Source organism: Ursus maritimus, unplaced genomic scaffold, assembly GCF_017311325.1.
Source record: "Ursus maritimus isolate PB19 unplaced genomic scaffold, ASM1731132v1 scaffold_9, whole genome shotgun sequence".
Classification (NCBI taxonomy): domain Eukaryota; kingdom Metazoa; phylum Chordata; class Mammalia; order Carnivora; family Ursidae; genus Ursus; species Ursus maritimus.
Window position 1 is genome coordinate 17,641,409 of NW_024427107.1, and position 72,089 is coordinate 17,713,497.

Genomic DNA, 72,089 nt, shown 5'->3' on the forward strand with positions numbered 1-72,089 from the left:
CTTACTTCCATATCCAACAGACAGCCACATCCTGTTGTATTTGCCTCCTAAATCTTTCCCACACCCACACACTTTTCAGCCCCCAGTGTGACTACTCTTTTTCTATCATCTTCCACTTTTTTTTTTTAAAGATTTTATTTATTTATTTGACAGAGATAGAGACAGCCAGTGAGAGAGGGAACACAAGCAGGGGGAGTGGGAGAGGAAGAAGCAGGCTCATAGCGGAGGAGCCTGATGTGGGGCTCGATCCCATAACGCTGGGATCACGCCCTGAGCCAAAGGCAGATGCTTAACCGCTGTGCCACCCAGGCGCCCCCCACTTTTTTTTTTTTTTTTTAAGGTTTTGTTTTTAGGGAATCTCGACATCCAGCTTGCGGCCCAAACCTACAAGCCTAAGTTCAAGAGTTGCACGTTCCACCCACTGAGCCAGCCAGGCGCCCTTACCATTTTCAGCTTATGTTTGGCCACAACAATAGCTATTTTTCCTTAATCTGCTCAAGGCTTTCCAGTCCATTTCCCTATTACAGGCAGAGTGGTCTTAAAAAACAAACCAAAAATCCCCCATATTTGTGACATTCCTAAAACTCCCTCATGACGTCTCATAATCCTAGAATAAAATCCAAAATTCTTAGTGTTGACCCAATATGACATGGCCCGTTTACCTCTTAGACTTCACCTTGTGTGACAGTCCCAATCCTTCCCTGTACTGCAACAATAATTTGACTCATTTTCTTGATCAAACTAACCTCTTCGCCATGTCAGGACCTTCGTATTCTGTCTGGAATGTTCTGCCCCTCATTTTTTAGATGACTAATTTTTACTCATCTTTCAAACTTCTGATCAAACATCACTTCATCTCCAAAAAGTCTTTTTAAGCCCACCAAACTAGGTTGGATCCTGCTTTATACACTCTTCTGTCACCTTGCAGGGAAAATAACTGGAATCAGTAATGTGCCAGCTTTTGATAATATCCAGAATAGAATTTTTTTCGGTGCAATAACTCATTAGTTTGATTTTACCTCTCCCATTCAGACAGTAATTACAATTCTCTGTGCCTATGCAGAGCTTTTTTCTTTTCTTTTCTTTTCTTTTCTTTTCTTTTCTTTTTTAAGATTTATTTATTTGAGAGAGACCATGATGGGGAGGGGCAGAGAGAGTCTTAAGCAGACTCCATGCTGAATGCCAGAGCCCAACACAGGGCTTGATTCCACAATCCTGAGGTCACAACCTGAGCCAAAACCAGGGGTTGGACGCTTAACCGACTGTGCCACCCAGGCGCCTTGTGCCTTATTATTTTCATACTTCTTTTATTTCCATATTTTCCACTAGTCCTTAAAATAGCCTGTGAAGTATCTAGGATAGAAATGTTAACTCCATTTTACCTACAAAGAAACTATGACTGTGAAGATGATGTAACTTAAGTTGGTCATTCTGAGTAACTGTCTTTCGTGTCTGCTCTGGTAGTCTCTCTACTGCACTGTTTTGTCACATGAATACCATAAACATGTACCTAAAAGAATTATTGAGGGACAAAGTGTGGTAATGGTTTGGCTTCATATAATTTTTCAGTGAGTGCTTGATTATATTTGTCAACATTAGTAAAAAAATGTGTGTGTTTCTTTAACATTGTAGCTTGAAATTCAGAATCATCCTTTTTTTGAATCACTCAGCTGGACTGATCTTGTGCAAAAGAGGATTCCACCCCCATTTAATCCTAATGTGGTAAGTATATATCCAAATCTCATTTTCTAAAATAGTGAAGTGTAGAACTGTAGCTCATCATAATTTTAGCAGGAGATCTCAGAAATCTAATGTGAATGAAATTGAATCAGTACCAATATTTGAAAAATACGTCTCTTGGGGTTGTCTAGGACACTGATAACTTCAAGATGACCAGTAAAATTATAGTTCTATTACATTGGTTAAAGTATCTCTTAACATAGTAATTATGAAGTGTTTCTTTGAAGCATGTATAAGAAAGGGATGAGCTTATTAGATTAAAAAAAGATGCAAATTAAAGTAGCTGAGGTGTCTCATGCCTATAAATCAACAAACATTTTAAGTAACATTAATGCACATTTTTTTCTAGATTGATACAAAACCAGGCACAGGCAAACATTATTAATGGTAATGTAAATTGTTAGATACCTTTTTGGAAAATAAAATGTTCATGTTAGCTTGACTTGTTAAACCAACTAATGGAAACATTTTACCTAAAGATTTTTCTTTTTAAAGAGGAAAGCTTCATTGAAGAACTGTTTACAGTATTAGCAATGCTGAAAATTTGGGGAAATAAATACAGAACAATAGGGACATTTTTAATAATTATCAGTAGGCCAATAATGATGTAACTAACTATTGATAGCTTTATCTATAGGCATATACTTTTATGGATTATAATATGTAATTTATTCCTCGTGCTACCAAGTTACTACTATTACTGTCCTTCTTATCATACATGTTTTATAAATGAAGAAATGGAAAGTCAGAGATGCCACATTGCTGGATTAAAAAGTTGCAGAGCAAGGATTCAAGTCTGTGCCTCATTTCAAAATAACTGTTCTGTCTATGCTTTCTTATGCTCGATTGCCTTTTCTTATTAAGTGAATGGTAATAATAATAAATGTAAAAATGAGCAGGCACTTAGAAGATCCTTACAATGTTAAATAAAAACATGACAATCCTTGTACTATCAAATAAAAAATGTGGCAATTTTTGTGACGTATTATAATAGCAGTAAAAATAACATATAAAGCATAAAAGAGAATATAATATAAACCAAGATTGATTTGGGGTTGTGGGATCATAGGTGAATTTTTTTTTCTTTTATTTAAAGTGTTTTGGTGTTGTGGAATTCATGACATACTTTTTTAGTAAATTAGTGCAGAATAAGGAAATCACTTCAGGAAAGTATTATCTAGTCTACTCATTTTGTTAAAGGTTTGTTTCAGTGCATAGCTTATGACTAGTAATATTTAATAGGTGTGACATTGTACACCTATTAACATAACAATATTTGTAGATTGCCTTATTTTATATAGCTTATCCAGAAGTGACTCCATTAAGGACAATTTCTGTCCCCAATTTCTAGAGTTTGCAGTAAGAATCTAGGACCTTTAAGAATTATTTTATTTTTCTTTTTATATTGAAAGTCTTACTGAACTAAGTTATCCTCAAACAAATATGTCATCAGGCACATTAAAGAGTTAGGTACTCCTACGCAGTACTGGAAATGGAAATAAGGTTGACTTCAGAGTCAGTACCTCCATTGGATCTCCGCTTTTTTTTGACTAATTAATTAAATTTTTTAAAGCAAGATCCACAATCGAGAAGCCACAGAAGACATTGGTAAATTTGGACACATTAAATTTAGAAATGTCTACGTAGTAAGAAAGAAGGAAAAAACACTGCAAATAACAAACTGGGGAAGATTTCTTTAACACATAAAGCATTCTTACAAGTCAGTGAGAAAAAAGACCAATAACCAGTAAAAACATAAACAAAAGGCACAAAATATGCAGTTACAGAAAAATAAATACAGATGGCTTTTAAATATATGAAAAGGTGTCCAAACTCACTGACAAACTGTAACAGGTTACCATTTTCCACTTAACAGATTAACAAAGATCAGAAAGTTAGAGTATGATAACGTAAATGTTCTCATACTCTGTTCTCAGTATTTGCATCCTTTTTATTTAGCCCTGACAGCAATTCTATGAAATAGTACTGCTATTTTCCATATAATACAGATGAGTTAACTTAGGCGCAGAAAGGTTAAATAACAGAGCCCTCCCTCATTCTTAACGTAAGCAATATAGTATTATCCCTGTCAGTACTAGCACAAGCCATAAGGGCATTCATAAAATATCTACAAAGTTAAGAAAAAGAACATTTGCCATCATTTACTGAGCACCTTCTACATGTCAGGTCCTGGGAATTTTATGTATTAACACATCAGATCCTCACAACAACCTTAATAGGTAGGTGGTAGTATTCTTACTTTCAGAAGTGGAAACAAACAGAGATAGGGTAGTTTATATAAAAAATTAGAGCTAGCAAATTTCATAGCCAGAATTCAAACCTTAGTCTTATTCCAGAGCTCATCCTTCTGGGGTTACATGTAAGAATTTGACGTTTTTTAGATGTACATAAATACAACTTGTAGCATTTTTCTTCCTCTCTGGAAGAATTTCTCATATTGAGGGATCTAGCATTCTGGGTTTCTCTTGTCTGTGCCCTGCTGTTTGTAGACCTACCAGGCTAGCTGTATCCTTGACCTAGAATATCTGCCCTGGATCTTTGTCTCTTCACCTCGGTTGCACTCAGGGACCTAGACATGCTAAGGATCCCTCCGCCTTAGAGCAGAGATAACCTAGAGACTCAGGGATGAGTTCTAGGAGTGAGTCACCTGAATTTGTCTCTCAGTTTTTATCTGCAAATACATGGGGAGGGGAGAGTCCGTTAGCTTGTGTCAGATTTGTAAAGGAAGATGAAGAACCCCTGCCATCGAGCAGCTGCCCCGCTTTACTTCCCAGCTTCCCAGCTTCTTTAGGCTTCTACAGCCGCGGTGTCCCAGCCAAATGCTTAATGGCCTCTGTAGCACGGTTTTATTTACAGCCCCTTCATTCTCTCATCAAAAGGCTTCACCTACCCAGAGTACAGAAACTGGATGGGCAAGCATTTTATGGAAGCTCAAGTGAAAAGTGCCATCCTGAAAACCTACCTGGACTCCTCTTCTAAACTTAGGCGTGGTGCTGGGTAGAGAGAAAGGGGGTCAGTCGTAAGGCCTGAGGTTCAAATTAACATAACTCTGTTATGCCAGCCTTCCTCACCCTTGTCTCCCCCCACTTCCAACAAGAACTTTGCTAGAAGGACAGATAACCTCACCTAAAGAGTGAACTCTGGAAAGGAAATGCAGAAATTGTTTCAAAGAAATGGTAAAGTTGGAAGACATCTAAACTTGCCAGGAATAAATATATAAATTCATGAAGCGGTTTTAATGAAAGACTAAATTAGGTGAAAAACAAGCTAAGGTGAATAATAATGTACTTTTGATGTTTTAGGCAGGACCAGATGATATCAGGAACTTTGATGCCGCATTTACAGAAGAAACAGTTCCATATTCTGTGTGCGTGTCTTCTGACTATTCTATAGTGAACGCCAGTGTACTGGAGGCAGATGATGCGTTCGTTGGTTTCTCTTACGCACCTCCGTCAGAAGATTTATTTTTGTGAACAGTTTGCCATCCAGAAACCCATTGAGCAAAATATAAGCCTACAGATGAGACTGAAACTCCTTTTTGTGTGAATATATTCAAATATGTTTAACTAGTGCCTCATTTTTACATGTAATGTTAAAAACTATGAAAAATGTATTTTCTGCTGTATGCAAGAAAATAGGGCATTTCAAAGAGCTAAGTTTTGAATTAAAATTTGTATTATTGTTTATTAAGCTTATTTTTAAACAAATTTTAAAAGCTATTGTTCTCAGCATTAACCTATTTTTAAAGAAAACTTTTTGCTAATGACTGTTTATCCCCACTGAGTTTACACTAACATCTACCCAAGACAGACTATTTTTCGACAGCCTATTTCAGTTCGGTTAACATACATAATGCCTTTGTAACTCTCTACTTTGACCTTTGTTCTCAGATCAGAACTATGCAATTGGTATGTGGTTGTTTAAGAAGAAACCACATCTTTCCATGATAAGTCATTGTTTGACATAATCAGTTCTTGGTAGGATTAAAATGTAAAAGCATAGTAAACACATGGGCTGTGAGTTAACACTTTGAATAAGTGTTCATTCCGCAGATCAAATTAAGAAATAACAAAAGGATATCCATTGCTTTTGAAATACCAGTTCAAATTTGTGAATTATTTTTTCTCTGGAAGAAAAGTAAAGGCTTAGCAACTAAGTTAGAAAGTTTAAAATATTCCCAAAGATCTGAAGGGTAATAAAATACTACTGGATTTTTTTTAGGTGGTGCCAAAAATGAATGTCTCTGTGTCATGTATTTATATTACAAATACATTCTATTTATGTTCTTTCTGGTCTTTATGTTGTTAAGTAGGCCTAAATCTCAGTATTTGCTTTTGCAGGCAGCTGTTCAAGACTGTCTTTCTAACTGGTTAATGAGTGAAAAATATTGAGCCTTCTAGAGTTTTTACCTAATTGGGAATTAAAAAAATAGAATAGCAAATTCTTGGTCAGTATAAATATATATTTCACTACAATGTAGCAAAACTTAAAAATAATCCAGGCAGATGCAATGTCAGTATCTTTTTTGTCTTAGAAAAAGTACAGGAAACTGACCTTAAAATCATACTAAAAACAAACTAACTGCGTACTTGTCATTATAAAAGAGAATACAGAAAAACTAAAAAAGAATGCTTATCTTGGAATTCTGCTTCTTAGAGTAGAGATTTTTCAAGTCATGTAGGAAACATTGTGAAAGTTTAGGGACCAAGTTTATATGTTCCAGGAACAAGCATTCTTTCCATGTATTTTCTCTTGAGAAAGAAATCACAAAAGCATTTCACACCAATACCCTTTGGCTTAAAAATGTTCAGCAAAATGTGGGGAGGGGAGTGTGCTTTTGTTAGATTAATAATATTTGCATCCAATACACTGAATCTTCCTTTAGAGGTAAGACTTTAATAGCAACACTGTAAATATTTGGTTTATTTGGCACTACTGTAAGTTCTGCTTTTACACAAAGTTCTTTGCTTATTATAAAGCAAGATAAAAACTGTAGCTTCCTGTATGATTTTTTTTTTACTCAGCCACTCCTTAATTAAACTGCCAAAAATTGAAGTGCAATATTGTTTATTTTTGAGAACAAATTTAAAATATTATGCTGATGTTTATTGGATCATAAGAAATACAAATCTTACAGTAAAATAAAACTAGCAAAAAGAATAATGAGCATCTAATTCCTGTCATTATTTTAAATTAAATTGGTGATGGTTTATAAAAGTCATTACAAAAGGGAATTATTTTATATGTGAGGGGTAAAAGTATAAAACTTTACCTGTTTGGACACACATAAAAATTAGATTATCTAGGGGCGCCTGGGTGGCTCAGTCGTTAAACGTCTGCCTTCGGCTCAGGGCGTGATCCCAGAGTCCTGGGATCGAGCCCCGCATTGGGCTCCCTGCTCTGTTGGGAGCCTGCTTCTTCTCCCACTCCCCCTGCTTGTGTTCCCTCTCTCGCTGGCTGTCTCTCTCTCTGTCAAATAAATAAATAAATAAATAAATAAATAAAATCTTTTTAAAAAATTAGATTATCTAGATTATCATACGCTGACATATTTAACATTCAGGGAATAAATGTCTTCCAAGTTTCAAGTTTTATTTTTTCTCTCATAGCATGCTAAGTCTTAGAAAAAAAATGTGTGCCCTTTGAGTAGTTGAACCATTTCATGGCTATTGCCAAAATAAATTCAAAGGTCTAATTGAAGAATCCCTAACATTCTTCATGTTATCCATACCTCTTATTTTATTGCATATGGTACAGTGAAGAGGTTCCCAGCCATTGTTACATCATAGTACACACTGAAATTGACAAGTTTTTGGCACACCTGGGGAGAGGTGCTAGATGATGTAGAGACTGGAAATGGGTTCTCTGTTCAAAATCTTTATATGCCAAAATAATTTTTGAACTTAAGATATTTACAGAGAGAGCCAACAAACAGTGTTTGGATATAATTTTAGCAAAGGTGAACATTTAAAGGGTGGTTTAAATATTTGAAATATTTATTACTGTAAAATTTGATCACTAGAAAAACACCATTACCAGTGTCTTTTAGCATACCTGTAACTAGTAATTATCCACAGGCATAATATTACAAAACTTTACATAGATGTTTTATGAGTCATTCTTTTGTACATCATACACTGTATGAAAAGTGGGAGTGAGTATTATAGGAAAATTTTTGTTGATATTAGAATGACGTTTTCAATAAAGCATATTGAAATTCATAACTTAATTCCTCGGTTATGTAGTTTGAAAGTTAGGTCAAAGTGGGATTTTCTGACACTTGCCTTTAGGGTCCGTTTTTACTTTCGTTGATTTTTACAGGTTATTCCATATCCCAAGGTGACTGTTCTTTTATTATAAAACCCTAAAAGTAGATAGACGAGTTTCAGATGGCTTGAGTACCTTGAAATAATATGCCAAGTTTTGCGTATAAATGAAATCTACTTGGGACAAGGAGTGCTACATGGCTTTTTTCAGATGGCCAAAAGGATTCACTGCTGTAAAAATATTGGGTTTCCGCTCTGCCATTTTAGTTCTTCTTTACTCACCTACTATTAAGAGAAATTGCTCTCTAACTTCCCTGAAAGCATTCCAATTGGGACTTTTTACATCTTTAGCATTTTTGGTGTCTTACCAATATTGCATAATCATTCATTTGTAATCCTTTAAACACATTCCTTAATAGTTAAAAAGACCCCTATGCAAAAATATTTCTTATTTTATTATTCCCTTACATTATGCCCATTTTTACAGAGGTAATTAAGTTAGCAAGAAGTATAGGTGTTTTAAAGTGTATCTTTTTAATAATTTACCCAAAGTCAAGATAGTAGAGAATAATTTAAAGCAGTATTACACAGAAAAAGCCTACAGAGAAGTGTAAGAGTGATATTTATAGCAGTGAAGTAGCCAACCAAAGGATTCTACAAACAAAAAGTTATTTTTACATGTTGTGCTGAAAATGAACACCGTATGGATCTTAATAACGTAAAACAAAAAAAATCACATCACTCTCCATAACCCTTCTTACTGGAAGAACCAGACATGTTTGGTGATTTTACAAATCTTGTGTTCAAATGTGAGCTGGAAGTTTTTACTGAAAGTTCTCTTCTGCAGGACTATATCTCATAGATTTATCCTTTTCCTTCTAACATATTTTCAGTATTTCATGTTATTAAGGAGCAGAGATTCACACTTCAATTTTAGTTGAGTTTCTGTGGGAAAGTCTAGAATGAGTTATCAATATTTAAGTGTTTTTATGTTTTATTAGTTAACTCATGAAATCCAGAAGGCTTATATGCAATAAAACAGACTTACCAAAGAATCTAATTTGATCTCAGTATATTGGACTTTTTCAGTTCTTTCCAGATAGTAGTTAATACAGCCTTGCTTTGTTGAATTTTTCTCTTGTGCCTCAATAATAGTAACAATAATACAGAAATTATAGCCTACTCTGTTAATGATGCATTGATGTTGAACATTAACACTTACTTTAGAAAGATAACCCTAGCTATATGCCTCAATTAGATATCAAAAGCATAGCTTTGGGGGCATCTGGGTGGCTCAGTTGTTTAAATGTCTGACTTGATTTCAGCTCAGGTTGTGATCTCAGGGTTGTGGGATCAAACCCACTTCAGGCTCTGTACTCAGCAGGGAGTCTGCTTGAGATTCTCTACCTCTCCCTCTGCCCCTCCACCCACTTGCGGGCTCTCTCTAATAAAAAAAAAAAAAAGCTTTGTATTTGTCAGAATTCATATGACTTTAACACTTATGAGCGGTGCATTTTGCTCTATATAAATTATACCTCAGTGAAAAATATTGAAAGACAAAGCTATATATAACAAAAAATGAATTTTAGATAATCCATAATACTACCATCTTGAAGTATTTGAGCCATTTTACCACATTACATATGAAAGAATTCAGGAGTTTGCAGCCAAAGAAAAACTGAAGGTGAAGAGGTGCAAATAGCCCAACCTGAGCCATGCACAAGAATGCATGACAGGGACTTCCATTTTCCTGTGTGGCCTCTAAGGAGCTTAGAAGTTGCCAAGTAAAAAGCTGAACACTGAATCATCAAACACACTTCTTGGATACAGAAGAAAAGGGAGGACACGGGGCAAATTGCTACCCCCAACATTGGAGAGGCAGGTGAATATAAAGTTGCAACTTACTGGAGCGGAGACTCAACCACTGCAGGAGTCAATACAGGAGTTGGAAAACCTGAACTACATTAACAAATTGCCAGAGGCTAAGTGGAGACAATTAGGATTTAAAAAGTCCAGGGGGAGCCAGGCATAGGGGTCAACACAATTTTGTGAAATTGACCTCCCAGAGCTCAAGCAGAGTACTTAAAAATAAAATATTCTTATTTAAATAAATTAAAAATTAAATTAAATTAAAATTAAAATAAATTTAAATAAATTAATTTGTTAAATTAATTAAAATAAAATATTATTTATATATGTGTATATATATATATACACATACATACATATACAAAGAACTCTTAAAAGTCAACAATAAGTTAGTGGGTTAAGCAGCTGACTTTTGATTTCAGCTCAGATCATGATCTCAGGGTCCTGGGATCCAGCCCAGTGTGGGGCTCCATGCTCAGCAGGGAGTCTGCTTGAGGATTCTTTCTCTCTCTCCCTCTGCCCCTCCCCCCTCTTGCATGCTCTCTCTCTTGCTCTCAAATAAATATATTTTTTTAAAAATGGGCCAACAGCCTTAACATACGTCTGACCAAAGAAGATATACAGATGACAAGCATATGAAAAGATGCTCCACATCATATGTCATCAGGGAAATGCAAATTAAAACAATAATGAGATACCACTACACACCCATTACAATGGCCCAACAAATGTACCACTTTAGTGAGGGATGTTGACAATGGAAAAGGCCATGCGTGGGTGGAGGCAAGGGGTACAATTCTCCTTGCCTTCTTTTTTTTTAAGATTTTATTTATTTGAGAGAGAGAGCAAGCAGGGGAGGGGAAGAGGTGGAGGGAGGTGGAGAGAGAATCTCAAGCAGACTCAGTGCTGAGCACAGAGCCTGATGTGGGGCTCGATCCCAGGAGCCTGAGATCATGACCTGAGCTGAAACCAAGAGTCAGACGCTCAACCAACTGAGCCACCCAGGCATGCCCCCCCTTTTATAAAAAATATTTTGTTTTTAAGTAATCTCTACACCCAACATGGGGCTTGAACCCACAACCCCGAGATCAAGAGTTGCCTGTTCCAACCACTGAATCAGCCAGGCGTCCCTAGGAACTCTCTTTTACTTCTGCTCAATTTTGTTGTGAATCTAAAACTGCTCTAAAACTTTTTAAATCTTAGGGGGAAAAATTGTGACAGAAAGCCCTGTGTAGTTGTTGAAAGACAAAAAAAATGGGAGAAGTAATGAGAATGGAAGGGAAAGGGATTTTGATTTGGGTAAAACCGTCCAGTCTACATCACCATCTCTGAGTTAAAAAGTTACGATGACCCATCAGTTAAAAATTATTCATTTTTATAAATCTGCCTAACAAAATTCCATGTGAATATACCTAAAAATAAATGTTGCTTTTTCCTTAATGTACCAGTTTTACACATTGGATATCTACTTAAAATTTTCAATCTATCAGGAAGTTTTTAATTCTCAACCTACCACTGAAAATTTATTTATGATGTTCAGTGATATTCTATAATAATACAGTATTTACAGCAATGTAGCAATAAGAAGCAATGAAATTTTTACTCTAGATATCACTATCATTTTCAGAGAGTTTGCAATGTGCAGTAATGCACTGAATACTTAAGGTTTTAAATCCCATTCTTTTATCTAATATAAATATGTGTGTACGTGGGTTTGTTTTTTTTCTTTTTTTTTTCTTTTTTCTTTCTTTCTTTCTTTCTTTCTTTCTTTCTTTCTTTCTTTCTTTTCTTTTTTTTTTTTTTTTGTTAGAGAAGGAATGGGGTAGTAGGTGGAGGCGCAGAAGGAGAGAGAGAATCTTAAGCAGGCTCCATGCCCAGCACAGAGCCTGAAGCGGGCTCAATCTCACAATCCTGAGATCATGACCTTCGGCCAAAATCAAGAGTCAGATGCTTAACCGACTGAGCCACGCAGGGACCTCTTCTTATGTCTAACATATTTTAAAGACTGTATTAAATACATAAAAACCTATTAGGTTTTACTGGACTTGATTGATACAAAACTCCATTTTTACTTTGTCATAGAAATGAATTGTTATGGTTAACTGGTTAATCAAGACTTTAAAATATATGAGTACCGTTTTGTGAATTGATTCTACTTTATATTTATTTATTTATTTATTTATTTATTTATTTATTTGCAAGAGAGAGCACGTGCAAGCACAAGCAGGAGGGGCAGAGGGAGAGAGAATCTCAAGCAGACTCCATGCTGAGCACAAAGCCGGACATGGAGCTCCATCTCATGACCCTGAGATCATGACCTGAGCCAAAACTGAGTCAGACACTTAACCAACTGTGCTACCCAGATGCCCCAACTGATTCTACTTTAAAATATAAGGCCCATCACCAGACCATAGCCTAGTTCTTCCCATCTAAAATAGTATTCACAACCACAGAAATGTTGTACAAGACAGTTTTAACATCCTTTGCTGTTACAAGTTGATTTCTACTCCAGCAAAGCATTTTCATCACCTCATCACTAACAAAGATTATATTCCCCAAGAGAAACAAACTCTGAGGTGTTTTGTCACCTTAGTAAATGTTAAAAAGAATGGTTTCAATTACTTTTCCATGGAAAGTGGTCTAACCCTACATCCCCTGGGTCCTCCCCAAACCATGCAATACGGTAGGACTGATAACTATACCAACTAATAATAAGGGGGGAGGAGTCAGCACAAATTTTGAATTTGATTTTCTGGTAACAGTTTTATTGAGATTTAACTCAAATACCATACAATTTATCCATTTAAAGTGTACAATTGGGCGCCTGGGTGGCTCAGTCAGTTAAGTATCTGACTCTTGATTTCAGGTTAGGTTGAGATCTCAGGGTTGTGAGATCGAGTCCCGCATCAGGCTCTGTGCTGGGCATGGAGCCTGCTTAAGATTCTCTCTCTGCCCCTTCCCCCTTCCCTTCTTCTCTAAAAACAAACAAACAAACAAACAAACAAATAAATAAATAAAGTGTCCAATTCACTTTTATTCAGAGTTGTGCAACTATCACCACAATCTATTTGAGAACATTTTCATTACCTCAAAAAGAAATCTTACATGGACGGATAAGCAAAATGAGATATCCACACATACAACGGAAGATTATTTAGTCTTGAAAAGAAAGGAAATTCTGGCATGCTACAACAGGGATGAACCTTGAAGACATTTTGCTAAGTGAAATAAGCCAGTCAAAAGTAAGTATTGTATGATTCCACTTACATGAGGTTCCTAGCATAGTTAAGTTCATGGAGACAGAAAGTGGAATGGTGGTTGTCGGGTCTGATAGAAGGGCGCAGGGATGGGGGTAAGGGGAGTTATTGTTTAATGGGTACAGAGTTTCATTTTATTTTATGTTGTGTATATTTTACTACAACTAAAAAAAGAAAAAGAAAGAAAGAAAGAAACCCTATACCCATTACCAGTCATTCTCCATTTCCCCTCAAGTCTAAGCAACTACTAATCTACCTTCTTTCTGTACAGATTTTCCTATTCTAGGCATTTCCTATAAATGGAATCATACAGTATTTGGCCTTTTATGTCTGGCTTCTTTCACTCTGTATAGTGTTTTCAAGGCTCATCCATGTGGAAGCATGTATTAGTACACCATTCCTTTTTAAGGCCAACTAACATTCCATTGTAGGGACATACCACATTGTATTTTTCCATTTATCAGCTGTTTCCACTTTTTGGCTATGAATATTCGTGTATACGTTTTCGTGTGAACGTATGTTTTAAATCCTTTCATTATCTATGTATATTAGCTAATGTGTGGCATGGACTTGTTGGATCATATAGTATAACTCCACCTCTGAGGTAGTTCCAGATTGTTTTCCAAATTGATTACACCATTTTTCATTCCCAGCAGGAGAGTTTTCAGTAAATTAAAAACCAAAACAAAAAAACCAAACCAAAACAAAAAAAACCATGGGCACCCTTGGCCTGTGAAAACAACAAAAAGCAACGGTTTGTATCTGTCTTTCTCCCTCAACTTTGCCTTACGGGGGTGCAACAGTGTTTTAATTAAAGAGGGTGGAGGAAGGGTCTGGGTCCCCACCCTGATGAGAGGTGGGGGCTGGGTCCCGGCAGCCCCCGCGCCACCAACGTCCGCGAGGTGCGCGCAGGCGTCCTAGGGTCTCGCTGGGTGTTCGTCTCAAGGGAGCGTTCGCCTGGCGGGGCTCGGTGGGTGAAGATTGAGTGTTATGCGCTATTGGGTCGGCGCTCCTGGTAGCAGAGGCTGCGGATGCGGTGGGAGAAGTCCTGGATCCCAGGGTGTGAGGTCAGATTCGCTTTTATCCGCTTCGTTTGTGAGGTGTTTTTTGCTGACGCGACAGGGCGGGGAGACGCGACTCACGCCTGTCACAAGTGACCAACACTTGAGTTCTTTAGAGTACGGGAACACTTGTAGAATTTTATCCCCGTTCTCTTATTTAATGCTTTTCCACAGGCTTCCATGTCGTTTCTCCACTTTCCCCTTTCAGAAGTGAATCTACTCCCAAGACCTCTGCTTTACACAGGGACGCTGGAGCTTCATCTCCTGCCTTTTTTTTTTTAAGCTGCTGGACTCCAGGCGGTGATTTACGTGGCCCTAGTGCTTATGCATATCTGGGTGTCCTCCCAAGAGCCTGTCAGGGTTATGGTAATTCAAATGAACTTTGCACTATTTTCCTTCTCTTCTCCGGGGTTCCATATTTCCATTAGAGCAGCATCATCCACCCGCACCCATCCTGAAAACACTCACAGGCTGGCTACCATGTCCAGCATGAAATCTCTCAAAGTCTAGAATCCATCTCCTCTACTTCATTTCATTCCTAATGCCCTGGATTGGGCCATACATCTTTTAGGACTATTTCAGTAGCTAGAAACTGATTATTAACTTTTTCCCTATCCAACCCATCATTCACACTGGCAACAGGCATTGAATACCAACATAAAAATCTGACCATATTCTTCCCTGTTAAAAACTTTGATGGCTTCTCTTTGCCTATATAATCGTCATGGACTTCAAACACTTTAATAATCTGATTAGGACTCACCCAACCATTTCATTACCAACAGCCACACTTCATTCAGCCCCGGAAACCTTACGCTCAAATGAAGCACAGATGTAATGTCCCGAACACAACATACACTTTAAGATCATTGTACCTAAGACCACTGAGAAACTCTGAACTTTCCCCCCTGTATAATAGCAAAAAGGACAGTCTCAATTATTTTTATTTGGAAAGTAGCTGAAATGCTGAGTAGTAAGGACATGGATTCAATAGTATAGGTCTGAAAATGGGGGTAACAAGGGGTTACCCTTATCTTTGGAAAAATCCCCCTGTCTTTACATCTCCTCCAATTATTGAATCTTTATCAAATACCACCTTTGAACCAGAATTCATTGCTTTTTCTCAATGACCCATTGTATTAAGTCAAAATGTCCTAAAACAATAGAAAATATTATGACCCCAACACAAGGATGAAGTCATTTGGTGAACTATTTAATATATCTTGTTCCTTTTGTGTGCCTTAGTACATTAATAAATAGCAAGTAAATTTTACATTTTTTTACGTATCTCTTATCCCTCACTGTATTCTTTGTGAACAGTAGTATTTTACTCATCTTTGTTTCCCCAGTGTCTAGGACAGTCTGGTATCCAATAAGTAGTAAATGCCCAATAAATATTTGATAATGAATGTGATGGTCATTATTTCTGACTTCTCTAAATTGGCAACTCCTTGAAGAAAGGATCTAATCTTAATCATTTTATCCCTAACACCTAATACAATTATTGGTATATATTGTTTCCAATTACTGTTTGCTGTCTTTAAATGAATTTTACATAATCCATTCTCATTACCAAGGGTTAATGTTTCATGTTGGTCACTAAGAGAAGATTTAAAGCCAAAAGAGGCCTTATCATCTAATACAACTCCTTCATTTTCTACAGATGAAGATCCTGAACCAAGAGAGGTCAGGTGATTGCCCCATAGCAACTAGGAAATGCTGGGTCTAGAACTAAGTTCTCGGATTTTTTAGGTTAACTACACTTTACTTAGATTTTTTGAAACAACTTTTACCACTTCCATTTTTTTAAACAACCCCTGCAGGGGGACCTCATCATCTAATATTTATTTCAACAAACATTTTTTGGGAACACTTACTCTGTCATAAACAGTTGAGGGTCCTGTTCCTAAATTTGCAGTCTTGTGGAAAATCTGATGACCTACTGTTGATAAAAAATGTTATTTGGCAAAAAACACAAAGTTTTGTTTCCTTTTGGGTAGGAATTTTTTTAAGTTGGAGATTTTACCTCATTTCGTTTCATTCTCAATTTTAAGTTGAACAGTTTGTAAGGTTTTATGAGAGACCGTGAAGTGTAAATTCTAATTTATTTTATTTCTAGGTATTCTCATCTTTTCTGTGCATTTCACCAACTGTAGTCTTTACCAATAACTGTGGTTTAATCAGTTAGTAATAGAGAAGAATCATCAACTAGGAGAAAATGTCAAATCTAAAAATGAAAGAGGCAGCCCTTATCTATCTTGACAGAAGTGGAGGCCTCCAAAAGTTTATAGATGATTGCAAGTACTACAATGGTATGTTCAGCAAAGGTGACTTTATATTTTAGAAACTTTACAATAAATTCCTACATGTAACTATCCTCATTTTTATATTTGTGTATTTTTACAGATTCAAAACAAAGTTATGCTGTCTATCGATTCAATATTTTAATAAATCCCTCTGATATTGTTGAATTGGATGCTGAACTTGGAAATCACATTTTACATGAGCCTTTAAAAGCTGCTCAAGTTTTTCAATCAGTAAGTTAAAGAAAGAAATAATTTTATGCCATGTGGAATTTTTGGTAACTTTGTTTGTTTGAAATCACAGGTCTGTTTTACTGCTGTTAAGACTCTGTCATTAATTGGACAATTACAGACTGAAACTCAAGTAAGTTTTAGTTAAATTTAACAAAGAAAACTAAGGTGAAAAACTTTGAAGATTACTTGTAAATAAATATTTTTATATTCATATTTTTGTTGATTAAAAAAGATACAATGTTACATTTTTTTCAGTTTGATAGAATACCTTAAATACATATCTTTACTTCCTGTGTTATCACTTATAACATTGAACATTTTTATAATAAGACATTCCAAACCAACCCCAAAATAAAGAGAATAATACAGTGAACCTCCATATGTCTATCATTCAGATTTAATAGTTTACAATATTTGCCATACCTGCATGATCCATTTTTTACCAAAATATTTTAAGGCAAATCCCAGACATTCTAATATCACCGCTACATCCTTTAGTATCAACCTCTAAAAGTTATGGATATTTCTCTTATATAACCACAATGCCATTATGACCCATTACAAAATAACAATTTTTGGTATCATCTAATATCCAGTCCATTTTTAAATGTACCCATTTAGGCTCTCAAGAGTGTCTCACAATTGATTTGTCCAAATCAGGATCAAGACAAGGTCTATACATTATAATTGGTTATTGTATCTCATTAAACCTCTTTTATTCTAGAGCAATTTCCTTCCTCTTGCTTTTTATACCACTGAGTTTTCGAAGAAACTAGTTAATTGTCCTGTACGACGTTTCATAATCTAGATTTGTCTGATTATGTTCTTATGGTATTTAACTTATTCTTCCATACCCCATATTTCTGGGAAATAGAAATTGGCTCTAAAAACTTACTTAAATTCAGATTCAACTCATTTTGACAAGAATACTTCATACTTATTGTCATGTATTTCATATTGCACTACATTAGGAGAAATACACAGTTTTCCACTTTAGTGATGCCACATTGATCAGTGGGTTCGGGTAATGTCAGTCTGATCTCTTCAATATACACTCTCCATCAACTTTCAACTAATAGTTTTTGCAGCCACTGATGACCATTACCTAGAATCCATTATTTCATTAGAAGTTGTAAAATTGTGATTTTTCTAATTTCAGCAACCTTTCTGAATTTATTAGCTGAAATTATTCTATAACAGAAATTTTCTGTCATCAACTATTTGGTTACCCTGAAATACAATTTGTACCTGAAAGGCAGAATAAATGGTGGGTTTTTTCCATTCATTAATTTTCAGAGAATAATGAGTTGAAATCTAGGAGCCTCCAATGATGACCAATAATTTTTATGGTTTTGTTTTTCCTTTTTTTTTTTTTATTATGAGGAACTCATGAATTTAAAAACATATCCGATATATTTCAATGAATCTGTCATTCTTTTTGATGTATATTGTTGTACCTTTTGTCCATTGGGAGTCCCTTAAAGTTTGTGTTTATGTCCTTTTGACACATCCCATGTTTTAGTTTTTTGTAGCTCCCTTGGTTTCTGGCACAAAGAGGTAGACAAAGTCCATCTGGTATATTTTTTGCCCCACACCTGCCGTCAGCCATTTCCCTTAAGCAGCCTTGTTTCCTTTTGGTGAGAAATTATACTTAAGAGATCACAATCTGGGCACTGGAAGGGTTCATTGCTATTGGATTCTCATTGTTTTGTAAGTCTTTTCAGTGGATATAGCCAGGAAATTGTGGTTTTAAGGAAAAATTACGAGTTCATAACAATATTTTCAATTAAAATGTGAGATTTAAGGGTTTGCATCTTTAATTTTATATTTAAATCTTTTTTCTTATGCTTAAATTTTGACTCCTGATAACACTAACAAATTATTTACTTGATTTACTCCACAAATACACTTAGTATAGTGTAATGCAAGTCCCATTGGATCTACAATTTTTATTAATACTATTTTTACATTCTTATTAGATTAATATAGTGCTGAAGTTAACACATTTGCCTCCTCTGCGAAGTTATAGTCTTGATCTTTGTGAGTTTCCCCTTGATTATGCATCTCAAAGATTTTATATGATGCAAGGAATTGTGATTGCAATGACAACTGTAACCAAGTATACACAAGGCGCAAGATTTCTTTGTTCAGATGAAGCATGCCCTCTTTCAAAAGGTAGATATAAAAATGTAAAATCAAAACATCAAGCAATTTATTGTTTAATCCTAAATCGTGTTTACCATTAGTTGTGAAACATTCATAGAGTAGAAAGAATGGAATAAAACTTGGTGTTTCATGTTTACAAGTTTACTTTGCATAATCCTGAGGTGCATTCTTTTCTTTCCTTTCTCTCTCCCACAATGTAACAAGTGCTCTTGGATTGCTGAAGTATTTGTTCTCATACATTGTTTCATGACTGTTCATGCTGTTTCCTCTCCCTGTAATGTACTCTCTCAAACCTTTAGCTTAACTTCAGTACAGTCCTTCTCAGGACATCTTTTCCATTCATCCCTGCTTCTCATTGGGTTGGATGTCATTCCTCTCTTCTCTGTGAACACTCTAAATGAATACCACATATTGAAATTCTCTGTTTCTTATTGCTGCCTTTTGAAACTGTGTTTAAGTATCCATATCACCAGTGCCTTAGCATAGTGCCTGGCAAGAAATAGCCATGCAATAAATGTTAATTGAACTGCTCTGAAACCACGTGCAAAACTGAATTAATTATACTTTGAACTAGAATAATTTTAAAGGATTGAAAATGGATAGCTAAATCCAAAAACAAATTTAGCTTGCTGTTTTTCTTTCAGGATTTCAGTATATAAGAGTGCATGTGCCTGGTGCTACAGAATCTGCAACAGTAAGAAATGACTTTTTGTGTGATCTGTGTTCATCTTCACTTCAAGAAGACAGAAAATTTAGAGTACTTGGTGGTAAAAATGCATTTATATTTTGGAATTACAAATTTTAAAATACTATTTGATATCTTAATGTGGAAATTAAATTGAACGTATTTTCAAATAACTAATTCATTTTTGCTATTTGCCTTAAGATAAACAGATCGTTGAAATAATCACAGCAAAGGCATTTCATGCTTTTCAAGGATATTCTAACAACCAGCCATTTAGGTTTCAATCTCTTACAATTTTTCTAAGAGGTAAGTAAGTTTTGTGTGAACTTAAAGCAAATAACTGTAAAAAATATGTAATTGACTTGTTTATAGCTATGTATTATAAATGGTACTTCTGTAATTTAAGAATCATAGGTCTTGTTTTGAGTGTTTTCAAGAGTCATATTTAGCTAATGTATCAGTTATTCATTGAGTCACACATTATTCACTTAAAAAGATATTAGCACCTGCTATGTCCCAAGCACTGTGGTGAGTTTCAGGGACACAGTTTTTTATGGTAATGATCTCCCATCATTTTAGGTTGTGTCTTATGTAAACATTGGGGTTAGTTAATTTATTTTTTAAAGATTTATTTATTTATTTGAGAGAGAGAGTTTGCGAGCAGGGGCAGAGGGGAAGCTGACTCCCCACTGAGCGAGGAGACTGATATGGAGCTCAGTCTCCCTGACCAGGAGGTCATGACCTGAGTGGAAACCAGGAGTCAGCCACCTAACCGACTGAACCATTAGGGCACCCCTGGGGTTATTTTATAATGTAAACTTCATGAAGGTAAGGACTTGGTTTTTTTACTGCACATAGTAAAACCTCAATAAATATTTGTTTAAAAAATGAATGAGGTGTGACATACGATTAACTGTTGAGAACTGCATGAGTAAAGACCTGGGAGTACACAGAGTCTTCCACAGAGAAAATCATTATCGGTATTAATCACCCAGGGAAGGGTGAGTCTTCATTGAAAAGCCAGAACTGTAAAAATGAGGGTGGGGCTCAGCCTCTTTTCTTGGGCTGAAATTGGAGGATTTAAACTGTTTGGAAAGAGAGAACTTGGATGTCAACCATGTAGAGGAAACTCAAGAGTTAAGGAAGTAGAAATTTAAACAAGAACTGTTTCCACCATGGCCTGACAAGGATGAGGCAGGCATGTAAGCACAGATGATAATAGGTCATTTTTATATAGCAGTTACTGTGTGCCAGGCACTCTTACATATATTAACTCATTTAGTCGCAACCCCATCAGTTTAGTTCTATTGTTATCTCAGTTTTACAGTTTGGAAACTGAGGCACAGAGAAATAACTTGTCCAAAGTCACATAGCCAGTATGTGGCACAGCCATGATTCAAATTCAGGCCGTCCAGCCTCAGAGACTTAATTCTATTATATACTACATATCATACAATATAGAAATATAAGTGGCTATCCAACTTATAGTTTGGTAGAAAACCCTTTCTTCAAATAAACTCGTACATAGAACCTAAATGAATTTTTAAAGATTAAATTAATAAAAAAACAGGCCTTTTGGGATTGACATTAGAAGAGATAACCAGGCTTCCCTGCCTCCTTACCTTTTTCTTGACCTTTCCTTGACCTCAAGATACATACATCTACCAAACTCTATGGTTCCATGGAACAGTTGAAAAACTATTTGCTTTTATTTTACCCTCATAATTCATTTTGTATCCTTCAGTTAGTTGTTTTTTGTTGTTATTGTTTGTTTGATTGATTGGTTGGTTTGTAGTTTTTTATTTTCTCAATTCTCAAGCCTGATTCTTCCCTTCCAGTCTACAGGGTACACCAATATGCTCTGTGGAGCCAAAAAAAATAAAAATAAAAATAAAAAAATAATAAATAAAATTAAAATTAAAAAAAAAAAGGAGGGACACCTGGGTGGCTCAGCCGGTTAAGTATCTGCCTTCGGCTGAGGTCATGATCCCAGGGTCTGGGATGGAGTTCTGCATCGGACTCCTTGCTCAGTGAGGAGCCTGCTTCTCCCTCTGTCTGTCGCTCTCCCTGCTTTTGCATGCTCTCTCTCTGACAAAGAAATAAATAAAATCTTAAAAAAAAAAAAAGGGAGAGAAGTAAGAGCGAGAGAGAAGAAAAAAATGATGGAGAAGATCACATTTTGATCTTCTTCATGGGGAGATGCTAATCCTGTTCCTCCTTTTAAGCCTTTCTTTCATAGCTTTATAACCAACCAACTTCTGTGTAATGAAGGATCAAGATTTTTAGTGTATGTTTTTAAAATAAATTTTGAGGGATGCCTGGGTGGCTTAGTTGGTTAGGCATCTGACTCTTGATTTCAGCTCAGGTCTTGATCTTGGGGTCATGGGCTCAAGACCCGCATTGGGCTCCATCCTAGGCATGGAGTCTACTTAAAACAATCAATTAACCAGTTTTGAATTTGTGCAAAAGCTTTGCCCAATCTGTAGATGTGAGAAGGGAAACCCAGTATAGTGCAAGAAGGTAGACTTTGGAGATAGCCAGATCTAGATGTGAATTTCAGTTCTGCTATGTACTGTTTAGTCTCGTACAATTTACTTAACCTCTCAGTTTCTTCATGTACAAAGCAGGAATAACAATATTGAACAGTTTTCAGTTAGATGATATATGTAAAAATACCTTGCCTATATTGTAGGTAGTGAATAATATCATTTAAAATTATTTTCTTCTCAAATTATTATTTATAAGGTCATTTTTATTAACATTTTTTATCATTTAATGCAAAGATGTTTCACCTTAAATAGAATGATCCTGTTTTTCCTTTAATTGTATTAGAGGAGACTGTCTTGTTGCTGTGTCTCGTGCTTCTTGAAATTAATTTATCGTTGCCTATAAATATAAGAATTTATCAGAAATAAAATTGCCTCAATTTACATTATTGGTGTTACTCTATGTAGGTATTATACTAAACAAAAGTAAATGCTTTGCAGCTAACTCAACTACTAAATTGTTACTAGTTCTAATCTTTGAACTATAGGATCATGTACAAGTTTCATTTAGTGAATACGTATTTTCTTTTGTGTTAATTCATCTTAGATGAATCAGTGAGTAAAATGAATATAGGAAATGAGTATAAAATTATTGGAATTCCAACCTGTGTAAAAACTTCACAAACTGCCGTCTGTATAGAGGCAAACAGTATCATTTCTTGCAATCCAAAAGGTAAGGCAATTGTTAGTATTGTATATTAACAATATTTAAATTGAAGTCCATGTTTTCAGGAAATAAGTATTTGCTCAGGTAATAAGTATTGTTGGGCACTCTTCTAAGCACTAGGTATATAGTTACAGTCAGGACAATCAAGGTTCCTACTTTTAAATTATATGGTAGTCAGTGAACCTGTAAACTAATCAACAAGACAATTTCAGATAATAAATGCTATGAAAGAAATAAAATGTGGTAATGTAGAACCTTGCCCACAGGAAGGACTTCTATTTTGCCTAAACTTTATCTTGATTTTTTCATAATTAGCAATGAGAAAATTGTGTCCAGATGCCAAAAGTTAGAGATTCATCAAAAGGTTTTTCTACCCAACCTTTTGTTTTCTAACTAAAGCAATGTTAAGTAGCTTGTGGTCTGAGAAAAAGAACCCAATACAATAGCTTCCTTTCCCTCATCCGAGTTCTGAACCAATCAAGAAATGACAAAAGAGAAAGGCAGATGGGGGCCAAAATATACCTTTGTTACTGGTAATTTCCTTTATCAACTCAAACATAAATAAGCATTAAGTAAAAGTAGAGAGCAGACCTACTCTTAACTTGGCACACAAATAATTAAAGTTGGAAGGATTAGTAAAATCTTGAATAGAGTTAGATTTTTTTTGGAATCACTAGATAACCATCTGCAATAATAGAGGCCCAAGCTGAATTTAAATGCAAGTAGATTTTAGATACCTCTGCTTGTCTTGAAGTGAAAAGCTTCTTAAAATAATAGATATTTTAATGATATTTTAAATATTTTTTGCTGTGAAGTGTTTCCAGATTTATTGATTTGGTAGCAGGACATGACTTATATGTAGGTGAAAAAGTGTGCTTTCTCATGCTTCTCCCTTGGTCCATGGGCATGGATGAATAGAAGAAATCATTGCTCTATGATGGCAGCCCAAGAGAAAGGAGAAAGAGACTGGGTTATGCATGCAGAGCTATTCCTCCCAATGATCAGTTGGATTAAATCACTCATTTCTTTGAGGAGCTGAATAGAGTGAGGGAGTGGAGAAGATCTAGAGTGTTACGGTATAGTACAATACAGTGCTTTCAAAGTAGTAGAGAGTAAATCTTCCCTTTACCAGCATCATTCAAATATTTCCCATTCTGCTGTTTAGCCCTCACTAAAGGTCGTATTATTTTAAACATAGAAATATAGAAGCAAACACTGCAATACAGGAGTTCCCTGATCTGGCTTTTTTCATATAGGTCTTAAAAGGAAGAGAATGAGGGATTTGCTTGCCCCCCACAGCCAGTCTATGTGGACACATGGGGTAACTGCTTCCTTTTATTATATTCCCTGGGATAAAATTGAGAGACCAGAGTGACCTCTAATCATAATTCAAGATAATACAATATCATATCATATCATATCATATAAATAGTTTAATATTATAAGAATTTGAATATGGCATTACTAGAAGAACTACAGTTTGATAATATTTTAGATAAATGGAATTAGAGATCTATAATGTAATTTTCTTGTTTTAAAACCCTTTTTAATATATGTGTTAATATTTACTTTCAGTTCCCTCAGGAATTAGCGACAATTTCAGATATCTTCTCTCTTTGACTTCCAGCTCATGCTGGAAATTTACAGCAATCCTTGCCAATATCTTTGCATCACAAATTGTTCCTCCTGGGACTTACAATTTGCTCAAGCTCTGTTTGCTGATGAGTCTAGTACAGACAAGTGACCGTAACAAGGAACTGAAAGATTGCCTGGATATTTTAATTATAACAAGTGATACTCTGCTTGTAGACAGGTAAAATATGTGATATGAATGTTTTCAAATTATAAATTGGTCACAGATTTGCATAAATCCTTTCCATAAACATTATTACAAGAAAAATATTTAGAATTAATCTGGGTAGTATAAATATTTAAATAAACTTTTATTAATGAAGTTCAAAACTTTGAAAACAGGAATTGATAAATTGGATATTTGCTTTCAATATTTTGAGAATCTAACCACTCAAAATTTCAACCAATTTCCCTACTCAGACCTTTACAAATATATGCATCCTTCACAGGCATCCTTTTCCCTTGTTCCCTAGTTCAGTACTCTGCTTTTGTACTTTGCTTTCATTATAAAATAATCTTCCCCCCAAGAGCCAACAAGCCATTGTCTTATTTTTCTCCAAGATTCCGTTCAAATAATACTGATGCACTGTATCCAAATAAGTTTGTGAAAAGTGCCAAAATTACTGTTTTGGGGCTGTCACCCTAACTTTGGAATAAGCTTCTACTCAGCATTTTGGGGCTCCCCACTAGCAAGTACCATTTTTAAAATTACTTAAATGTTCAAAAGCTAGGGATAAACTTCTTATATTAATACCTTGGATGCATATGTAAAGCAAAAACAAATTTATAGAGTGAATTTAAAATTTTAAAAATGCAAATTTAACTTAATTGGACAGACGATGTTTTGCTAAAATTAAATTAAAATTAAATTGCAATGTAAATGTGGTACTAACTGCTGCAGATTGCACCAATTTAATATTCCACTGGTGAGCATGGGAGTATTTGTTTCCTCACAGCCTTACCAACACTGGGTATTATCAGACTTTTAAATTTAGCCATCTGATGGGTGGAAAATGGTTTTATTTTAATTTGCATTTCTTTAATTAGAAGTAAGTTTTAGCATCATTTAGAGTTTGTTAAACACTTTTATTATTTTTCTATGAACCTTCTTGACTATTGTCCACTTTTCTATTAAGTTGTTTATTTCCAAATGTTTTGTGGTATCTCTTGTAAATTAAGGCCTTTGTCTCTTTTCCTGTTTGTCATTAAACTCTGGCTTTTCCTGTGGTGTTTGGAGTGGTATGAGAGATTTGGGAGGATTGTTTTGTTAGTTAAAATTTATATATAGTGAAATAATCAGATCTTAAGTATATACTGCAATAAGTTTTGACAAGTGCATACATTGTGATAGCCACCACCACAATAAGATATAGAACATTTCCATCACCTCAGAAAGTTCCTTCACTTAGTTCCTATCTCCATAGGTGATTTCCGTCCCTGCAGGTTAATTTTCCTGTTCTTGAACTTCATAAAAATAGAATCATACAATGCATATAATTTTGGGCCTAGTCTTTTTTACCCTACGTGTTTTGGAGATTGACCCAGTTGTGTATGTCAGTAGTTCATTATTTTTATTGATGAGCAATATTCCATTATATGAATGTACCAAAATTTGTTTATCCGTTCTCCTAGTGATGGACATTGGGTTTTGCATGTTTTGACTATTATAAATGAAGCTGCTGTAAACAGTCCTATACAGGTCTTTTTGTGGACTTGTGTTTTCATTATCTTGGATAAATACCTAGGAGTAGAATTGCTATGTCATTAGGTAGATATATATTTAACTTTATAAGAAACTGCCAAACACTTTGCAAGAGTGGTTATACCCTTTTACAGTCCTACCAACAGCATAAGATTCCAATTGTTTCTATCATCACCAACATCTAATGTTGTCAGTCTTTCTCAGTTTAGCCGTTCTGGTGCACGTGAAATGGTATCACATTATGGTTGTAATTTGCATTTCCCTGATGACTACTGATCTGAGCTCTTTTATATGTGTTTATTGGCTGCTCATATATCTTCTTTTATGAAGTGTCAGTTCAAGTTCTTTGCCCACTTTTAAGAGGGGTTGTTCTAGATATATGTCGTTTCTCACATATATGTACCATGAAATTTTTCTTTCAGTCTAAGGCTAGTACTTTTTTTCTTAAAAATGTCTTTGATCAGCAGACTTTTTTGTTTTGATGAAATTAAATTTATTGCTTTTTTTTTTTTTAAGTTTTGTATTTTCTCCGTTCTGTTTAAGAAATCTTTGCCTACAGTAAGGTCATAAGATATTCTTTTATATTTTCTCCTAGAAGCATTATAGTTCTAGCTTTTATATTAGGTCTGTTATCCATCATAAGTTAATTTTTGTATATGGTGTGAGGTAGGAGTCAAGGTTAATGTTTTTTCATATGCATTTATAGTTTTTCCTTGCCATTTGTTGAAAAGACTTTCCTTTCCTCATTGAATTATTTTGACACCATTGTTGAAAATCAGTTGAACTGGGTATAAACTAGGTATAAAATTGAAGTGGGCATAAATCTGTTTGAACTCTTTTCTATTATTTTGACCTATTTGTCCATAATTATGTAATACCATACATTTTTTTTTAAAGATTTTATTTATTTATTCAACAGAGATAGAGACAGCCAGCGAGAGAGGGAACACAAGCAGGGGGAGTGGGAGAGGAAGAAGCAGGCTCATAGCAGAGGAGCCTGATGTGGGGCTCGATCCCATAACGCCAGGATCACGCCCTGAGCCGAAGGCAGACGCTTAACTGCTGTGCCACCCAGGCGCCCCATACATTTTTTATTATTGTAACTCTATGTTAAGTTTTGAATCAAGTGGTGCAACTTTATTCTTTTTCAAGATTTCAGTATTTTAGGTCCTTTGCATTTTCTTATGAAGTTTAGAATCCTGCATTTTCTTATAAAGTCTAGAATCCATATGTTAATACCAGTCTCTCACCCCCCTCCCAGAAAAGGCCATTAAAGATTTTTCTTGGAACTGCATTTAAATTATAAATCAATTTTAGGGAGAATTTATATCTTAACAATATTGAGTCTTTTGATCCATTAATATGGTGTTTATCTCCATTTATTTAAATCTTCCTTAATTTCTCTCAGCAATATTTTGTAAGGGTCATGCATATGTTTTGCTAGAGTGATTTCTAAGTATTTGAAAATATTGACATTATTAAAAATGATGTTTTATTAATTTTATTTTTCAAATGTTAGCTGTGAATATATAGAAATATAATTGATTTTTGTATTTTGACCTTACATTATGTGACCTTGTATCACTATTTTTTTTCAGATTTTATTTATTTATTTGACAGAGAGAGCACAAGCAGGGGGAGTGACAGAGGGAGAGGGAGAAGCAGGTTCCCAGCTGAACAGGGAGCCCTATGTGGGGCTCAATCCCAGGACCCCGGGATCATGACCTGAGCCAAAGGCAGATGCTTAAGTGACTGAGCCACCCAAGCGCCCCCTTGTATCACTATTTTTAAAAATTTCTCATTGGATTCCAGTGTGTAGACAGACAAGTGTAGGCCCATTGTTCTATATAACTAGGTTCTTGGCCTTCCTGCATATTAGAATTACCTGGGAGAATTTTTTTTTTTCTTTTTTAAGTAGGCTCCATGCCTGGAGCCCATCACGGGGCTTGAACCCATGACCCTGAGATCAAGACCCGAGCCAAGATCAAGAGTCGGATGCTTAACCAACTGAGTCACCCAGGCGCCCCACTTGGGAGAGTTTAAAAAAAAAAATTTATGACTTTGTCTTTCTCTACTTGAGCATAATCTCCTCCAGTCCCGTCCATGTTGCTGCAAATGTTGTATAATCGTTCTTTCTGATGGCTGAGAAGATCGGTAGGAGAAGGAAGGGAAGAATGAAGGGGGGGTAAACAGAAGGGGGAATGAACCTTGAGAGACTGTGGACTCTGGGAAACAAACTGAGGGCTTCAGAGGGGAGGGGGGTGGGGGATTGGGATAGGCCGGTGATGGGTATTAAGGAGGGCACATATTGCATGGTGCACTGGGTGTTATATGCAAATAATGAATCATGGAACATTGCATCAAAAACTGGGGATGTACTGTATGGTGACTAATATAACAAAATAAAAACTATTTAAAAAAAATATTTATGACTTTGGCTCACCCCTAGAATGGTTTGGGGTGGGGCTTGACATTGGAATTTTGAAAATCTCCCTAGGTGATTTTAATGTGAGGTAGGGTTGAAAACCACTGCTTTATAGGCTTGCAAAAGTTTCTTTCTATTTTATATATCTTCAAACTAACATCCAAATTCCTTGGAGTGACATATACACTAGAAATTTTATAACATCTACCTATCCATATTTAAAGAATACTGCTTCATCCTTTTTTACACTGCATGTCTATGTCAGCTCATCATAGTTGATTGCACCCTCAAGCTATGATTTCTGTGGGAAGGTTTTGAAAGCTAAGACAATCATAATCCTTTCTTAGAATTTAAATTTGAAAAATGAAGAGGCTGAGGTAATTGGCAAAGAGATCAGAAAACAGAAAGATGTATCAAGAGTTACCATGATACATAGGCAACAGGGATTGTCATTATGGGCTACTGGCAAGCCTAAATGTGGAAATTCTGAATAAACAAAAGAAAGCAATCCATAAAGAGGAAGGCCCAGTTCAAATGTCATCTCTCTGTAGCTTTCTCTGACTTCCTTCCAGGAAGAAATAATACTCTGCTGTGGATGTTCTCATGAAAACACATTGTGTTTAATTTTTTGTTTATGTCTCTCTTTCTAGGCTCTGAGCTTTCCAAGTTAAGGACCATGTCTCATGTTTTTATCCCTAGAAAAGGTGCTCATTAGGGGTACCTGGCTGGCTCAGTTAGTAGAGCATGCACCTCTTGATCTCGGGGTTGTGAGTCTGAGCCCCATGTTAGGTGTAGAGATTACTTAAAAGTAAAATCTAAAAAAAAAATTGTTCATTAAACATTGACTCAAATTTAATTGTGTAGCTGTTATACATTATCACTTCTGAAAATCAAACATTGAATAATAGTAATGAGTAATTTATTTTTTCCTAGGCTTTTGAATTTTAGCATAAACCTTGTGCCCCGTGGTATACGTCATCCGGTCTCTACTGAAATTTTTCCTACTCTATCCAGGAATAAGTATGGAACTGGAGCAGTTAGCATTCAAGCTGGCAGTGCTTTGCTAGCTAAAGGTGGTATCTGCTTTATAGGAGACTTGGCTTCACACAAAAAAGATAAACTAGAACAGCTTCAATCAGGTAAACAGTATTTTTTTCTAATTAATTTTTACCTGTTTAACTTATAGTCTCATCAGTGTCAAGCAGTCACTTAACAGTTAAGATTGTATTGTACACATTTTAGGAATTGAGAAATTATATTAAGTGACACTTCTCATTTTACCTTTATTAATAAAAAGAGAGGAGTTTAATATACAAATGGACTGTTTTAGCTTTTGCTGTCAGTTGTGCTAACATGTGAGTTTGTATTGGCCCAGATTTCTTTTCTTGTCTTATTGTTTTAGCTAGGACTTCCACTCTGATGCTGAAAAACAGTGGTAAAAAGAGACATCCTTGTCTTGTTCCTCATCTTAGCAAGAAAGTTTTGAGTTTGTCACCATTAAATATGATGTTAGCTGTAGGTTTTTTTTGTAGATGTTCTTTTCCAAGTTGAAGGAATTCCCCTCTATGGTGAAATACACATAACATAAAATTTACGATTTTAACCATTTTTAAGTGTACAATTCAGTGGCACTAAGCACATTTGCAATGTTATGTAATCATTACCAATCTCCATTTCCAGAACTTTTCATAATCCCTAATAGAAACTGTATATCCAGGGACGCCTGGGTGGCTTGGTCAGTTAAGTGGCTGCTTTTGGCTCAGGTCATGATGGCAGGGTCCTGGTATCAAGTTCTGCATCTGGCTCCTTGCTCAGCGGGAAGCCTGCTTCTCCCTCTGTTTGATTAAGGAACCCAGATTTTTAGTTTACACTGGGCCCACATATTAAGTAGCTGGCCCTGGCTACTAGAATGGCAAAAATTAAAAAGATTGACAACAAATGTTACTAAGGATGTAGAAAAACTGGAATTCCTATGTATTGTTGATGAGAGTATAACATGTACAACCATTTTGAAAACTGCTCTAGCGGTTTCTGTAGAGTTAAAAATGTATATTTACCTTATGACCCAAGAGAAAGATAAATATAAACAAAAGACTCTTGTTATTATGAATGAAGAGAAGACTAATTTGAGAAATATTTGGAAGATAGAATCCTAGGAATCTGATTAAATCCATAGATTGAATGGTTATAAGGGGTAAAGAAAGGTTAGAGAAGAGATTATGTTGCTTCTACATTTTTTATTTGGGTTTTAAGTAGTTGGATGGTGATACCCCTAATTGTGAGTAATGCGCATAGAGTCATTTGAAGAGGAATAATGATGAATTTGGTTTTCAGCATGTTAGATTTGAGATATATTTTCCCCTGGTCATTGTAGTTTATATTTTCTCTCAGTTTTACCCTCTTTCACTCTTACATACATGTCCTGCTTTCTTTTTTTCCGCATAAAAGAACATTGCTTAATTTCAGCCCCTCTTGTAAGCATGACCTACATGACTAGTCTCTTAACCCTCTGCCTATTCCACCCAGACACTGACCATAATTCCAGCTACATGCTTTAGCCTGTTGTACTCATTAAGTCATGGGACACATAAACATTCAAATATTTTTCTTGTCTTATTCATTTTATGGCAGATCCTCTAATTTAGCTATATCTTGCAAAACAACCAAATTTACTTGTGTCTTTACTGTCCAACATTTAGAGAGTAAAATTCTGTATAATAATATTTATTACTAATTTGTAGATATATAGACCAAAATGAACCTAAATAATTAATGAGTAATGTCTTTTGACTTAGTTGTGGAAAGCAGAAGTATCACAGTATACATCCCAGGAAAGAAGTTTGGGGACGATGTTAATCAACAAATGACTTTTCCAGTTCAGTGCAGTTTTTGGTCTTTTGTTGATATGGATTCATCTTCAAGGAAAAATATGCAGAAAACCAACACTCTAATTGGTCAGATGGTAAAGTATATGTATATTTTATTTTTAGAATGTTCAGGGAATTTAATCACAGATTTTAATCTCAATGTTTTTGTTGTTCTTAATGTTTTGTTATTAACCCACTGCTATCTTTAATCAGGTCCTAGAACTAAATAATGATGCAATTGTTTGAAAATTTTCATTTTTTTAGTCATGCAAAGCAGGTGCCTGTTTACTACAAATTATTATTTGAATAGGCAGTAGAGTAGGCTTTAATGAATAATGTGTAAGAAAATAATAAAGAACATTCAAAAAATTGATCATATTAAGTTCCCGTGCTACTCAGGAATCACTTTAAATAATAATTAGTAATAAAAAATAATAAAAATAAAAATAGTTATATAATTTAATAGAATAAAATATAATAATATATGTTAACAATTTAAATAATCACAAACAATGCTTAATTTATAATTATTTCTAAAGTGTTTGCGGAAATGCCAGAGTTTAATGTTTGTCTTTTACATTTTCATTTAATGTAGGATTGCAGTTTGATTCCAGCTAATCTCCTAGAGGCATTTGGATTATTGATTAACTGCAATGAATCATCTCCTTGCCACCCACTTCTTTCTACTGTGCAGCATACTTTAAAGAAAGCCATTGATCCTGAAGGGCAGCTTTATGTAGCTTCTAAGAAGTTCACAACTGATGATTTTGAAAAGGTACAGATAGAGAAAATGAGTACCAAGCATACTTGTGCTAATGTTTCTCAACTGAAATAGAACTCACTTGAGCACTCAGTTTTCTTTATTTAGATTTCTTTTATTCCAAGTCCCTTTCAGCTTTTTAAATATTTTAAAGACATTGTATAGAAAATATTTAGGATTATAATTAAATAAAAAACTGTATAAGGACATAAATATTAAAATGTTGAGTTAATTCTTTGCACCTCTGTCCAAATAGCTTTAAAAAAATCTCAAGAAGAAGAAAACCAGTAGGCTATTTCTATGGAAAATTATGATGAGAAGCTGTATAGGTATACAGTTATTTACATTTTACAGACTATTCAAAGGGAAATACAGTTATTTACATTTTACAGACTATTCAAAGGGATTTACTGCCTTCAGAGTTCTGACTTTAGAGAATACCTGTCATGACTCACTAACCCATTTCATTGTCCTGGCATGAAAACATGTGCAGCATGCTCAGAGAACCTGAGAGTAGATGATGTAAATTAGTAATGATTTTTATAGCTATTAAAGGTACACAAGTATTTACAAGTGACACCCTTTTAATATTAACTATTTAGAAATCTATGTGCAGTAGAGTTAAAGTACCTAGACAGGATAGATAAAGGGCAGGGAATACTGGGAATGGGAATCAGTGAGTCATTAAAAATGTTTTTTCATACCTGCCTTCCTTGTAGGCAGATTGCATGGGTAAAAGGAAAAGTGAGGTGGACTTAAAACTGAATTATGAGCATTGTTTATTCATATAGCTTAGAACAGAAAAAGAATATTTATGATAAATTAGGTATCTTTATTTATTTACTTATTTATTTATATTTGTGGTGGGGCAGAGGGAGAGGGAATCCTTTTTTTTTTTTTTTTAAGATTTTTAAAAAGATTTTATTTATTTGACAGAGAGAAAGAGAGAAAACAAGCAGGGGGAGCAGCAGGCAGAGGGAGAGGGAGAAGCAGGCTCCCCGCTGAGCAGAGAGCCTGATGTGGGGCTTGATCCCAGGACCCTGAGATCATGACCTAAGCCAAAGGTGGATGCTTAACCAACTGAGTCACCCAGAAGCCCCAAGAGAGAGAATCCTGAGCAGGCTCCATCACCAACACAGAGCCCAACATGGGACTCGATCTGACAACTCTGAGATCATGACCTGAGCTGAAATCAAGAGTCAGATGCTTAACTGACTGAGCCACCCAGACACTCCTGTTTGTTTTAATATATAAGAAAAAAGTGGTTAGTCTTTAGGAATTAGGGTACTAAATATATAGACTATAGGAATTAGGGTACTAAATATATACACTAATGACCCAGAGAAATTTTTGCCCAGTTTTTCTCTGAAAAACAAACAAAAAAAAGCCCTTGGGATTTATTAATTATTTACTGAATACTTTATATATATGAGCCTACTTCTTCTCCTTTATATTTCCACAGAAAAATCTTCTTTAAATAATTTATCATTTAATTGAGATAAAAACAAGATACAAGAAACCATTAAGGAACAATTAAAGTGCTAAGCTGGGTGGTGCTAACTCTAAGTATTTTAGGAATTTAGGAAGGAAGATGTCGAGTAGAATGCAAGAGTTGGGAAGACTTCAAGGCAGTGAGACTTTAGTTGAGCCTTACGTAAAGGTAAGATTTAGATGACAGGAAGGATGGACATTCTAAATGGGAATGAAAGTAGGAGCAAAGACAAAAGTAGAAATGAATATACATGGAAAACTATGAGAAGACTTAGCTGACTGGAGAAAAAATTAGAGTCGTAGGGATTAGGATTTGGCAAATTTACAACAAGCTTTGAAATCCAGGCAAAAAAATGTTAGTTGATTCATCAGACTGTAGAGAACAGTTGGACTCTATTTATTAGGCTTGTGAAACAGTGAAAGTGATTTCTTCAGAAGATAGATCTGTCCATTACACGAAACCGATTGGATGGAGTGTGTCACAGCCTGGGCTCTTCAGGAGACTGGCCAAGATGAGTTTAGTGTGCATTGTTTATTCAGGAGTGTTCTTCTAGCTCTTCTGTTAATACCTGTGGGAGGGGGAAGGATGCAGGATTGGGCAGAGAAAGGAGTCAAGCTGTATGGCAGGCCCAAAGATAGCTCTACAATGAGCTTTGGAGTTAAAGAGTCCCACCAGAATTGTTTTGCTTTGGACAGAAATAGACAGACTTTTTTTTATAACCCTTGCCCCACTTCTACCTCAGTTATTAGGTGTGGGCTGTCCTGAGGCATTGCCTAAAGAGGTGACACCTGGAGGCCAATGCTGACAGCACTCCCAGGAGCTGGGAGCAAATCCTTTCCTGAAGGGGGAGACAGGTGGCACATTACTGTGACTCCATAGGGTAAAACATAGAGATAGCTACTGATATTATTAATAATATTATTATCGAGTTCTGAAGGTCTAGAGGGAACTGTGGAGTGTAAGGAGCATAAAGAAGACAGAACATATCTAATACAGGACATATCCAGATCCTTTAAAAAGTTGTATCTAAAATATATTATAGTTAACATCAACCTTATTACGATTAAATTTTCCTTTTGATTCTGAGTTGAAAAAGCAGAAAACAAACAGGATGGTGAAAAGTCTGGAAATGATGTCACAGATTAAGGATTTAAGGGGCGGGGAATCAATGAAAACACAACGCTCAGAGAAGATGGTGCTAATCATTGTGTTGAAGGCTTGTTCTCTCCAGAAGTCTTTTTTTTTTTTTTTTTTTTGACAGAGAGAGAGACAGCCAGCGAGAGAGGGAACACAAGCAGGGGGAGTGGGAGAGGAAGAAGCAGGCTCCCAGCAGAGGAGCCCGATGTGGGGCTAGATCCTATAACACCAGGATCACACCCTGAGCCGAAGGCAGACGCCCAACGACTGAGCCACCCAGGCGCTCCTCTCTCCAGAAGTCTTACTCAGTCTCCAAGGCCCACCTTCATACTGGTTAACACAGTGCCTCCCACATTGCTAGTGTTCAGCTGTGTTCTTTAAAAGGAAGGAAAGGAAGGGGGGCCGGTAGCTCTAGGGCCCATGAGAGAAAGTTTTAAGGAAGTAAATTGTCGAAGAATTAAAGCTATTCAAAGGGAAATAAGCTGCTGGGGATAGCCTCTGCTTCCACCGAAAGGACCTAGTAAGCCTTTATTCCACTGGAAGCAAAGACTTGATACTCATTTAAATACATTGTACAGGGGTGCCTGGGTGGCTCAGTCATTAAGGGTCTGCCTTCAGCTCAGGGCATGATCCCAGTGTTCTGGGATCGAGCCCCACATCAGGCTCCTCTTCTAGGAGCCTGCTTCTTCCTCTCCCACTCCCCCTGCTTGTGTTCCCTCTCTTGCTGGCTGTCTCTGTCAAATTAAATAAATAAATAAATAATAAATAAATAAATACATTGCACAGAACATTCTGCATTAAGAGGGAGGAAGAGATTATTCTGGCTAAACTTTAACAATATTTACAAGTATATGACTATGATTTAAAGTGCTCAGTGACTTTGGGATGGCCCTAGATATTTAATCAACTGTGATGTAAATGAAATATGCGAACTTTGGATTTTTGTAATGTAGATTTTATAATAAAGTTTGAATTTCTGGTTTTTAAAGTTTGGCTTTCTTAAATTTTTCACACTTTTAATTTAGCTGCTGGCTTTTGCAAAGAATTTGAATGTAGAATTCAGTTTGGAGGCAGAAAGAATGATTCATGGCTATTATCTAGCTAGTCGAAGAATCAGAACAGATTCTGTAAGTGGATCAAAACTGTCATCATCTGCATTAAAATACTTGTAGGTATTCAATCTAAAATTTTAAAGCCAGTATTGACTTTTAAATGATGTGTTTAATTAACTTATTTATGTTTCACTTGTTTCTTTCTTTCTTTGATTGCTAGTTGGTTGGTTTATAATTTACCTTATTCCAAAAGATTTTAAGGTGATACAATTCCTTTTGTTATATTGTTACATCATTTGAACCTCCAATACTTGTTTTCATGAAATTATTTTTTTATTGGAACCTCTGTATGAAATGCGTCTAAGTAAAGTGCACTGACTTCAAATGCAAATGATTATTTTTTTAAATGTGGCTTTTTTACATTCCAAGTATTTTTTAGTTGAACCTAGAAAAAACTCTTAAGTACATTGTTCCCTGTACTTTAAAATCCCTTAATAGACTCATCTATTATTGTTCCTTGAAAAGTTATTTTAAAAAACTAATTTTTATTGTAAAAGTAAAGTATGGACACAGTAAAAGAAAAGTCCAAAATGATGAGTGAGGTGTCCAGCTAACCTACCCATTGCTGTCCCACTCTCTAGAGGGATAATCACTGTTAACAGTTTTTGTGTATTCTTCCAAAAATTATCCATTCAAATACTAGTGTGTACAACATATGTAATTTAAATATATGATGTATGTTAAATACATACTTTATTTGAGAATGTTATATATTTTTAGACGAATATGTTACTTAAGCATAGTATATGTATAGACGGTCCCCGACTTAGGATGGTTCTACTTACGATTTTTCAACTTCATAATGGTGTGAAAATGTACCCATTTAGTAGGAATCATACTTTGAATTTTGAATTTCTGTCTTTTTTCCGGCTAACATATACAGTAGGATACTCTCTCCTACTGGGCCGCAGCAGGGGGCTGTAGCTCCCAGTCAGCCACAAGATTAAAAGAGTAGACAACTGGTACACAGACAACCACTCTATATCCATGCAGCCATTCTGTGGTTCACTTTCAGTGCAGTATGCAATAAATTATGTGAGATAGTCAATACTTCATTATAAAATTGGCTTTGTTTAGATGACTTTGCCCAACTGTAGGCTAACATAAGTATTTTCAGCATGTTTAAGGTAGACTAGGGTAAGCTATGTTTGGTATGTTAGGCGTATTAAGTGCATTTTTGACTTATGATATATTCAGTTTACAGTGGGTTTATTGGGATGTAAACCCACTGCAAGTTGAGAAAGATCTAAATATAAATATCTGTATATTCATATGAATAGATATTTTCCTTTTGCCCAAATGGAATCATGCATGGTTTACATATTATATTATAATACTATCAGACCAGAAGGAGTTACCTTTTTCTGTTTTAATAGCTGCATTATAGTTTTACTGTATTCCAGTGTGGCTGTACCACAATTTAAACAGTCCCCTATTGATAAACCATTACTTCATTTGATATAAATTAATGTGTAATTTCAAACAAATCATGAAGTAGGACCAAGAGTAAAATAATCTATTAAATAAATAAATATCTTGTTATAACTGCAATATAAAATAAGTGAAGGACTGGCAGGAAATGTCAGATATAGGTCTACAAGAGATAAATATGTTTGGTTAACTTTCTTAGCTGTATATTTATCTTCATAGAGCTAAAAAAATTGCTGAAGATAAGAGAAGATAGAAATCAACTGTGATGTTTTAAAATGGTGAACAGAATTTTGTAACGTTTTCCATTTTCTAAAGGAATATTTAAAATACTCAAATTAGGGATGCCTGGCTGGCTCAGTTCGTGAACCATGCAACTCTTGATCTTGGGATCATGAGTTCAAGCCCCACTGGGCATGGAGCCTACTGAAAAAAAATTTTTTTTTAAAATAATAAAATAAAATTCTCAAATCAATACTCAAAGCCTTGAAAATCCTATTTTCTCATTTTTTCCCCTCTGTAGCAAAAAGATATTTATTTAAACTCATATAGCCTCGGTTTACATTTGACTATATTGATCCAAAAATAAAGCAGAATTAAATTTAATGTGATAACTCTACTTCTTCCAACTGTAGAAATAAACACTAGAGGTGGAGATGGAGTTTATGAAATAGCAAAGTAAATGAACTCAGAAGAGTCATAAATTTTAAATGTTTCTCCTGCTTCTATAGACAGGTACTTAATAACACCATCCTTGCTTTTCTAGAGTAGAGCGGAATAATACTCTCTTCTCTTTCCCTGAAAGGCTTTTTACATATTCTGTTGCGGTCGACATTTTTAAAGGAAGTTTAGGTGAGGGCATTAGAAACATGATAGTCAAATTTGAAAATAAACATCTCTGGAGAGATCTCCATAGACTCAAATGATGATCTTGGTCTAACTAAGTATGAATGGATAAGAAAAGGTTGATGTCTTAATATGAAAAGACTGGAGATTTCATTCTTTTTATGTTTAATATGGGTAAACAGTGTAATATGGCTGTTAATAATACTGTGAATTCAGGTTGTATTAGTAGAATATAGTATCTAGAGTAAAAAGATGCTAGTTCTGCCTTATCTCTACATTGCTGGTTAAATCACCCCTTTCGTACTGTACTAAAAAGGAATATTAACCAAATCTGATCATGAGGAAAGTAGCCAGAATGGTGAAGGGCCTGAAAATTATGTCTTATGACATATTAAAAGAGCTAGGAATATTTTATCTCAGAGAAAAGAAAACATAGGGCAACTAGGAAGGTTGTCTTTGAATATTTGAAGAGCTGTCATATTTAAGAAGTATCAGGCTTCTTTTATAATCGCAGAAAACAGAACCAGGGACCAGTGGGTAGAAATTTCAGTGAAACCAATTTCAGCTTAAATTTATATAATCTTTGTGGGTGAGTCCCAAAACTTACAAATGCTTTATTTGAAATCATAATCGGAGCCCGATGCTGGGCTAGATCCCAGCATGCTGGGATCGTGACCTGAGCCCAAGGCAGACGCTTGAATTATTATTGTCCCCATTTTATACCTGCTTCAAAAATAAAAAAAATCCCAGGAAGTATATGATCTATAGGAAGTCACACAGCTAGTAAATTCTAAAGACTTAGCCCAGGTTTTCTGATTTCCAAGTTCAGCAATCATTCAAACACATTACCTATGCCTAATGAGAGCTTGAGGGAGATTTTTTAGGTAATCAAAGATTAGTTTAAAATAAAAAAATAAAAACTGGATTCCTAGTGAGCCCTAAGAAAAGTTCAAAGGAGACTGGAAAATAAGTGGCCTGGGATATTGTAGAGAAAATGCAATTATCTGTTGGGAGTCTGAACTTTAAGGTCTCTTCCAAAACTAAAATTTCAAGATTCTATGAGGACTTTAAATAGATAAAGAACTGGAAGAAAACATCAAAGATATCTGTAAGAGATATTTAGTTAGGTTAATTTTCCCAACTGTGTATTTATCTGAACAGAACTTGGGGAAGAGGGTGTAGAATAATAAAAATAAAGATAAGCCGGGGTGGAAACCAAGCCTTTGATAACAAGTGAAGATATTTGCTTGTTCTGGAATAGGCTGTTGAACTTGGTAGGAAAAACATGCTTGGAAAAGAAACTAAATTTTTTAAAGTAAAAATATGCTGGTCTTTAAGGTATGGCTTATGTACACATATGTCTTGGTTTGTTCCTGCCAAAGTATATATTATCTTTATAATATCAACATATTTTGATTAGCATCAGTGTTCTTTTTCAGAGTTTCCCTAGCTGAAGCCCATGCTCGACTGAACTTAAGGAATAAAGTGCTTAAAGAAGATGCACTAATTGCAGTCTTATTATTTGAAACATCTCTCACACTGAAATATGGTAATCTATTAATTTGTTAATGGTCACTATGAATAATTATGTTTAAATATTCTTAGTGTTTCTTTTTGTTGTTGTTGTTAAAGATGTTATTTATTTATTTGACAGAGAGAGAGGCAGCCAGAGAGGGAACACAAGCAGGGGGAGTGGGAGAGGGAGAAGCAGGCTTCCTGCTGAGCAGGGAGCCCGATGCGGGGCTTGATCTCAGAATGCTGGGATCGTGACCTGAGCCCAAGGCAGATGCTTAACAACTGAGCCACCCCTAAATATTCTTAGTCTGTTAAAATGAAATGTTATATATATTTTGAATATTATTTTAAAGAATAATAAATTTTTATCAGGTAAGGCCTGTTTGAATTTGAACACTTACTAATTGTTTATAGGTAGTATCATCTATTAAGTTCCTTGTTGTGCATGATTGCTTGGATATTTAAACTTTTGCAACACTTACAGAATTCTGAAAAACCATGTGCTTAATACAACACATGAAGTGATTTTAAATTCATCTTCCTTTTTAAATAACGTACAACGTTCAATTGTTAAGCAGTCCCCCTCAATGGAGTTAGGCACATAGCCAAAGAAAATGTGATCATCTGGCATCACCACCTTACTGAATTGCTAGCTATAATAATCCTGTGACTATAGCATTTAATTATTTGAAATGAATTTGAGCTTATGGTTTTGCTAATAAAAAACATAAAAGAGCTCTTATGGTAAGAGTAAAGAGAGTTATTCTCACAAAGGTCTTTATTGCATTGAATGAGACATTAATTTGATAAAATATTACCATCCTTGAAACCAAACTTTGGTTCCAGCCTTGGGACTTAAAGAATGTGTTAACACTGGCTTTCCTGTGTGTATATGTTCAGTGCTTAAATTTGCCTTAAATTCAATTTATATGCTCATAACTTTGCAAAGATTCATTAGAACATTAGAACTTTGTTGTATACTTATCTAAGTCGAGCATTCTTAACCTGGGATTCATGAATACTTAGAAAGTTCTAGGGGCTTGTGAATCTCTAAATTCTATAAAATTTTTTATGTGTATGTGCTTTACACCTTTTTGCTTAGAGAAATGAATGATAAGTTTTATGAAGTAGGTCTTATAGGTTCATGGTCCCCAGGAAAAGTTAATTATCCTGAATTAATTTAATGTACTAAAAGAGAAAAACATTGGTTAACCAACCAATACTAAATAAGAGGAATGATATAAAAATATTTTTATTTTTAATTTGCTTTATCATTTATTTTCTTTTTTTTAATTTTTTTTTTTTAATAAGTAATTTCTACACCCAGCTTGGGTCTCAAACTTACAACCCCGAGATCAGGAGTCCGTGCTCTACTGACGGAGCCAGGCAGGTGTCCCTATCTTTTACAATATTCTTACTCTGTACTTAAAAGCATTCTTGATAAAAACTAACACATTTTTTTAATGTACTGTAACAAAAAATTGCTGCCAATTTTACTATGGTATGCCATCAAAATTGTTAAGACACAACTAGAGGAGTGCCTGGGTGGCTCAGTCGATTAAGCGGCTGTCTTCGGCTCAGGTCATGATCCGATCTATCTGGGATAGAGCCCCGCATCAGGTTCCCCACTCAGTGGGAAGTCTGCTTCTCCTTCTCCCTCTGCTCCTCCCCTCTCCATCTGCTCTCTCTCTCAAATAAAAAATCCTAAAAAAGACACAACTAAATTCCAATAAGAAGACAAAAATGTGTGTCTTTGAACTTAAAAACTATGGTATAATAATATTAAGGACTCCTGTATTAGAATATGGCAATTTTCACTTGGTAACCATTTTGTCAAGACTTTCTTGAAGCATTTAAGAAAGCATTTGCTGAGGAAAATAAACCTGTGAAAATTTTTTTCTTTAGTTACTTTTTGTTTTCATAATGAATTTGTTAGGTATATTGATTTTGTGTATTTATTTGGGAGAGAGAGACAGAGAGCAGGAGAGAGAGAGAGAGAGCAAGCACAAACCAGGGCAGGGGGGAGGGCAACAGGCAGAGGGAGAGGGAGACTTGGGGCTTGACCCCAGGACCCCTGAGATCATGACCTGAGCCAAAGGCAGATGCTTGAGCAACTGAGCCACCCAGGGGCTCCGGATTTTTAAATCTTAAGCAAAAAACAATGTTAAGACCTCCTTAAATGTTACTTTAAACATAGTAGGACATTGAAAACAAAAAAGGGGGGAAGAACATAGCAGGAAATTGATCCCTACTCAGGGACATTTTTCTTAGATACAAAAACCAATAGGTTGTACTCATGAACTAGATTTAGAAGCTGGGACAGAGGGCAGAGGGAAGAATTAAGGAAAAATCCGAACCTTCTGCCTTGAGCAATGAGTGGATCATAGTGCTCTTTGCCAAGGCTAGGAAAAAAAGAGAAAAAGGGTTGGGAGAAAAACAAGTGATAGAAGTTTGAGGCATCCTTCAGAGATACCAATAGACAGATACAAGAATCTGGAGTTTAGATGAGAGTTCTAATTCAGAAATTTAATTTGGGAACCATCAGCACGGAGATGGTACTCATAGCCATGGAATGGATGAAATCACCTGAAATCACCTAGACAGAGACTATACTAAGAACTCCAAGGACTGCCCTTGAAGAATTCCAATGGGGTTGAGGAGGAGGAACTAACAAAGGAGACTGAGAAGTAGCAGCTAAAATGTAGAAGGAAACTCACGTGTAGTTATAGAAGATTAGATTTGGCTATCTAGGGGATATGTTGATCAGAGCCACCCCAGTGGAGTGAGATTTGGGTGGGATAAGAAGTGAGGATATGGAAATAGCACACATCGACAACTTTGAGATGTTTGACTATAAAGATGAGGAAGAAAAATAGGGTATTAGCTGGAGAAGAATGTGTGGTCCAAGAAACAATTTTTTTTTAAAGATTTTATTTATTTATTCGACAGAGAGACAGCAGCAGCAGCAGAGGGAGAGGGAGAAGCAGACTACCTGCTGAGCAGGGAGCCAGATGCAGGACTCTGATCCCAGGATATTGGGATCATGACCTGAGTCGAAGGCAGATGCTTAACCGACTGAGCCACCCAGGCAACCCAGGATTTTTTTTTTTTTTTTAAAGAATAAATAGATCTATGATGTGCAATAGAGAGTAAACTAATGATGCTGTAGAATCGGGGGAAGATCAAAGTAGTAAAATCCTTAAAAATGTGAGAGAGTATGGGATCTAGAGCACATGTGAAGGTATTGGCCTCTAATAGAAAAATCAGTTCATTTTATAGGAGAGAAGACAAATGGATACAGAATCAGGCCTGTAGATTTGTTCACATACTCTGTACAAGGTCATCAGCTAAAAACAAAACAGTTAAGGAGAGAAGATTGGAATATAATCATCTCATTGTGGTGGACAGAAGAACAGTTGTTCTAGACAAACCCAGCAGGGTTGTCTGGCAGTGCAAGTGCCCATCCAGTTGAGGTTTCTGTGATTCATTTAAAGTGAACCAAGAAATGCCAATTAGGTGATTTTCTGCTTAGCAGCCTGAGTGCAGGCATAGAGCAAATGGTTGGGTTCATGCAGAGTTGAGGTTTTGATAGGCGAGTGTGACAGAGTGTTGCAGAGGGGCAAGGGAGTTGGGGGCCTGGCTTAGGAGAGATTCTTAAATAGGTTAAAGGAGGGAAGTGAATTGAAGGAAGCTGATTAGAGGCCTTGGAGATAAAAGACCTGGTAGCTGGAAGTACAAGAGGTAGTGNAGGGAAGGGGGACATTTGAACTAATGGTGTTGAAGTAAGTTTTGGTGATACCAGTTTCCTGTGACTTTCCTATGCATAGTGGAAGTAGAGGGGGAAAGGTCAAGACAGGGGGTCTGGAGTTAAACGAGTAATTCACATGGAAGTTGCTGAATGGCAAGATATTAGGGAAGAGAGGAAGATTGTGAGCCATGTGCTGAAAACTGGGTGATGACTTTACCATGGAAGGGAAAGTGTAAGCCCAGGTGGCACCGGGCATTAGAAGAAAGAGTTTTATTCAGAGGAAGGCAGGGGTGAGAATGGTCTGGTAGCTGCAAAGGGGCAGCAAGTTAGGCACTGTCTCTGTCTTGTGATACTAAGGTATGAGGTGTTTTGAGAAAAAGCAGCTTCACCTGAGAGAGCCACAGGGAAGAAAGCAGTGTTCTCAAGGGACAGCAAAGATTCAGCTAAGATAAAGGGAGTAGTAAAGGGAGTAGTCACAGAAGTCTGAGGCTACGTAAGTGTTTACTGATGACAGCTCTAGGAAGAGAGGCACTGTCTGTTTGACTAGCATCTGTACACCTGGGCAGTCATAGTGTAGGTACTCATTCAGTGACTCAACAATGAAAACAGCTTCACTCCTACAGTAATAGCCGAAGTTTTTTTTTTCTTTTAAATTGTGGTAAAATATATATAACATTTACTATCTTAACCATTTTTAAATGTATAATTCAGTGGTGTTAAGTACATTCACATTGTTGCCACCATCCATCTCTATAATCTTTTCATTTTCCCAAACTGAAACTCTGTACCCATTAAACAGTAACTACCCAATCTCCCCTTCCCCCGGGCCCTGGCAAACACCATTCTTTCTATTATTATAAATTTGACTTCTCTATGTACCTTATATAAATGGAATCCTCTGTTTGTCCTATTTTGTCCTGCTTACTTCACTTAGTATAATGTCAAGGTTTATCCATGTTGTAGCATGCAGAATTTCTTTCTTGTTCAAGAGTGAATACTCTATTGTATGTATGTACATGCACACACACGCGCACAACACACACACACACACCCCTTTCTTTATCCATTCATCCAACGGACCTTAGATTGCTTCCACCTTTGGCTATTATGAATAAGGCTATTAACATGAGTATACACTTAAATCTCTTTGAGACCTTGCTTTCAATTCTTTTGGGTATAAACCCATAAATGAAATCACTGGATCATATAGTAATTTTTTGGATAAAATGCCATACAGTTTTCCATAGGGGTTGTATCATTTTACATTCCCACCAACAGTGCACAAGGACTTTGCCAACATTTGCTTTTCTTCACAACCTTGTCAACATTTGTTTTTTGTTTTTGTTAAGAGCCATCCTTATTGGTGTGAGGCAGTATCTCAGCATTTTCCTAATGATTACTGATGTTGACCATCTTTTCATGTTGCCTGTTGGCTACTTGTATATCTTCTTTGGAGGAACGTCTGTTTTTCTTTTGCCCATTTTTGAATTGGGTTGTTTTCTTGTTGAGTTGGAGGCCCCCTATCAGATATGATTCCCAAATACTTTCTCCCATCCCGTGGGTTGCCTTTTCACTCTGTTGACTCTAATGTTTGATGCACAAGTTTTTTAGTTTGAAGTTGTCTAATTTACCTGTTTCTTCTTATTGCCTGTGCTTGTAATGTTATATTCTAGAAATCACTGCCAAATCCAGTGTCATGAAGCATTTCCCCAATTTTTTGTTTTTGTTTTAGTACTTATGCTTAGGTGTCTGGTATAAGGTAAGGGACCCACTTCATTCTTTTTTATATGGATATTGTTTTTCCAGTACCAGTTTTTTGGAAACTGTAGTTTCCCCATTGGTCTTGGCACCCTTATAAAAAAAATCATTTAACCATGTATTTGAGGGGTTATTTTCAGGCTTTATATTCTATTCCATAAGCTTATATCTGCCTTTATGTCAGTGCTTTTAAATAATTGAAAAACAATGTCTTTATCCTCAATCATCCACTTAACCTTTATCAAAGTGTTTCCCTACCTTCTAATACTTTCTCTCCCTACTTCTTCTACCTCTTCACATCACTATTCAGGTTCAAAACTGTAATGACTGTGTCAACAGAAAACAAATTTTTGTAGTTTCTAAACTTTAAAATGTAATCTATATATTTCTTCTTAGGGCTGTTTGTCCATGTGCTGAAACTGTCTCATAAGTCTCAAAAACAGGTCAGCTTTAAATGATTATTGAAATAGTCTATTAAATAGGTCAGAACTTAATTTTAAAACATACTATTTTGTTGAAAATGTGATTTCATATTTAGCATTTTAAGGAATTCTCATTAACACTTTTTTTTCCTTCTTTACTTAGGGGCCACTGTATTTTGTGTTGCTCCAAATGCAGTATTTCCATTTGAATTGTATGATGAAGAATATTTAGAGCAAAGGGATATCTATTTAACTCAGTGCCAACAGCAGCTCCAACAGTTTATTGCCACATATGGACCTGGGACAGCTATTTTCACTAGCGATGAATAGCCAATCTGAGGACAGTGTTTTCTTCATATTTAGCAGCGGAAAAGTGTGATTTTTAGAGTAATGCTTCAGATAATACTATGAACAGTAGTACATTAGAAAGCTATCTTAAATGTATGAAATACGGTTTCAATATGAAAAATTTACAAACTAAGCAATGTGAAAAAAAAGATCACTTTTATGTAGTTCCCTCTACTTGTCACAAGATGGCACAACACTTTAAATGAAAACATTTACCTACAAATAAATCATTTTAAACCATTTTTCTTGCACCTGTGAACCTGACAAATGAATTAAACAACAGCAATTTCTATAAACAGAAGCCTCAAATTTAAGATTTCATACTTTATTACATATTGTTATATCCATTATATCATTTTGGAAGCTCTAATTATGGAATAAGGGAAAGCTTGGATTTCCCATTTTTTAAGCCAGGTTAAATGAAAAAATTAATTTAAATCCAAATCAAGAATCAAGAATTGATTTAAAACTAATTGGTTACAGCAAAGGTACCAAAAGGCAAAGAAAGCAATTTGCAAACCCAGTCTGTTTTTGGAGGGAAAAGATCTACTCTGAAAGGTGGGGTAGGGGGTGGGTTGGGGTGGGGAAAGTAAGACCCTGAGAAAATATATTTAACTTGTAATATCCCCAAATCCTTTTCATTTTTCAAAGGTTTAAGAGAAATTCTACATTCAATCTCACTAAAAGGAAAATGTCATCACAAAATTGCCACCTCATTCACCCAGATACTACCATGCTGATTCTTTAAAAAAACTGGTACCTCATGGAGCTTCCTTCTTAACCATGAAGATGGACAGGTCTCTCTATGGACCTTTGACAGATCATTAAAAAATAGTGAATATTCACTAGTCCAACACTTGTGTTCAGAAAGCAAAGCTAGTTTTTAAAAAACAATTTACATATTACAGTTCTGTAATTCTAGTTAAGACCTTATTTTGTGTCGTCTTTGTTGCTATACAGGTTTTGTACTGTTTGACTTGCCATATTGAAATTATAACCTGGATAAAGGCAGGTAATTATATACTGTGGGCCTCAATAGGGGAAAAACAAGATTTACCTAAGTATCCAGTTAGTAATTCAGTTTTAGATTTTTTTTTTTTTTAAAGATTTTATTTGAGAGCACAGAAGGAGAGGGAGAAGCAGACTCCCTGTTGAGTGGAGACCCAATGTGGGACTCAATTCTAGGACCCTGAAATCATGACCTGAGCCAAAGGCAGACACTTAACAGACTGAGCCTCCCAGGCGGCCCCTAGTTTTAGAATTCTTGTAAATCCTCAAGTCCTGGACAGACAGGACTGTCCAGTCACTATTTTCCTTAATGTAACATTATTTGTACTAGGATCAGAATTACTTTTTTTCCAGAGCAATTGATGTTTTTTAAATTTTTTTAATTATTATTTAAGATTTATTCATGAGAGCAAGCGAGGGAGGGAGAACAGAAGGAGAGGAGAGAAACCTAAGCATACTTCACGCTCAGTGCAGAGCCCGATGCTGGGCTTGATCTCACAACCCAAGAAGGAAACAAGAGTCAGATGCCCAACTAACTGCACCACCTAGGCGCCCCAGGATTACTTTTCTATTCAAAGGTAAAAACAAAGAATAAAATGAGATTTAAATTTTAGGGGCGCCTGGGTGGCACAGCGGTTAAGCGTCTGCCTTCGGCTCAGGGCGTGATCCCGGCGTTCTGGGATCGAGCCCCACATCAGGCTCCTCCGCTATGAGCCTGCTTCTTCCTCTCCCACTCCCCCTGCTTGTGTTCCCTCTCTCGCTGGCTGTCTCTGTCTCTGTCAAATAAATAAATAAAATCTTTAAAAAAAAGAGATTTAAATTTTAAACAAACTCTGTAGGTCACATATGAAATCTTTACTTCTAAGACATAATTCATTAAGGTGTTTAGGAGATTCCAAATACTTGTTTTTTTAGGTATAATAGCAGGTCTTGAAGGGGAAACCTCCATGGTTATCTAGTTTGCTGAAATCCCCTAAGGCAAGAAAGGGCAGGAGAACTAGAGGTACTAGAATGTCTCCCCAGCTGACTGCCTTCTCAAAGGGAATCAGTCCACAAATGAGCTGGTTATTGACAAGAACATACTATCCATAAAGTATGTTAAAAACAAGTCCTACTAGTGATTATAAAAATGGAGCTGTTTAAACATTTGATATATTTTAAAGATAATAGACTTTATTGTCCAGCAATTACAAGTACTCAAACATGTGTTTTTCTGCATTAAACTTATTGTGGGGTGATCTATGTTAAATAAAATACTAATTTTCATCATCTGTTCCAATTCATATCTTCTTGACCAATTCATTTTTCCTTCCAATTGCATGCCTCTAGAAGAAAAAAAAAAAATCAGAAACCAACAGTGAAAATCATTCCATAATCAAAAATCAAAAAGAAATCATACTCCTGACACACAGAGGCAATTTTAACAGAAAATGGTCCTAGCCCTTTGGAGTTTCAGATACTTTTAAATTATCAATAGCTGTGATACTTGACAAATCATAATTACTTACTTTAGGTAATGAATTTCAACCATGATAGTTTTGGACTTGAATATTCATCTGCAGCTACCTATATGGGGAAAAGAACGTTTCACCCATTTTAATAGAAAGCTGCATTATACCTGAGTAATTCACATAAGCAGTATAGGTTACTGGCATCTCAGTCTTAAAATTATTTCTTCAAAGAAACACTCAGCTGGGTAAACGGCAAAAAGTAATTTAAGTCATCATTGTGCCAGTTTTTAACCTATGTCAAAAACGTAGTAAACATTTTTGGGACCGCTCTTCATGAACAGTACCACAAATACATAAAAAAGCACACAATTAACATTAACTTTTGGTACCTCATTACATGCAGTTGTGCTCCTAGTGATTTTATCACAGCCATCCTGTGAGCAGTTTCTGGAAAACCTCAGGATGCCTTTCATTCATCTTCACCTCATAGGCTTTGATGCACCTGGAAATTAAAATATTTTGAGTTCTCATTTGTACTTGCATCTGTTTGTTTGGCATCTTATCTGCAGGAATGGTCCAGTAAGATTTTTTCCTTCTTATCAGGAACCATAAACATAGTATTTGCAACCCTTCTGACTCCCAACTAACTTTTTAATAAAATTACTAACACTGAGGCCATATACTGGAAAAATTTCCTGTTGTTTAAGACCTCTCTAATGAACAAAGTACTTTCTGCTTAATTATTTTTTTGGTAGTCAAAACACGTAAATCCAAAATTTAAAATCTTTACAATGATTTGAGCATATTAGTACTTTTGACTCTTTAAGCCTTAATAATTCCCTAAATCATCTTTCCAAGCTGAAAATGGGTTTATTAGCATGAATAGGAAAAATAGTGGACACATATGATGTTCTTTACTGTGGCAGTATCGATTTTAAGACATGATGGTCCTAATGAGTACCTAGCCATTGCTTTTCTGTCTCAGAGCTTGACAAGGATGAGATATGAATCAGGTTAAAGGTCAGATATGTAAAAACAAGTGTGCAGACCTCCAACTACAGCATCACAATAGCAAATCTAATACAGTTTTAGAGCAGATACATTATGTGGGCATCATTATTGGACAGTCTTGTGGAATTAAGTCCCAGGTTGCCTGAAAGCACACGTAGGTAGTGCAAGGGGAATGGCCAGGCCCCAGATCATACATATCCCCACAGCACCCCAGGAGGATAAATAATTGAACCAGACAGCTACTGGAAATGATTTATGAAGACACATCAAATGTTGGACCTTGCAAAACAATTTATCATTTTCAAGTCTGCAAATAATTTCACATAATCAATATTAGGAACACAAACTATTAGTTATGAATAATTCCAACTGGAAAATATCAGTGTACTGAGATTCATGGAAACTACTGACAATTACATGCATAATCCCATTTGTGTAAAGCCTACAAGAATATTCAGGGACACATATTTGGAATAAAACTGCTATCCACCCCACTCAGCTCAAAAAGCTAAGAGAGGGGATACAAAAGTGCAGACGATAGGCACCTCAGGATGGAAGGCAGGAGAATGGGACAGGGAAGAAATGAGACACCACTGTAGTGGTAAAATCAGTTCTTAAATGGTTTGGTGGGCTCTGTATTTATTGTTTCAGGAATTACCTACATTATCAATATTTTACCAAATATTTCGTTGGTAAATTCTTTAAAATTTTTTAAAATTCCAGTATTTACCAATAAAAATAGGATTCAAGTCCCTTAGGCCTCAAAATAAAGATGACTAATACCAAATATAAACTACTTTTAGCCAGCACAGTTGCCTTGTTGACAGCAACGTATGTGGGGGAGGGAACAAAAAACCACAGATTATACCAAGTCTCATCGATGAAGTATTCATTAATAACTTGTTTTTGAACAGGCAATGTTTTTCCAGTCTCCCAGCTGTTGACCAGTTTCTTCCATATTATGTCCAGAAATACCCATCTCTATATAAACGCAAACATCTAAGGGTAGAGCAGGCATTTATGGCCTGGGGGGAGGGCGGACGGGGATCTACACAGTACGTACTGTTCTCCAACTTCAATACCACGTCTTTACAGCACATTGACAAAGGAAGACTCACGAATGCGACGTTAACTCTACTAAAACCCTACCAGAACCGTTACTAAACTGCTGTTAATTTTAAAAGCCAATCACAAAGTACAGTTAAGGCCGTCTTAACATCCTAAAGATAATCCCTTCCCCCTTTTACAAAATGCTCCCTTACTAGGGTTAAATACACAGCCCATTTAGGGGACCCTAAAACCGTCTAGGCCGCACACAAGGCTTTGCTGGGGATACAAAAGGGCTCCGGAAAAGGGCCTAAGGAGCACCAAACGCGTCCGCCATACCGGCCGCCTCGGAACCACCTGAATCTGAGAAGGCCCTTTATTACCTTTTGAGCTTAGAACAGTGGAAACCAGGGTCTACTAAAACGGTCAGGTTAAAAGTCGCGGCTAGTTACTCAAAAAATGCGACTGAGCCAATGACCTGGAAGTAAGCTCCGGGAGCATCAACTGCGGGAGGGGAAGGGGAAGGCTGCCTCCCAGGCCGACCTCGCGGCCCTGCGGACCACTCGGCTGCGCTCGGGCAAGGGTCGGAGGCCCTGGGCGCGGGCACCCAAGGGCAAAAGGCCCGAGGCGGGTATGGGTTCCGGCAAGGAATCAGGCTCCCGGCAGAAACAGGAGGAACTAAGACGACTCCCACCTCGAAGAGCCCAGCGACTGGCCCGCAGACGCTGCCGCCCGGCCCGCTTGGCCGATGGTACGCCACGAGCCCTCATCCTTCGGTGGCCGCGCGGAAAAGGAAGCACAACTTCTTTCGCCAGGCGTTTGGCGCTCCGGGCCCCGCCTCTTCCGGGCCTTGGCCCCGCCCCTGCCGGGGTCCAGGGCTTTCGCTGGACCGCGGCTCCCTGGCGGAGAGCTAGGGCGGGTGTTCGGGGTTGCGGCCCCAGTGTGTGGCCAAACGTGTGGCGCAGCCGGGAGGTGTGGCGTCTTGGCCTGCGGTGGAGTGCCACAACGTAAGTTCTTGGGGGGGACTTTTGGAACTCTGTAGAGGCTTTCGGAACTCATGAGGACTTCACCTAGAGAGCTCTCGCTGAGTCTGCAAATGTTTCATCTCCTAGTTGTAACGGACCGAAGAGAGCGGAAAATCTCCAGAAAGAAAGGGTCTCCCCTTCCTAGTACAATATATTTGCTTAGTCTTCTACTCTTTTCCGTAGTTCAGTGCGTCAAAAACTGGTGGTATTGGACATCCCAATCTAGCGTAAGGGTGCCAGGAATCGACCCTTTCAACGCTCATATAGAAGAACCAGTTACCAGAAAAAAGGAAGCGGTTATATTTCTCTTATATTATAACAACAGGTATTGCTGCTGTTTTTATCGATAATAATTATAGAGGATTTAAAAACAGCATTCGTAAAGCAGTCACCCGCCTTGTTTATGAACATGTTCTAATTTGCTTTGATTTTTGTGTTTTGTGTTGTGTTCCCCCCCCCCCCCGCCTTGTTTCTCTCAGTCATTTTATATTAAGTCGTGGCTGCAAAGCACTAGGCTTAGTGCTGGAGGAGACAGGTTGATGATCTTGTGTCAGAAAGAATACACATGAAAGCATATAATTAAACAACTGAATTAGTAAAAGACACAACATCTTTTTTTTAAAAACCGAAAGCCTAAGAAATTCATACAAAATCCAGTACAAAATATATTTGCCTCAAAGAAATATGGTATAAAAATCAAAACCTTGCAAAACAATTTGTGGTTATACTCAATTCTACAAAGGATTTCTTTCAATATAACGTTTTTGCTGAATGTTTTATAGGGGTTTAAAATTCTTTGGGGCCTCACCTGGGCAGTTTCTTCTGTCAGGTAGTGGCTTTGGGCCTTAGTCTGCCATCGTAGACTCCTGGCTGGATGTTACTTCTACCACCTAATTTTGCAAGTTGGACAGCTACCTCCACCAAGCCTTTGCCTACAGCTGAATGGGCAGGTGTGGGAGCCACCATTACTGAAAGTTACAGAGGAGGGTGCGTTTGGAGGCTGAAACTATAGGTGCTAGGGCAACATTTTAGGCAGATTCTCAGTGCCTAGGGCCGTATGGGAAGGAACTGGAGACCAGCAGGAACACTTCTACAACAGTTCCTTACAGGATAGCTCCCAAGTTGCTAGTTTTCCTATCCTCCTGTCAGTGCTCACGTGGCCAGGCTTTATCAGCATTGCTTCCAAGAGATACTCGACCTGGGAGGATAGAATATGAAAGGGGCCACTGCCTTAATGACTTAATATGTTTTCTTCAGACTGGATACAGTTAAATTCCATAACTAAAATTTAGGTGTTTTAAAACTTCTAAATTTAGGTGTTCTAAAACTAAAAAAATGTTCTAAAACATTTTCAGATTATCATTTTAAGTTCGTTATTTTAATTGCTTAATAATGTCATCCATTAAATAAATGTTATGTTTTCAACAGCAATTAACAAGAAGTGCAACTACATGGCTTTTAACAAATGGGTAGTGTATTATTCCACATTGCAGGAAGTCCAGAGGTAGCTGGCTCTAGGGTTGGTTAATTCAGCAGTGCAACATTGTCAGAGTTTGTGGTCTTCTCTGAGACTATTGATTTTCCCTCATGGTAGCAAAAAGGTTCCCACAGCTATAAACATCACATCTTCTTGTAACAACATCCAAAGGCAGGAAGAAGGGACATTTTTTCTCTTTTAATCTGGGTGGAAAATCTTGCCCAGAATACCCTTCAGGTGCCATTGACCATGGTTGGGTTACATGTCCAGAGATTATCAGTTTGTAATGTAAGAAGGTAGGTTGTGGCAGAAAAGAAAGAGAAGGGGGAATGGCTGTTAAGAAGGCTATCAACAGTGTTTGCCTCAGCAGGTAATCTTAACCTTAAGGTTTGGGGTATTTCTGTAAGCCTCAAGAGCTCTCTTTTCATCACTCCGCAAAGGAAGATAATATTATAGGGTCATGATGGAGGGTGCAGGAATTCTGAGGAAGGATGGGTTCAAATTTTCAGTTCAACTTCTGCCTCAAAAGTTGCCACAAAAACAAAAATAGCTTTTCTTTAACACAACTTTATTGACAAAGAATTAAACATATTTAAAATGAAAAAATTATAAGTTTTGACATGTATATACCTGTGAAATATCCCATGAAAGATAACATATTCATCACCCCCAAACATTTCCTCATGTTCCTTTGTAATGTCTCCTTCAGGCCCCCCAAATCCCATCTTCAAACTCCTTCCCCAAGCAACTGCTGACTTACTTTCTGTCACTATAGATTAGTTTGCATTTTTCTATAATTTGCTTAAATGCAATCATATAGTATGTACTCTTTTTTTTTAGAGGAGGGGGAGGGGCAGAATGGGAGAGAATTTTTAAAATTAATTTATTTATTTGAGAGAGAGAGAGAGAGCTTGCACTCAAGTGGGGGGAGAGGGCAGATGGAGAGGGAGAGAGAGAATTTCAGGCAGACTCCCTGTGAAGCATGGAGCCCAAGGGGAGGGGTGCTTGATCCCATGACCTGAGCTGAAACCAAGAGTCAGATGCTTAACCAACTAAGCCACCCAGGCGCCCCAGTTTGTACCCTTTTTTTGTTGACTTCTTTCATTCAGCGTAATTGTTTTGAAATTCATTCATGCCATTGTATTTAACAAGAGTTAATTCCTTCTTAGTGCTGAATAGTTTTCCCATACATGGATATACCACTATTTGTTTATCCTAGACCTATTAATGGACATTTGGATATTTCAGTGTTTGGCTATTAGAAATAAAGCTGCTATGAATATTCATATAAGTCTTGTATGGACATGTGCTTTTTTTTCTCTTGATAAGTACCTAGGAGTAGAATAGTGCATTGTGTGGTAGGTGTGTGTTTAACGTTGTAAGAAACAGCCAAACTGTTTTCCAGAGTGGTTGTACCATTTTTCATTCCCATCAGCAGTGCTTGAGAGTTCTAGTTGTTTCATATTCTTGTCAACACTTGGTATGGTCAGTCTTTTTGCTTTAGGCACTCAAATAGGTGTCTCGTGATATTTCATTGTGCTTTTAATTTGCCTCTCCCTGAAGAATATTGAGCATCTTTTTAAATGCTTATTTGCTCTCTGATATCATTTACAAGTATTTTATCCCAGTCTATAACTTGTGTTTTCATTCTTTTAGTAGTGTCATTCAAACAGAAGTTTCATTTTGATGAAAAACAATTTATTAATTTTTTAAAAAGATTTTATTTATTTTATTTGAGAGAGAGAGAGAGAGCCCAGAGGGAGAGTGAGAGGGAGAAGCAGACTCCCTGCTGAGTGGAAAGCCTGACTCAGGGCTCAATCCCAGGACCCCAAGATGATGACCTGAGCTGAAGACAGATGCTTAACTGACTGAGCCACCCAGGTGCCCCTTATTAATTTTTTTTTAAATAGGGATTTAGCTTTGGCTGTTATGTCTAAGAAACTTTACCTAACTCAAACTTCTAGAAAGTCCTTTTTCCCCTCCCTAACCATAGACCAACTCAGTTATTCCTCATGAGAATAAATATGCCCTCTTCCGGACACAGATCACTCCACCAGTCTCATTAAATGACTGTTTCTATCCAAGATTCAGAGCTATGTCTATACAGATTATGTCATGAATTTTGCCCAAACTCAGTAAGCCCCCTCAACATTGAATAACTCATCCTGGGGCACCTGGATGGTTCAGTTGGTTGAGCATCTGACTCTTGATTTTGGCTCAGCTCATGATCTCAGGGTCCCTGCATTGGGCACCGTGCTCAGCAGAGAGTCTGCTTGAGATTCCCTCCCTCTGCCCTTCCCCCTACACTCTCTCTCTCTCAAACAAATAATCTTTAAAAAGAAAAAAAAAGACCCTTCCTAATCCAGACTCTCAAAAACCTCATAAATACCCTGCCATTGCCCTCTGCTTTCTAGGATGCTATCAAGCCTGTCAAGGCAGTAGTCTCCCTTACTTCCCTTATCCTTCCCTCCTTACAAGGTTTTGTGACAAGCAATGAACTTGACTTTGTTGTACCAATAGGTCATTTTGGTGGTCTTTTCAAGGAGTCAGCAGTCATAGCAGTCAAAAATAAATAGAAAGGAAAGGAAAAGATGTCTCCTCCAAAAGCATAGATAGACAGATTAGAAGAGTATTCATCCACATCCACGTTGTGTGTGTGTGTGTGTGTGTGTGTGTGTGTGTGTGTTTTAAACAACCTAAATATACAGAGACTGGTAAAACGAACTACAATACATCCAAACAGTGGAATGGAAATCCTACTTTTGTCTGGCAAATTTATTTTTGCCCTCTTTTCCAGACTATTACAGCCATTTCTCCCCAAATCTCCTCTTTTCCCCTCCCCCACATTCTTAGCTTATAACTTATCAGGTAAGTCAGAACCCTTTAAGAGACCATAAAGAGAAACCACAAAGTAATTTAAACAGGAAAATTTAATATGAAGAATTAAATATAGGAGTGCCTGGCTGGCTCAGTCAGAAGAGTGTGCGACTCTTGATCTCATGGTCCTGAGTTTGAGCCCATGTTAGGTGTAGAGGTTACTTAAATGAATAAATAAAAAGTTTTTTAAAAAGAGAATTAACTGTAATAAGGGATTGTCTGTTAAGAGAAAAAGAAAATTTTAAAGAATTGGAAATAACATAGTGAAGCTGCCACCCGGTCTGAGCAGAGGCAGAACCTAGCAAGGACCAGGTTAGTGGAGGCTGCTCCAGACTTTGTGGCTAAGTGAATGATAGAGAAGTAAGGTGCCCTCTGGATCGCTAGGGGGAGCTACCACAGGAAGGTGCTACGTGGTGCTGGCCACGGTGCACTGTAGGAACCTGTTGAGAGGAGAAAACCAGAAACAGGAAGAGAAGCTCCTCCTGCAATCTCCCTTCAGTACCTTAGCATTATGTGTTTGGCAAAAGAGAAATGTTTATATGGTCCAGGTCCATTATCACAGAGCAGGTAATATGGGGTAGATCTGGAGATGAAAGACAGTAAATTGATAACTGGAACATTCTTCTCCATTGAACAAAGAGAAGCCACCAGCTGGGAAATCATCCAACGGGCACCCTCTGCATTAGTGCCCACTTTCTCCATCTGTCCTATTGTTCCCCAATGTGTCCCTCCTGTTAAAGGCTCTTGATTCTCTCCTGCTCAAGGATGCTCCTTTAAGTATCCTCTCTCTTCTGCCGCATCTATCTCTCCTTTACCAATGGACCATTCCAGCAGCATACAGACATGTTCCGGTCTCTTTATACTGTTTATTTATTAATTTTTGGCTGCCTAGTATGCATTCCCACTTCTTTTTCTAAAAGCATGTACTGATATTGCCCAAAGTTACATTTCTACCTCAGACATCACCTCTAAACTAACACTCATATATTTTCCTACTTTACCATCTCCAGCGCTGAGGGTGGGGGCAGGTAAAGAACTTAGACCTGACTTTTGACCTTTCTTTTTCTTCTCTCTCTTTTTCTATTGAAGCCTTTGTATATCTTCTTCCTCTCTAATGGAAACATCGTTTAAATCATTTCTTGAGATTCCTTTTCCTAGGCAAAACTTAATGTTTACTCCTTTAAACTTTGCTCTTTATAGTAAAGGGATTTTTGGAATTTAGAATTCCCCTTTCCCTTTCACGTCTGTCACCTTCAAAGGGACTTAAGAAAGTCAATATAGAGGGGTGCCTGGGTGGCTCAGTTGGTTAAGCATCTGCCTTCAGCTCGGTCATGATCCCAGGATCCTGGGATTGAGCCCCACATTGGGCTCCTTACTCAATGGGGAGTCTACTTCTCCCTCTCCCTCTACTGCTCCCCTTGCTTGTACTCTCTCTCTCTCTCTGTGTCAAATAAATAAATAAAATCTTAAAAAAAAAAAAGTCAATGCAGAGACTAGGCTTGCCAGATGACCTTGATTAATGTGAATAACTTGGGGTGCCTGGATGGTGCAGTCGGTTAAGCCTCCAATTCTGATCTCAGCTTAGGTCTTGATCTCAGGGTCCTGAATTCAGGCCCCATGTTGGACTCCACACACACAAAATAATGTGAATAAATTCCCATTATGCTTAAAAATTATCCACTTGCATATATGGTCAATTGATTTTTGACAAGGATGCTAAGACCATTCAATGGGGGAAAAGACCACCTTTTCAACAAATGGTACTGAGGAAACAGTATCTACATGCAAAAGAATGAAGTTCTCAAATTAACTCAAAATAAGTCAAAGTCCTAAATATAAGAGCTAAAACTATAAAACTCTTAGAAGAAAACAGGGGAATAGTTTCATCAGTTTGGATTTGGGAATAATATCTTGGATATGACACCAAAAACACAAGCAACAAAAGGAAAAATAGATAAGTTGGACTTCACCAAAATAAAAAACTTTTGTGCTTTAAAAGACAGTGTCAAGAGAGTGAAAAGATAATCCATAGAATAGGAAAATGTTTGCAAAGCATAAATCTATAAGGGATACACATCCAGAATATATGGAGAACTCCTAAACTCAGCAATGAAAAAAATCAAACAACTTTGTGCAAAAATGGACAAAGGACATGAATAGACATTTCTCCAAAGAAGATACACAAGTGGCCAATAACCACATGAAAAAGATGCTCAATATAACTAGCTATTCAGAAAATGCAAATCAAAGCTGCAGTGAGATACACTTCACACCTGTTAGGATGGCTATTATCAAAACAACAACAACAACAAAACAAACATTGGTAAGGGTATGGAGAAACTGGAACCCTCATATCATTGCTGGTGCATTGCTGGTGAGGATGTAAAAGAGTGCAGCCACTGGGAAAAACAGTATGGTGGTTTCTCAAAAAATTAAACATAGAATTACCCTGTGATCCAGCAATTCCACTTCAGGGTATATACCCCCCAAAATTGAAAACAGATACTCAAATACTTGTACACCAATGTTCATAGCAGCATTATTTATGAGAGCCAAAAGGTAGAAACAACCAAATATCCATCGAGGGATGAATGAATAAACAAAATGTGGTATATAAAAGCAACTGTTTACAATGCAATGCCTCTAGGGAGTGAAACTGGGGTTTGTGGGGAAAGTGGTATTCTAATTTTTTATTGTATACCATTCTCTACTGTTTGGATTTTACTGTGCGTATGCAATTTTATAATTGAACTTAAAAAATAATTATTAAAATAGTACATTTTTGCTTCCAACTGCAAAAATACACATTTGTAAAATTTGTCCCTTCAGCTCATCATCACTCCTTCCTTCACCCTTGACCTGCATTATGGAAAGTGTTTGGTATTCTCCAGCAGTGAGCGCATCCCTGGGGGTTGCTGGTCTCCAAGTTGCTGAACTGAATTAATGTTGCCAGTTTGCAGATACAACTAAAACCACTTCAAGGGAAAAGATTTATGGTTTAAATCTGATATAGCAGTTTATCAAAAGTAACTTTTTAACAAAGAGCCACTGATTTGACAGTATAGCCAGGATTACCTTAGAAAGTTTACATTTTATAGATGGACATATGTGTGGATTCAGGGCGTATAGGATATTATTTTCTCTTAAGCTGTCAGCATCTATAGGCTGTACTTTACACATGTAAATCTCATTAGTAAATTAATACATTTGCCCTTCAGTCCTTTTTCATATTAGTGAATGATTTGGAGAACCTCCTAGTTCCCCTGGATGTTTGTAGCAGAACATGAGGTTGGAACTGGAAGGAAGTTGGCTATAATAACCACATGCTTGTGCTCTCCCTTGCTCAATAGTAAGCATGTCAAAATAGACTTAATGCAAGAGAAATGTAAATGACCCTAGTCATAAAAGCATGACTTTTATATATAAGATCCTTTTACCTCAGGCAAGATTATTTTTAAACATAATATTGACATTAAGATAATCATAGCATTTATACCTCTCGTCAAGGTTAAAGTTCCAAATCTGTGAAAAATACATTAAATTGTCAGAAAATAGGGCACTGATGTGAATGAAAGTTGATTCTTAAACCCTTGAAGTACATGAACTTTACTGAGATAATTTTGGTGAAAATTACCTAAATTACTGACGATTTCTGCCCGGATCTAAAATAATGAGTGGCTTTAATTGTCATTGTGAGACACTAGGGTTTTCATTTTCTGTTGAAAAATTTAACTTTTATGTTAAGAGTAAGCCTTGCAAACAACTACTTAAATCCTTTGACAAATTCTAAATGTAATGGAATGTTATTGAAATTATTCAAGCTGACCTGTGGGACCTGAGGAGAAGTCTGCTAGGAGACTTCAGGGAAAGTTTTCTTCTTTGATGAAAAGATACAAATGGGAAGAAATAGCTCTTCTACCCCTAGATATCATCTGTGAAAGAATTCTTGGCATTGTTGCAGCCATCTTGTTAAATGAGGGGAACTTGCTGGAAATGGCAAAGTAGAAAGGAGAAGAAATCAAGCAACTTAAAGACATCGAATAGTCACCAAATTAACCAGCCAGGGAGCCCTCCAGTTCTTGTTTTGTGAAATGATACACTTTTCTTACTGTTTAAAGAAATTGTTTAAGAATGATTACATAGAGAGTTGAGAATGTGGAAGTAATTGAAAAAATCAAACTAAGGTTAAATTATGTTGTTATTCATACCGTAGTGATGATCTACTGCAAATGATGTCCTGAAATTAATACCCCGTAAACTTAAACATGGCATAGATTCTGAGTGTTTCTTCCACACTGTTTTGTGCATATGCATGAGAGTTTCTCTCTGTACATGGTATTCTGGCAAACAGGATCTAAAAACAAAGCAAAACACCCAGCCCTGATTTGTAGTGGTTGCAGATTTCCCATCATGGTTGATTTCAAGATGCTAACAACTGATTTACATAATACTTGAATACTTGAATAATTAACAGTTGGTTCTCACAGAACACCATTTCCAAGAAGCTGAATCGCTGGGTTGAAAGATTGAAGAAGGAATGCATCTTCATACTTAATATAGTCAAATTGTTTACCAAGTGGTAGTATCACATCCCTGTCAAAACTTGTTTCAGAATTTAAACATTTTTGCCAAGCTGATAAATGTGGAATGGTATTTATTGTTATTTTAGTTTGCATTTGGCATGAGGTTGAAAAGATAACTATACATATATTTTCTTTTTTCCTTCATTTTTTTTGTATGCTTTTTAATCATTTGGGTTCTCACTTCTGTAAGTCCTAGCCTTCACCCAATTATTTATTGGAGTATTTGTAATTTTAAAAATTGATTTATGGGATTTCTTTATATATTCTGGATACTAATCTTTTGTCAATTAACAGTTACCTGCATTGCAAATAACTTTTCCCCATCTTTATCATTATATTCGTGGTGTTATATTGTTTGTAAGTCTGTGTTCTTCTCTCTGTTTCCCAGCAGCTCCCTAACACCCAATACCTCTGCATTCCTATGGAGAATTTCTGGCTACCTTGAAATCCAAATTCTTTAATGTACCTTTTAAGGCCCTCCTTGATTTGCAAATTGGGGATGATATAGTACTCATTCTTATGATTTTTATGGGGTGAAATGAGATAATATATGTGAAGTATTCATCCCCCTTCCCCATGCCGGCCCTTCCTCCCTCTCTCCCTCCCTGCTTCCCTCCCTCCCTCCCTCCCTTCCTTCCTTCCTTCCTTCCTTCCTTCCTTCCTTCCTTCCTTCCTTCCTCTTAAGATTTTATTTATTTGAGAGAGAGAGCATGAAGCAGGGGTGTGGAGGTAGAGGGAGAAGCAGGCTCCCTGCTAAGCAGGGAGCCTGCCCTGGGACTCCGTCCCAGAACTCTAGAATCGGGACCTGAGCTGAAGGTAGATGCTTAACTGACTGAGCCACCCAGGCACTCCTCCCACCCCCATGTGCTTTCTGTCAAAGCAGCATATTCTTGCTTTTCCCTGTGCCTGGAATACTCTTCTTGTCCTCTTTGCCTTCTTCTTCTTCCTTTTTTTTTTTTTTTTTTTTAAGTAGAGCCCAAAGCAGGGCTTGAACTCATGAACCTGAGATCAAAACTTGAGTGAGATCGGGAGTTGGATACTTAACTGACTGAGCCACCCAGACGCCCCTCCTCTTTGCCTTTTCAGGAAAGTCTTCCCTTATCTCTTAAGACTGGGTCAGGTACTGATGGCAGACACTCTTGTTGCTGTCTGTGTAGCCACCCCAGCCCTCTTCCCTGCTAATGAAACCCTGATTTTATTTGTGTTTTGTGCCTAGTCTTAGGGCTAAGCCAGTCTGTTTGCCTGTCTCCCCTGCCTCTTGTGGTAGATGCTGGAGACTGGCTCACTCAATAGCTATTTGTGTTTCTGTACTTGAGAGGCTGAAAAGCTAAGTGTTACATGTTCCAAGACTCACTTGCAGCTAGGATTCTGGATGTGAATTGGGTCCTGCCAATCAAATGCATTGGTACAAAACCTGAGTTCTAAATCAAGTTATGTGATGGGAAAAGCAGGCCACAAGCCATCCATTTTGCTGACATATATGCAGCAAAGGCAGTGTGCTTCTAGAGTCAGTCACTGTGGGGGTAGTTTCGCATTTGGCAGGCAGAGTCCAGATCATTGCAGAAGTATCAGCTGCTCTGGCAGCCCAGTTCTGTGGAATGATTTTGGAAATTGTTCCTATAAGTGAAGCCTGAGTTTGTTTCATCTCGGTGACTCTGTAAGTCACTAATGCTCTATAATTCATTCTTTCTTTCTTTCTTTCTTTCTTTCTTTCTTTCTTTCTTTCTTTCTTTCTCTTTCTTTCTTTCTTTCTTTCCTCCCCTTCCTTCCTTCCTTCCTTCCTTCCTTCCTTCCTTCCTTCCTAGATTGTATTTATTTATTTATTTGAGAGAGAAAGAGAGTAAGCATGAGCAGGGGGAGGGGCAGAAGGGGGAGAGAGAGAGAGAATATCAAGCAGACTGTGCCGAGTGGAGCCAGATGTGGGGCTCGATCCCAAGACTCTGAGATCATGACCTGAGCCAAAACCAAGAGTTGGATGCTTAACCGATGGAGCCACCCAGGCACCCCATTCTTTCTTTTATTATTTATTTTTATTTTTTAGAGAGAGAGTGCATGTGTGTGCATGAGGGGGAAGGGCAGGAGGGAGAGGGAGAGAGAGAGAATCTTAAGCGGGCTCCATGCTGAGCATGGAGCCTGATGACAGGCTGGATCTCAAGACCCTGAGATCATGACCTGAGCTGAAATCAGAGTCAGATGCTTAACTGACTGAGCCACCTGGTGTCCCGCATCTTTCTTTTTAAACTAGCTGGAGCAGATACCTCAACAAAACCCACACTGATATACCTTCCTTATACCTGGGGTGAACTTGTGTCCCAGTTCTGACCAATGCGAAATAAGTAGAAGCCTTGGACCCTGATGACTTTACGAAGCCATCTTACCAACCTGGACTGCCTACCTGTGGATTTCTTTTAAGTGAGAGAATAAAGTCTTAATTTATTTAAGCCCCTGGGGTTGGGTCTTTTTTATTAGCAACTGAATGCAATTCCTAACTGATATAGTAAGCAATGAACAGTGTGTGCTGTAGTGTAAAAAAAATATTCACATAGTAATAATATAGTATTATATTGTTATATAGTATAGTATAGTTTAAAAAATGGGCAGAGGACCTGAATAGACATTTTTCCAAAGAAGACATGTAAATGGCCAGTAGACACATGAAAAAATGCTCAACATCACTGATCACCAGGGAAATGCAAATCAAAACCACAGTGAGATATCACCTTACACTGGTCAGAATGGATAGAATCTAAAACACGGGGATATGGAGAAAAAGGAACCCTCATGCGGTGCTGGAGAGAATGCAAACTGGTGCAGCCACTATGGAAAACAATATGGAGTTTCCTTAAAAAATTAAAAATAATACCATATGATCCATTAATTCTACTACTGGGTATTTATCCAAAGAAAATGAAAACACTAATCCAAAAACCTGCACCCCCATGTTTATTTCAGCATTATTTACAATAGCCAAAGTATGGAAGCAATGCAAGTGTCCATCCCCCGGTGCGTGGATAAAGATATGGTATATATTTACAATGGAATATTACTCATCCATAAAAAAGAATGAGATCTTGCCGTTTGCAACCCCAGAGGGTATAATGCTAAGTGAAATAAATCAGACAGAATGACAAGTACCGTATGACTTTAGTCATATGTGGCATTTAAGAAACAAAACAAATGACCAAACAAACAAACAAGACAAACAAATAAACAAAAACAGACTTAAATTCAGAGAACAAACTGGTGGTTGCCAGAGGGGAGGTGGGTGGAGGATGGGTGAAATAGATAAAGGGGATTAAGAGTACAGTTATGATGAGCACTGAGAAATGTTTAAAACTGTTGAATGATTATAATGTATACCTGAAACTAACTTGACACTGTATATTATTATACTTCAATAAAAAATAATGAAAAATGTTTGTGGACCAACTGATGATTTATAAATAAAGGCACCGAAGCATGAAATAGCAGTGTGTGTGTGTGTGTGTGTGTGTGTGTGTGTGTGTGTGTGTTCTATAATGGAAAGTGTAAAATAGGAAGTGGAGTAAGGGCAAGATATAGGTAGGGGTTTCATAGGCGAAGTTAGAGCGTTAGATACCACCCTTAGATAATAGGGAATGTTTCAAAGGATTTCAGCAGGTGTGTTACATCCTCAGGTTTGCGTTTCTGATAGGTTTCTTGGATACATACGGCCAAAACTGCAGGCAACACTGCATTGTTAAATCTACAAATTGCAAAGTAAAAGATGAATACTTGGAGTAGTTATTCTTACATTTGTGAATATAAAAGTATCTTTAGGTAAAGCCCTTAATGTGCAATTACTAAATCAGAGTGTATACACTTAAAATATTGAGATATATGGCCCAATTGTATTTAAAAGGGCTTACACTCCAACAGTGTGACAGTCCCCATTTCCTTATCCTCGCCAATAATGGGTATTTTAAATTTGTGCCATTCCCCCCCCCACCATTGCTCTGTTTAATATTATCTGGGAGAGGGGGAAAAAGGCATGAGGATAAAAACTACAGATTTATTTTCATCAAAAACATATTCTTGGGGCACCTGGGTGGCTCAGTTGGTTAAACATCTGCCTTCAGCTCAGGTCATGATCCCGGGGTTCTGGGATTGACCCCTGTATCATTCTCCCTGCTCAGTGGGGAGCCTGCTTCTCCTTCTCTCTCTGCCACCCCCACTAGTGTGTGTGTGTGTGTGTGTGTGTGTGCACGCGCGCGTGCTCTCTCTCAAATAAATAAGTAAAATCTTAAAAGAAAAAAAACATTCTCAAGCATTAGGGCCTGATTAAAACAAATTAATTCCAGTATGCCAGAAAAATTAATCATCACTTATCTTCTGAGTCCAGTTAACCGTTTCCCCCCAGTTTTATTGAGACATAATTGACATATAACATTGTTTAAGGTGTACAACATAATGGCTTGATATATATATATGTGTGTGTGTGTGTGTGTGTGTGTGTGTGTGTGTGTGTGTATGTTGTAAAATATCACAGTAAATTCAGTTAACATCCATCACCTCCATAGTTACAAACTTTTTTTCTTGTGATGAGAACTTTTTTTTCCTAAGGATTTTATTTATTTATTTGAGAATTTGAGAGAGAAAGCATGAGAGAGAGCACAAGCAGCGGGGAGGGGTAGAGGGAGAAGCAGACTCCCTGCTGAGCAGGGAACCCAATGCAGGTCTCAATCCCAGGACCCTGGGGTCATGACCTGAGCTGAAGGCAGATGCTTAACCAACTGAGCCACCCAGGTGCCCCGAGCTGATTTTATATAAAGGAAGTTACTACTGTGACTATCTTATATGTCGTGTCCCCCTGACGCCCCCACCCCTGCCCCAGTTTACTTTTTGTCTTATGATTTTTTCTTTCGTTTTATGAGTTTATTTTTATATAGTCAAAATTACCCATCTTTTTCCTTTATGGCTTTTTGGGTTTTGCTGTTTTTCTGTATGTGTGTCATGCTTCACCTTGCCATTTTTAACCCTCCATCTAATTGAGCTAATCAGCCAGAGAAGACATTCCTGACTTCTCTGCTGTCTACGTGAATTTCCTCAGCTACAATTCCCATCAACTTTATGAGCTGAGGGGAACAGGAGAAAAAGGCAAAGGAAATTTGTTGAGGGTAAACACTAAGCCAAATGCTTATTACAGTGAGACCCCTGAAGCAAAGAAGGGTGCTTTGCAGCAGGGCTGGGGATAGGACACTGGAATGCCTGAAGCATCCAGGTAGGTAACAGGGCAGGCAGCCTAGAGCTGGTAAGAACCGGACTCTCAGAGCTTGAGTCTGAATCCTGGCTCTGCCACTGACTAGCTGGGCATCCCTGGGCAAGCTTCTCACACTCTCTGAATTTTCCTAATCCATTTGCAGAGGTCTATGAATGTCCTCAGTGTCCTCATAGTCCCTCATTGAGGTGTGTTCTAAACTATAAGGTCAAAAAACCACACAACTGAACAATTATGTTATAAATTATCAATGCTGATAGTTAATCTAAATGGTATAGTGGGTTAAAATGTCCACGCTATGACTTGAATGTGAAGGAAATAATGTAGCTTTATGTCCTGTATCCAACTTCATCTTGTTCTGGAATACCTACCCTTGAAGACAAAAAACATCTGCCAAACAGGCAGTTAAATGTGCAAATAAAAGCGGACTCTATCGAGGCTGTTTTCTCCTCTCTGTGGACTTCTTACCTGCCCTTCCCCTTCAGTCCCTGGTTAGCTTCAAGGAGAAGTTATGTATCTGAAGGAGGTGGAGGGAGAGACTGCAGGCTCCCGTGCCTTTCTGTCCTCTGGGTCTAGACCTGACTGCCATAGTGTGCCTGCTACCCTGGTGTCACGCTGGTGTTACTGCTGGGGCCCTGAGTCCTGCTTCCAACCTTCTGTTTTGAGGCCCCCCTATTCTGCCATTTCCCTGATTGCTGGCATCCTGCCTTCCGCACCTGGCTGCAGTATGCCAGCTGTCCGGATCCTCACTCAGCCACCGCCTCTCACCGCCTTCTGCATAGGTGTGGCTCTGGGTGGAATCCAGGGCTTTGCCAGGAGTCTCCAGCCTCCCAGGCTTTGCCTAGAAAAGTGTGGCAAGGCCAGCCCTTGTCTCCATGTCCTTGCTGCCCCACATTTCCTCACTCTGCCCACAGTGGATGACATCGGAGAATTGTGTCTGCCTTTCTCCCTGTCTGCCCTCTGGCCTAACTCACCCCTCTGTTACCCCTTGGAGAAATCCTCTATTTAGAGGCCTCCAACCTTGGCTGTTTTTCATAGAGGGCCACTTTAGGAATTTCAGATTTTATTTTCTGTTTTAATGAAGTTTGAAGTTTAGGTCTATTATCTTACTAAGGATTCTGAGTCAGTTTTGTGACTTCAAGCGTATAATGACTTCGTTCTAGGAGGAGTCTCCCCTTAACCAGAGGTCCCTAATTCAGTGAGTAGGGGAGCCTGCACACTATTTAATCAGTTTCATATTTAAAAATATATGATCCCCAGGGCACCTGGGTTGCTCAGTTGGTTAAGCATCTGCCTTTGGCTCAGGTCATAATCCTGGGATCGAGTCAGTGGAGCTCCCTGCTCAGCGGGGAGTCTGCTTCTTCCTTTCCCTCTGCCCCCCACCCTGCTCGTGCTCGCTCTCAAATAAAATCATATATATATAAAATATGATCCCCTCTTGTTAGCAAACTACTTCACGCCCTAAGGAAATTTACTTACATAGGTGTCCCCCAACTCACTTCCTATTAAGAAGTAGGATTTAGGTTTTTATCTAGAATCGATTCCTTTTTTCACCTCTTCTGGCCTCCCCATTCCTCACTTCCTCAAGTCTGACTTGCAGGAAGCACTAATGTAATGAGGGTGTCCCTAGAGTGGCCATAAGTCTGGGTGGGGCTTGCCTCGGTTGGGGGAGGGGGAGAAGAGCAGTTACTGTTGGAGTGACAAGAAATTTCTGTTTTGAATCAAGCCATTCCCACCACCACTATCACTCTAGACATTGTCCAGCTTCTGGCATTGGCTGTCTGGCCAGAGAGGGAAATAGAACCCCCTGGGGCTAGTCCTTCCTGAGACTTCGTGTGGCCGCTCTCTGGACCTCTCAGTCACGTGTAGTCCAGCATCAGCAGCTTTTTTTCTTGTTCTGGTCTTGTCCTGATGTCGGGTCCTTTGAAGGCAGTCTCTCCGGTGTGTTCCAGAACCGTACTCTTAGAGTCTGATCGACTCCATGGTAAAACTGGCCTCCTCTTTCTGAAAGGAGGATTTGGAAATAGCTTCCCACTTCCCACCTTTCTTCCTTCTCTTGACTCTCCTCTTTCTGCCATTGCACACCACTTTTTCCACTTCCTTATGGCCTACGTTTCAAGAGGACTCTAGGATGGGGGCTTACAATCAGCAAGAGGCACGGATGTGCTGCACACAAAAGAGAAACAGTCTTGCACAGGCCTTTTTTTTTTTTTTTCAAATACAACTTAATTAAAAAAATGATTCACATGATATACACATATACATAAAGTACTGAGATGCTTTCTAATAGCACACGTTTAAGATTTTTAAACTGAGTGATTTCAGAACTTACTGGAAAATAAGAATGTTTAAAATCAATTCTTATTTAGACCTCGCGTTGACCATCAAAGTGGACACAAGTGATTTAAGTCCACCTCCAGAGCTCCCTGTGGACATACTTCTTGGTTCTGAGAAGGCAAGAATGCATGAGTTTCTCAGTAACATTCATAGGCACAGGAAATGACTATTGACATAATCTTTAAGCCTAATAGTTAAGATTATTCTTCAGTTTATAATTTAAAAGCTTCTGACAGCTGAATGCTATGGTACAATTTATAATGAAAGAGTTTGAGTGATTGAGGTATATTTCACTGAGCTGGTTTCTCTTATGAGTTGAAACTAAGACTTGTATAAACATAGGAAGGGAAGCCCTTCCCGGGTTTACGTAGTTAGGCAAGAATACTTAATGTCCCACATTCCCAACTGCAGTACCATCTGTGCGGTACTCAAAGTTTATAGGAAGCAAATCTATAGGATTTAAGGAGCATTTTTTTTCAGTAAAACAGTCTTATCCTGCTACCAGTATGTAACAGAAGTACATGTTAATTTCTTTGAGATACACAATTTTATATTTCCCTAATGTTCCTTTTAAAAATTGGGTATCTTAGCTTTTGGATATTTTTTAAAGTTACAGTAAGAACAAAAACAAAACTAAAAATCAAAAGTGTACCATGAAGACAGCAACAGTACGCTACTAGTTGTAAGTTATTTGGGAAACTGTAGACATCACATCCTCCAGCAATGTTTAAAGAAAAAAAAAAAAAACTTGGGGCACCTGGGTGGTGCAGTGGGTTAAGCATCTGACTCTTGGTTTCAGCTCAGGTCATGATCTCAGGGTCCTGGTATTGAGCCCCATGTCGGGCTCCCTGCTCAGTGGGAGTCTGCTTGGGATTTTCTCTCTCTACCTCTCCCTCTGCCCCTCCTGCCTGTGCTTTCTCTCTCTGTCTCAAATAAATAAGTAAATAAACCTTTTTTTTTTAAAAAAAAGAATTTGTTACCAGATTAAAACAGAATCTGCCAATGCTCGAAGAGCCCAAGTTCATATCTTTTCAAGTAAAATATACGATTGATACACTCTGCAATAACCTATACCTGGTTAGGAAAGAGCATTTGGATTAAGCCATCCTCTCAAGGTAAGATATCTAATATATAAATTTGGATCAGAAGCAACCTGTTTGATTTATAATTTCTTCTCCCTGCCAGCTAAGAATACAATTTTATGTGGACCCAACAAGCAACTTGTCTTATAATTATGCCAAGTACAATTCATGTGTTGATTTTTAAAGGAATCACACAGGCCACTGCAGAAATGTTTTGTCTGTATTGGCTTATTTCCTCAGAATGGCACTATGATACCCCAAGGCTTAAATAAAAAGAAAAAATGATGTGCTGGAAATAGATATAGAACTACCTCTCCCCACTAAAAGAGAGAGAGAGAGAGAGATCTTACTAGAGTCTGAATACTTTCTCTTTTCTTGATAACTGGTTAGTTGCTTTCATGAATAAAATGAGGACCTGTGACAGAAAGAGAAATTATTGAATAATTTAACCTAATAAGCAATTTCAACTAAAATAATGACTGGGTATTTCAGTAAGGTCAATTAGCATTTATTTTCTTTTTGCACAGTTTCTTCTAAGTTTAAATAAAGTCCATGAATAGATAAGAAAACAATTGTTGAGGATATTATAACTGCAGATTGAAGTAGTTGGGCCAAATAAGGCTTATAAAAATGCAAAACCGTCTTTATTACCAGGTAATGTGTGAATAGATTTACCCACCCTTACTCTATATCCCAAACACCCTCTTCCATTGCAGGATTTTTATTTGCTATGTAATCCCTTTCATTATTAAGTTTTAATTTGTAAAACAGGTTATATATAAACTTTTAATGTAATTATTGATGCATAATTGACATACAATAAACTGCAGTGTATTTTTATAATCAGAAAAGGAAACAATACTTTTAAAGTCTGTTGGAACTGGTTATACTACTAAAAAGGCACTTCCCTATCTTCTAAAATTTTCATTACAGAGGAATTTAAATGTATGTCATATTGCTGCGAGCTGAACGGAATGACAAAAATTTAGGATTTCCCTTGCTATATTATAGATTGTATAGCACTGTGATCCAAATATACGTCCCCTCCCCAGTCCTAATATATACTCCATTAAGGGGAGCATGGTGAAGAAACTAATGCCAAATAGTTATCTATCTTCTAGAAAGATTTCAAATGTATCTTAAGTACCTGAACTATTTGTTAAATATCCCCAGAGACAGATGCAAATTTAACAGACTAAATTAATTTTCCACATCAATGCTTTATTTTAGTAATACCTTTATCCTCACCGTGCACCATGAATTAAAACAGCATACTCCTTTGAAACTTTGGGTGAAAATATGCAATTTCTCCTTTGAGATTTTCCAATCTACCAAAAGCTCTTAACATATTTAGCAATTTAGTGAAATGTTATGAAAACCTATGACAGAAATATACTTCTTTGGCATTAAAACATTTCTTTTCTGTAAATGGACAAGAAGACATAAAAAGTAATACGGCCGAAGGCAAAGCTTAATTATTTAACAGGATGATTTAGGAAAGTCTGGCAATTCAACAAAAGTTGAAAATTTTCCCCCAGTTAAATGCTTTAAACAACTACAGCCAAATAGATTATTACTAGCAAGAAAACCATCTTTCTGAAACTCTTGCTATGAAATGTAGTTTTAGGTTCAGTTTCAGGTAACTTTAAAGAACTCTGATTTCATGCCTTAAGATAAAAGATTAGTCATAGCACTTTTTATGGCAATAACATATAATAGTGAATGGCTGAATTCATATGTCATATTACATTTTATTCCTTTCAGTGTTATGTGAATGGGTAAATATATTCACAAATATTTAAATATACAAACATTTTTGCTACATATTAATATGTAGAAAGTTTTTATTATATGCCTTTTCTTTTAAAGACATGCTTTGGTCACATTACTAGGAGTATTCACATTAAGATAATGAAAAGTACAGGCTATCAGATATGAGACAAAATATGGTCATGTTCAGCTGAATCAACTGAATGACGGTTTTTGCCTTCAAACGGTCTTTTACCTCATTTCACTGCCAAAAGCTGGAAGAAAACTGCAGTGAGTAGAAAAATAAAAGGATGGTTCAACAGCTATATTAATCGGTTCAACCAAATCCATTAATATACTTTCCTATTTGCTAATCTTGGATCAAATTCAGCTTCTTTAACACTCCAGGTTATTGAGAAAGAAATGAACTTTACAGTTGGAAAGAGGAATAGTAAAGACTGGGGAGAAAGAGAAGAAAGGGAGTTCAAGACATGACGAGAGACCTGTTCTGAGATTCAGTGCGTTCCCTGACAGCCGTTTCTGCTTCGTGGCTCTGACCCCAAGCTCCCGTGAAAACGGAAACGGGCGAAATCAGGCAGAACAGCTGTTCCCTAGGCACTGGGATGCAGTGTGGGGGGAAAGGCCCACCGCAGAGGACCTTCCCGATTGTACGTTCACACTGGGGCAGATTCGGGGGATATGCTCTGGCCTGATTGAACTCAGGGTAGTCAGTCTGTGCCCTCAGACCCCCTCAAGTGCAGATCAGTGCCAGAATTCCCAAATCAGACAGGTTTTCTTCTATTTTATAATGGCCAAGTAGGTAGATTGTGAACAGCCACTGACAAGGGGGAGAAGGAGCCTAGACAAAGCCTGACTGTGAGGGGCTGGCTCTCTGTAAGGCGGCAGCCGTAGCACCTGCTCGTCTAGTCCGGGACCCGGAAGAGGGTGGAGTGGACATGGAGGGACCAGAGAGGAGGGGGAGGAACGCTGCTGCCCAGTGACACTTATCGGCTGTTCGCACCGGGCTGCAAGGATTCACAACGCCTTCCACAATTTGGAAACATAACAAGATACTTCATAGTCATCTAGGAAGGTGGCCAAGCCCTGTCCAATACAGAAAACTATTCTAATACTCCAAACAAGTTTCCTAGGAGGGAAAGATAACTCGTTCTAGAAGTTACTGCAACTTCGTATTACCT

At 37.2% G+C, this 72,089-nt stretch overlaps 3 protein-coding genes, 1 long non-coding RNA gene and 1 other non-coding gene across 10 annotated transcripts in view; 2 read left to right on the forward strand and 3 right to left on the reverse strand.

Moving 5' to 3' along the window:
- The window catches only part of SGK3 (serum/glucocorticoid regulated kinase family member 3), a 138,623-nt gene extending 131,705 nt beyond the window's left edge, over positions 1-6,918 (forward strand). For 5 of the 6 annotated variants that reach the window (XM_040625653.1, XM_008706742.2, XM_008706744.2 and 2 more), the window contains 2 exons: positions 1,633-1,722; positions 5,064-6,918. In XM_040625653.1, coding sequence (XP_040481587.1) covers positions 1,633-1,722; positions 5,064-5,234 — 261 coding nt within the window. In that variant the 3' untranslated portion in view covers positions 5,235-6,918. The remainder of the gene's footprint in view (positions 1-1,632; positions 1,723-5,063) is intronic. The other variant, XM_008706745.2, reaches the window with a different exon arrangement.
- A 9,457-nt stretch (positions 6,919-16,375) lies between these two features.
- MCMDC2 (minichromosome maintenance domain containing 2) lies at positions 16,376-47,486 on the forward strand. The gene is made up of 14 exons (XM_008706746.2): positions 16,376-16,526; positions 16,621-16,751; positions 16,822-16,881; positions 18,731-18,926; positions 19,562-19,684; positions 19,804-19,908; positions 22,696-22,821; positions 24,391-24,628; positions 29,508-29,713; positions 31,370-31,536; positions 32,037-32,216; positions 35,856-35,998; positions 39,656-39,765; positions 45,823-47,486. Exons 1-14 carry the CDS (start codon positions 16,433-16,435, stop codon positions 45,987-45,989), a joined length of 2,046 nt encoding a protein of 681 aa, XP_008704968.1. The 5' UTR covers positions 16,376-16,432; the 3' UTR covers positions 45,990-47,486.
- A 682-nt stretch (positions 47,487-48,168) lies between these two features.
- On the reverse strand, positions 48,169-51,328 carry LOC103677488. Its single transcript, XR_572420.2, has 4 exons — positions 51,219-51,328; positions 48,856-48,968; positions 48,524-48,581; positions 48,169-48,340 (listed from the first exon to the last, which is right to left on the reverse strand). It is a non-coding gene; the product is annotated as an uncharacterized LOC103677488 (long non-coding RNA).
- LOC121101762 lies at positions 48,663-48,751 on the reverse strand. Its single transcript, XR_005833801.1, has one exon. It is a non-coding gene; the product is annotated as a small nucleolar RNA SNORD87 (small nucleolar RNA).
- Positions 51,329-69,633: 18,305 nt separating the features above from the next.
- Positions 69,634-72,089, reverse strand: part of TCF24 (transcription factor 24) — a 10,576-nt gene continuing 8,120 nt past the window's right edge. Inside the window, exon 3 of the mRNA XM_040625534.1 lies at positions 69,634-72,089. This exon is cut by the window's right edge and continues 620 nt beyond it. The gene's annotated coding sequence lies outside the window, so the exon portion shown is untranslated.

Excerpts from the sequence above, each read along its gene's own strand:
- MCMDC2 (XM_008706746.2), top strand. The coding sequence starts at position 16,433 with ATGTCAAATCTAAAAATGAAAGAGGCAGCCCTTATCTATCTTGACAGA. Across the intron at positions 19,685-19,803 it reads AAAATTTAGAGTACTTGGTG|ATAAACAGATCGTTGAAATA; the intron begins GTAAAAATGCAT and ends ATTTGCCTTAAG. Across the intron at positions 19,909-22,695 it reads TCTTACAATTTTTCTAAGAG|ATGAATCAGTGAGTAAAATG; the intron begins GTAAGTAAGTTT and ends AATTCATCTTAG.